Here is a 71025-nt window from a genome sequence, read left to right as displayed (position 1 = left end):
ATTCTGTATTTCAAGAGTCTTCCTATTCTCTTTCAGGACGACTTCCAAAGCCCAAAGTCACTATATACTTGGAGATCTCAGAGGAGTTCATGTGCAATGTCACCTTGAAATGTCATGTGGATGGGAGAGGAGAAGATGAGGAGTATGGCTGGACACCTCTGGGACCAAGAGCTGTTGTTTCTAATGGGGGTTCTGTCCTCCACCTCTCCTGGAAGCCTGGAGATAGTGACCTCACTTCTACTTGCATAGTTAGAAACCCCGTCAGCCTCAGTTCCCATTCCCTCCAAGCTGGGCAGTTCTGTACAGGTAACTGACTCCATTGCCAACTCCCTAGAGCTGGAGAAATGCCCTGAGCTCAGGGATTGGGTTTTGGAAGGATTGTGCCATGCTCGACCGAGCACCTTCTCTCAGGTGAAACCTGTTTGAAATTCTGCCCTCCTGGGAGAAGCTAGGCCCTTTTTTCCCCACCCTCTACAGTGAAGAAGGGCACCTTCCTCTCCACCTAAAGCCCCTATCCTGATCCATATCCCCACTCTCAAGCATCTTCTCCTCTTCTCTCACTTAATGTCCAGAAATATGCCTCCAGCTGCTTCTCTCCTCAGATCTCCCAGGTTTCTTAGCTCTCTGGAGACCCACCATATGCTTAGGGATTCTCTAATTCCCTTCTCAGTGGAATTCTGGCTTTAGTTTAGCTTCCAGGTTTCTGGAGAGGGAGTCAATTGAGTTCAGAGAATTCCCAGTTAAGAGACATCAGCTGGTTCCAGACTAAAAGATTCTTTGTCTCCACTCTGGGATTTGAGGGCTGATTCTTCCCCATTTGTGGGCTGCTTTAGCTTTTTTAAGAAGACTCCAGGGTCTTCCCCTTTCATTTTCCCCATTGGACTTGGGGAGGTCAAAATCCTTCTCTGAGTGGAAGAAGATTATAATGGATCACATTCCTTTGGGAGGTAGCCCTCCCCATACCACTTCTTGGTTCACTGACCGATTCTTCTTTCTCTTTTCTCTATTCTAGGTCCCAGAATTTCGTCTTCAGCATCATGTTCTCCCCTGGCAAAGGGACTTTTCATCCTGTTACTCTTAGGGATCTTAACAGTTTCTATTATTGTAATTCGCGTTTTAACAAAAAATAAAAAGGCAATCGAAAGAATTCACAGGATGAAACTGAGGAGGAATGTGAAGCGAGAAAAAATGCAGGCAAAGGAGTTTCCATTAGCAAGCCGCATCCCAGAATGACCGGACTCAGGACCTGGGTCCATCCCATCCCCTTCCTCTTCAGGAGCCTTCCTGGGAATACTTTCTCAGGGACTTTTCTACCCCTTAAAGACTTTAGGAGAGCCATCAGGCAGGAACTCCAAAGGCTCTTGCTTTTTTGGGGAAAGGGTCAGGCAATAAAGTCAAATCAAGTGAAAATGACTAGAAATGTTCTTTTTGTTCCTCCTATATCTTTAAAAAATATATTTTTTGTCATATTTTAGGTAGTATTCTAGGTAAGGGAAGGAGAGGGAAATAATTGGGAAATACAGGTGATACACCAAATCAAAAAAAGCAACAAAGCAATTTTAAAAAAAGAATTTAAAAAATTTCAGAGAGGTTTTGCCTGGAATCCATCAATCTATCCTCTGCCCTGGAGTGGAGTGGAGTGCTGGACTTCATTGGAAACTATTTCCCTATTCTATCCTGTTCTCTTTTCCTTCCTGGAACATTTGCTAGGCTAGTCTTCCAAATCTGGGAGGAAAACTAAATCTGACAAATTCATCTACATAAAGTAAGCTTCATGTGCTAATTCTCTAGAAAAAAAAAAAAAAAGCTTAACCTTTAAAAAGAGAATAATTCTGAGCTAGTGCAAGGAAATCTTTAAGAGAGGAATTTTAGCCTGAGAAAGGATGGGAAAAATGTAACATGTGCATACTTAAATTTACTATAGAGTACACTGTGAGATAATCAAGGGTGGGATCCAAATTATTTAAGGAATATTTAAGGAGAGATAATATTATCAGCTAGTGATGTGAATGGAATGGTGGTATAGGATCAGGTAAGACTTTACAGATAAGATGACACTTGAACTAAACCTTGAAAAAAAAGAAAAAGCTTTTTTTTTTTTTTTGACAGGTGGAAATAAGGGAATGCTTCCAATCCCAGGGATGTCTAAATTGGATTCTAAGTTCCTTGAAATAAACCTGTGACCCATCAAGATATTCACAGAAGTTATACACAGTAGGAAGTTAATAATCTTGCTTGAAGTGAATTTGATGAAAAGAAAAAAAAAAAAAAGGAAAATTCAAAAACACAGAAGCAAATGAATTTAAATATATAATTATAAGTTGTTTAGATTTACCTGTTTTCTGGGGATCCCAGGCCTTTTCCTATTATTTACCTCATTAAACGTCTCTTGTTTGCCTGAAGCATCTTTACTAGCCAGCTGTTAAAAGTGATTCCATATATAAAATCTTGACATTAAGTCCTCATTCTCTTGACCTTTTACTGCTCACAGGGTTGGAATCTCTCATTTCTTTTACTAAAACAGAAAAGAGCAAATGATAAGATAAAAGGGTCAGTGCTCACTTTCATGAGGCCACATGTCAACGTCACTGGGGAGAAGACTCAAAGCTTCTCTTGTTACAATTGTCTCTTAACAGATGCTATTAGTGCAGGAGTTAATCAAAAAGTAAGAAACCTAAATGAATGGCAAAGAATTTACATGTAGACCTGGACCTGGACAAGATAAAGTAAAAGCTTATTTATTAGAGAGAGCCCAGCCTATCAGGGAAGAAGTTCAAGATTCTTGGAGGTTTGTGGTAGTGATAGCAATAATATATAAGAAAGGTATGGTTGTGGTAGTGGTGGTGGTGGTAGCAATAGTGTATACACACACACACACACACACACACACACACACACACATATATATGATATTCAGAGTGCAGGAAGCATAGTCTGGAGGTAGCCAGAATGTGATGAATTCAAGGTACCTAACTCACATGAACTATATCCTTAGATAATGTTAGAATGGGCCGAAAGGATTATTGAACCACTGAAAGTTCTTAAAAGAAAGTGAAGAGTGGAAGCGATACCACACAACTTCCATTCTTGTAGAAAAGATGGAGATATGTGAACAGATGACTATATGATGACCCAAATTCAAAACAGACAAATGTTCCAGGACTCAGTCATCCTTTGATTATTTTATGACAGTTTAGAAAGAAGGCTCCTGGGGAATGTACTAGGGGCATTCTTGGTCCTTTGCTAATTAACACTTTTATCAATGACTTGAATACAGGAAGAGATGGCATCCTGATTAAGTAGGCAGATGACACAAGTCTGGGAGGGATAGCTAACACTTTGAATAACAAGAGTCCAGAGACAAAAAAATTTCAGAATCTTGAGGGGAAACATGTATAAGCCTGGCTCTGTGATAGAGGACACTCAACTTCATTTATATAAATTATAGGAATATGTGATCTCTAACACATCTGTTAATTATGTGCAGAGGGGAGAGCGCTGATAAGAAAGAAAATAAGAACATAGGAATCTATGCTTCCACATGTCTTTCTCCAACTCTTTCTAGCTCACATCTGTTGGCTGTCACTGGAGAGATGTGAGCCACTGACTGATGCACATTGTCCTGATCTAAGAATGTCCATGTGCCTGGGTATAATAGAGAACTATAGAAAGCACCAGCCCAGGCTAATTCAAGCTCTAGCAGGAGCAAAGGCTTTATTTGCGCTAGAACTTGAGCTGGACTGGGATTGGGCTGCAAGATAGACTCAAAATAAATTTTCTGGGGCACTATTTTCCTGTGTTCTTTTTGATAGTTTTTTTTTCCTCTTGTACATGGCAGTTTTTCAAATAGTTGAATATAGATCATATTTTTTTTAAGTCTTCTGTCATCTAGATAAATATTCCCAGTTCCTTCAATGGATCCCTATATGACATGAACTCAAGGTCTTTCACCAGGATCTCCTCCTCTGGGTGCCTTCTAGTTTATATAAACATTCAAAACTAAACACAGTGCTCCAGATGGGTTCTGACCGGAGAAGAATATAGGACTATGAACTTCTCATTGCTGGAAGCTAAACTTTTAACAAAGCCTAAAATCACATTACTTAGATGCCACACTATAATACAAATTCAAACTAAGCTTGCTGTTTTTTAAAACCCCCAGATCTTTCAAACAAACTGCTATATAACCATTCCTCTCCATCCTATGTTTTTCATATCAGGGTTATTGGTTTATATTCATATATGTAAACATATATGTTTATATGTATATATGTGTGTATAAGGCTTTACATTTATTCATATTGAATTTCTTCTTATTAGATTCATCCTAATAATCTAGCAGGGCAGCTAAGTGGCTCAGGGAATAGAGTATTTATCTTGCAGTCAGGAAGATCTAAGTTCAAATGCGGCCTAAGATATTTACTAGTTCTTTAATCTTATTTGCCTCAAGTTCTCTCATCTGTAAAATGAGATAAAGAAGGAAATGGCAAATCAGTCTAGTATCTTTGCCAAGAAAACTCCAAATGGGATCTTGAAGAATCACAATGTCTATTAAAATCTTTTAAAATCCTGAATCTCATCCATTGTGTTAATTATTGCTACCAGCTTTGTGTCACTTTTAGCTTTGATGGAAATGTCATTTATGGCTTTATCAAAATCATTAATAAAAAGGTTAAACAACTTAGAGCAAAGTGCAAATTCATGGAACATTGCATTTATTTTTTTTTCTATGCAGTTGACATGGAAACATAATGATTACTCTTTAAGATAGGCCATTCAACCTATTCTAAATCTATCCAAATGTACTATTGTTTAGACCACACTTTGCTTGTCTTTTCCAAAAGAATAGGATGACATATTTTGCAAAAATACTTTGTTAACATCTAAATAAACTATAACCAAAGTGTACCCAAACCAATTTGGTAATCATGTCAAAAAGGGAGGTAAAGTAAGTCTGTCATGGTCTTCACATGGCTATCCTTGTTAATTTCCTTTTCTGGATATTCCCTAATAATTTGTTTAATAATCCCATATAACATTTGTCATAGAATTGAAGGTAAAGTCTCCAGCTTGTAGTCTGCAGATTCTATTTTTTTCCCTTTTAAAAAATCAGGGTATTTTTCCTTCTCCAGTCCTGAGATGCTTCTCTCATTATCTACAATTGTTCAGAAATCACTGAGCAAACCTATCTACCAGTTCTTTCAGTTACTAAGGATGTATTTCATCAAGCTCATCCAAGTATTTTAAACCCCTCATACATATCTAAGTATACTCTTATCTCCTTACTAAGCTAAGGTACTAACTCTCTATTATCCAATAGAAGGGAAAGAACATTGGTTTTGGAATCGGAGATATAAATCCTCATTCTGGTGTTTACTACTTGTGTGGGCAAGTCACTAAACCCCCTTCAGCCAAAGTTTCCACATCTATAAAATTAAGGATAATCTTTGAAGTCTCTTCTAGCTTTATATCTTTGATCCTATGAAGTTTTTTTCTGCCCTTTCTAGTCCAAGGAACATTTCCCTTGGCATAGAAAACAAACAGAAGAAGAATGAGTTGGGTTTTTTTTTCCTGGAAGCAATCTGTGAATTCTTTCAACTGGAATTTCATTTTCAAGGTTCAGAAGTTCTGGGCAGTTATCTTCTATTATTTCCTTCATGATGGTGTTAAAATTTTTTTTGTCCTAGAATATACTTCTGGGAGACCAATGATCCTTAGGTTGTCTCTGTACATATCCATATGTTTTGCTGTGAGCGTATTTTTCTTCTAATTTTTTTTTTTTTTTTGCTTATCTTCTTCTTGGTTGTTTTTCATTCCTGTGTATTTGCATTTCTAATCTATTATTCTATCTTTTGTTTCTTTGGTGAAGCTTGCCATAAAAGATTTGTTTTTCTATCCCACTTAGATTTTTTCTATGAAAGACATAAATTCTTGCTCTCATAATTCTCATATTCCCTTTCTTACCAAATGTTGAATCATTTCCCTTCATTTGGTAGTTCTTATTCATAGGTGCTTAAAATTGTTTATTAGATCTGGAGGTCAAATTTTCTTTTATTACTGTTTTCCATGTTGATTTATCTGTTTATGTTTAAGGTCTTTGAGATTTCTTTTTCCTGGAATCTTTGGTACGTTCAGTCTTTTTCCTACTCCTTTAATTTCCTCTTAGCTCACTTCTGGCTCCCTTCCATCTGATTGTAGCTTCTTTGTGGGTTGATTCTCAAAGTATTTCATACTCATCCCACACAATTCACAGTTAACCAGCCTAGCTCTCTACCCCACCTGACTCTACCCCAATCAGACTTTGTCTGAATTAGCCCAGTTAAATGCTGTGTTCTTTCCTCAGGCATGGTGAGATGCTGCAGAACTCCCTGCATACATTGTGACCTATCCCACTCCATATGTCCTTTATTTCTTGACCCAGCACCAGCACTTTAGAACCTCCTAACACTGATGAGTTCAGAACTTTATAGCTTTGGTGCTTCCAGGTTGCAGTCTCTAATAGGCTTTCACTCCTGAAGGACTATGGTCAAAGTTGGTTATCAAGGCCCTTCAAAAATTTCCACAAATTTGAATCAGGGTCTTTACGTCCTTGGAAAAAGGAAGGACCAGAGTATCAGAAGTGAGTTCAGGATCAGTGCATGTCAATTCTTGTTTAGGTTATTTTTTTTCTTTTCAACTTTGTTCTGGATTCTTGTTGTCCTAGACCACAGAAATAGCTGGAGTTGCTTTATCTTTCATACATAATTTCTATTTTGGAAAAGTTTAAGAGATTTGTGAAGATTACAAAAAATATCTTATTCACCATGTTATTGCTTACATGACCAGGAACAGAACAGGGACTAAGCAAACTGTTTTCCTTTTAATCATCACTTAACATTGTAAAAGGGGATGTCCCACTGAAAAATGAAGGGCTGCTGGGCCTAAATGACAGAAATAGAAACTTAAAGCAAAAGGTCCTCAAATATAAAATAAACAGAAAGGACAGAAGGCTTAAATAGCTTAATTTCCTATGAAGAAGACAATAAAACAAAAAAACAAAACAAAACCTTACTTCCAAGGCATAACTGTATTATATCTTTGGCCTTAGCCAGTTCTTCTATATAAGGTTCCCAAAGGGAATAAGGGAGGTGAAAATGACTAAATTGAAACTAATCATTCTAAGGGGCAAGTAGAGTAGACTATTGAAGGTAAGGGTTTATAAACCAGGGATTATAAAATAGGAGAGGCAAGACTTCTTTCTTTTCCCACTTGGAGGTATTGATTTGATAGATAAGATAAGTCTGAAAATAAAAGATCAGAAACTTTTGTACATTTTAAGCTGTTCTAAGAGTTATATCCCAGCTTAAAAGAAGAATAGAGTAACATTCCACCTGAAAAGAATTCCATGGAACTATTCATCTAAGCCAGTGACTGAAAGTAGAAAAGACTTAGCTGCTCATTAGAGAATGAACCCAGAGTAGATTGACCCACAATGATCTGAAAAAAGCTCAATGGTTAACTGATCTGCCAATCTTGGGGACTTAGTCTGGTCCATCTGCTGTATATTCTGTCCAGTACTGTCTAGTAGCAAGACATTACACCCTACGGTAAGTATGTGCTGCTGTATACTTTACAAATATACTCAGATGGACTTTTCTATTCTGCCTATTTTGCTTTCAATGAGAAACAATAATGAAAATACAAAATGTGCCCCTATTGTCTCCACTTTGTCGCCACCAATTTCAGTATCTTTGGCAATGCTCCCTATGTTTTTCCTGTTATCATTTTTATCCACATGAATCATCCATTTTGACACCCAAAGTGTCATCCATTTTGACAAGTTTTGAAAAATTCTTTGGTAACACCTTGAAAATAAGACCATTGTATAATAATACTTTTTTTGCTCTGACAGCAACTGTGGATTTACCCTATCATTTCTTGAAGGATGAGTACTTGTTTTCTCCTCAAAATATCCAGCTTCTTCTTTCTCATAGAACCCCAATTTCTCATCTCTTTCCTATTCATAATTGTTATGTGTTCAAATAATTTCCCAACATGCCCTCCTTTTTGAAATCTCCCTTGAAAAATTTGAGAATAACCTAACAGAAACAAGCATTGTTTTGAGGAACATATTCACCATTCTTCACCTGTAGTCTTCTTTTGTTCTACAAAAAGGAGAGAAGTATATTTCAACTCCATCTTTCTCTGAGTCCAAACTGGTCACTGTGTCTCACAACATTTTAATGTTTCCATTTACATTATTATAACGGTTGTGTTTATTATCTTTTTGGTCCTACTCTCTTCACTATCAGTGAGGAGACATAAATTTTCTCATGTTTCTAACTTTTCTATCATGTCTAAATTAGTCTTATTTTAATTGCAATTGGTTAGTGATCCTTCTTCCCTTTGTCTTCGTTATGGATGTCCATTCTCCAAGTTTAAAAAAGAGGTCAGTATACTCCTCTATCTCTTTAGATCCATTTCACATTGAATTCCGTATCGGTATTTTCACATTGAAGTTTCTTATTTGCTGGAATTGGCTTTGGGACTCTACACTATCCCTGATAACCTGGGATAAATGAGACTTTCCATCTTTTCTTCTAGAAGGGAATTATGAACACAGGTAACAACCACTTGTCTCTGGCAGAAATATAAGCATCTCACACTCAATGCAAATCATTGCAAATTTCTCCTTGCTCTCTCTTCTCACTGGAAATGAGTTCTTCTATCCTTGCATTTCAACTAGCTTGTGGATGATTACAATTTACAACATTGGATCCTCATTTAGACCTTAATCACTTCTTTGGCAGCGCCTAACAACCCAGCCGTAACTAATTTCTTTTGCCTCCACTGTTTCCCACCTTAGCTTACTGATTGGTTTTACTTATTTTTGCCTTAATAACTACCTTCTTTTTGAGGCCTCCTCAGGTACTTTCCTTCAGTGTTCCCCCCTTCTTCATATTGAGTCCTTTTTTTAAAAATCTCCTTCAACTTCTCCCAAATTTCTCCACATCAAATTCAAAGTCTTGCCTTTTTCACAATTCCAAAGCCCTCTAAAACACCTCTCCTACGTGAGATGTTTCCATCCTTTTTCCAGACTAATTTCTTCTTAAAATTTTTTTTCCATAACAAGGCAGAAATTTTTAAAAATCAAAATCCTTTGTTATTGACCTTTCAAACACGTAAGTGCCACAGTGAGAACAGAGCTGGGCCAGAAGTCAGGAAGCTCTGAGTTCAAATATGGCCTCAGACTAGCTATGAAAACCCTGGACAAGTCACTTAATCTCCTTCTGTGTCAGTTTCTTTGATTATAAAATGGGGATAATAAAAGCATTTCTTTCCCAAGACTGTGGTTAAGATCAAATGAGGTAATATTTATAAAGTGCTTATTATTAGCACAGTACCTGGCACAAAGTAGGTTTTTGTTAAATGCTTGTCCCCTTCCCTTTCAGTTTAGGTACTATTCTACCTTTTCAATTTTATCTCATATTATTCCCTTCCCACACAGTCAATGTTGAATGTAAATCACGCTATTTTCTGCCATTCTGACATACCTTCTCACTTCCTCTATATATTTATATCAACTATTTCCTGTTGCTGGAATTTTCTCCTTCCCTCTCTTTTCTTTTCAATTCTTACCAATTCTTTAATGTTTAATTCAAAACAATTTTAAACATCATACCTCATATTGTTCATTTTTGGTACTTCTCTAACATGTAATTGCTAATTAAGGTTATCCCCATATGTGTCTTACTCTCATATTGTTGCCGTTTTTTAGTTGTGTTTTAATCTCTATGATTCTATTTGGGGTTTTCTTGACAAAGATATTGTAGTGGTTTGCCACTTCCTTTTCTAGCTTACTTTCCAGATGAAGAACATGAGGAAACAGAATTACTCAGAGTCATAAAACCAATGAGTATCTGAGACCACATTTGAATTCAGATCCTCCTGACTCCAGGCCTGGAGCGCTATCCACCAAGTGACCTAACTGTCCCTATTTTATTATTTATTTATTTGGCAAAAGGCCTGGACTATATTTTATCTAAAATATTATATCATATATTTGTATCTTTTCTAGCACCTGATATAGTGATTTCTGTACTATAGATGTTTAACTTGTTGACTTGAATTATTTTACCTTATCAATTGGCAACAGCTTATAATTACCCCAGTTTCCCAAATTTGAGATAAACATTCTAGACACTGAGGTCCTGTCTTGAACCTAACTGTCAAGCATTCAAACTCTACTGCAAAGAGCTGGACCTTTGTTGGGCTGGACATATTGTTTGAATACCAAATGTATGCTGGCCAAAGAGACTATTTTATGGAGAGCTCATACAAAGTAAGCACTCACTTGATGGTCAGAAAAAAAGATACAAGGAATCTCTTAAACTTTAGAATGAATTGCACAACATGGGAGACACTGGCACAGGACTGCCCAGCATGGTGTGCCTTCACCAGAGAATGTGCTGTGCTCCATGAACAAAGCAGAATTGAGTTATCTCAGAAAAAATGTGAGATGTGCAAAGTTAGAGAATCTACCCCAAATGTTCATATGGACTATTCGTGTCCTACCTGTGGCAGAGCATTCCAAGTTTGGTCTGATCAGCAACTTTCAGACACATTGTAACTTTTTTTTTTAAATTATTTATTTATTTGTTTTATTTACAAAGCATATGCATGGGTAATTTTTCCAACATTGACCCTTGTAAAACCTTTTGTTTCAAATTTTCCCCTCCTTGCCCCCATCCCCTCCTCTAGCTGGCAGGTAGTCCAATATATATTAAATATGTTGAAATACATGTTAAATCCAATATATGTATATATACATATATATATATATATATATATATATATATATATATACTTATACAGTTATCTTGCTGTACAAGAAAAATAAAATCAAGAAGAAAGGAAAAGAAAAACTGAGAAAGAAAACAAAATGCAAGCAAATAACAACAGAGAGGGTGAGAATACCATGTTGTGGTCCACACTCACTTGCCACAGTCCTCTCTCTCTAGGTGTAGATGGCTCTCTTCATCACTGAACAAGTGGAACTGGTTTGAATCCTCTCATTGTTGAAGAGAGCCACGTCCATCAGAACTGATTGTCGTATAGGCTTGTTGCCATGTACAATGATCTCCTGGTGCTGCTCATTTCACTCAGCATTAGTTCATGTAAGTCTCTCCAGGCCTCTCTGAAATCATCCTGCTGATCGTTTCTTACAGCACAATAATATTCTGTAACATTCATATACCATAATTTATTCAGCCATTCCCCAACTGAGGGGCATCACTAAGTTTCCAGTTTCTTGCCACTACAAAAAGGGCTCCCACAAATATTTTTGCACATGTGGGTCCATTTCCCTCCTTTAAGATTTCTTTGGGATGTAATCCCAATAGAAACATTTTGAGTGTAGTTCCAAATTGCTCTCCAGAACGGTTGGATCTATTCACAGTTCCATCTACAATGTCTCAGTATCCCAGTTTTCCCATATTTCCTCTAACATTCATCATTATCTTTTCCTGTCACCTTAGCCCATCTTACAGTGTGTAGTGGTATCTCAAAGTTATCTTAATTTGTATTTCCCTGGTCAACAGTGAAAATTACTCACTGGAGCACCTTTTCATACAGACACATTGTAACTTAACTCTAATAACAACCAACAGTCCAATTCTTAAAATAACAATGTTATTAGACATTTAATTACTTTATTCATTTTGTTGTTTTTTTAATATTACCCACATTTCAGAATATATCCCTGATTTTTTTCCTATCCACAGAATCATTCCTTATAACAAAAATTTTAAAAAAACAACAACTTTAAATTCATAATCCTATCATCTTTCTTTGATCACTCCATGGAAGAAGAAAAGATATGATTTCTGTCCCCTCTGGACTCATTATAGCATTTCTTATTACCTCTTTCATGCATATAGCACTTATATTCAGTCTATTATAATTTTTTTGATGTTTAAGTTTTTAAGGTAATCTTTACAAAGTTTTCAACTGTGCCTATTCACAAATGACTTTATTCTAATTGCAGTGAAGAAGAAGAAACATGCAATAATGGACTTGGAGTAAGGGGATTCAGATAAGAATCCTGGTTGGTTTACTTAGATACAATACTTTCATGAGCTTGGACAATGGCTTGATTTTAACCTCAGGTCTTCATGTTTCTTATCTTTAAAAAGAAAGAATTGAACAAGGTAATCTTTTAGGTCTCTTCCAGGTCTAAATCCTATGATTATAACACTAGAAAACATCCTTATTGAAATCCATAATGCAAGAGAGATTATACTGATCATTCACATTATAAAAACAAAGTGGATGAAAAGTACATATCATTCACACTATGATAAATTATCTGTATCGATCTATAATAAGCCCATCAAATGAATCTCTCAGGATGTATACTTTGAGCAAATACTACAGATGTCCTTTAAGCTGGAATCAGAATCAGAGGGGATAGAGTTCAATTCAATTTCACAGACTTTTATTATGTACCAACTATGTGCAAGAAACTGTGTTAAGCACTATAGATACAAAGAAATTGAATTACTAAGCACCTACTGTGCAAGGGGACCGCATATGTTAATTGGCTACAAAGAAATCCTGAATTGTTCATAAGGGATACAAAGAAATAGAAAAAAAAAAAAAGAAATAAACAAACTAACTTTAAAAAAATACAAAGACAAAAACAAAACAATTCTTTCTCTTCCCCTCCCCCAGAGGGGGAGGCTTAATGGATAGAATGCTAGACTTGACCTCAGGAAGACCTAGTTTCTAATCCTACCCCAAATACTTCTAGCTATATGATCTTGTGTAAGTGATTTAACATTTTTTTAAAGTCCTGGATTTCTCATCTATGAAATGGGATAGTAACAGCACTCACCAAACAGGGTTGTTGCAAGTATCAAATGAGATACCAAATGTCAAAGACTTTGAAGACATTAAAGTACAAATAAAGATTGATGTTATTATTATTATTCTAGATTGTATTTGGAAATTTTCTTATTGTCTTTACTGATTTAAAACTTCTTTCCTGCCACAAAAGTCCAGTATCCTCTATGGTCTAGAAAAACTGAATAGGTTGTTCCTGGAGGAATCAAAATTACAAAATCCCTCAAAGGCATTGAAAAGAATCATGATTAGTTATAATTTGACTTTGGGGCCTAATGTACTTTATTTTTTCCTCTTTCTTTCTTTATTAAAGTTTTTTTTAATTTTCAAAAAAATGCATGGATAATTCCATAAGTGTTGACAATGTAGTCAGTACCCCATCTCCCACTGATCTAACCCCATAGTTGATTTTTCCAATCTTGACCCTAGTCAATTCAACTCTACAAGGATCTCCGCTCCTGAATTTCTTTTTCCCTTGTCTTATTACCAATATTTCTTGGCAAACCCCATTCCTGGAATATTATTATCATATATATATACCTCCTCTGCTCCTCATGTGCTATAGAACAGAATTGGAAGAAGCCACACAACTGAGCTTACTGATACATTAGAAACTCATGATATCCAACTTCAGTTAGACAGCCACTACAGGACGGTAATTCTTTTATTCTTTCCTATCTAAATCTTCATAAAAAATTTCCAAACTTCTCTCTTCAAACTTCCTATACCACTCCCTATCCCTTCTCCTCAGCTCAGGAGATCATTAGAAGTGAACTATCTCTTTTCCTCTTCTCTTCATCTCAAAAGCTCTTGATATCATCCTCACTCTTTCCTCCTTTGCTCCCATTTCTGACAAAGGCCACCCCCTCTCCACGTACATTTGATCTCATCCTTTTTAGTCTTTTCCAGCAAATTACAACTTCAATCATCTCCTCTCCCTACCAATTTTAACTTCTTATATTTATCCTTCTCTACTGCCTTCAATTATGTCCAAATCTCTCTCATCCTTAAAAATCCTTCAACCTACTCCTCCTGTTTCTCTCCTCACTTCCTCAGCTAAACTCTTAGAAAAAAACAAAATTGGCTTCCTTTACTCTCTCTCTTCTCACTTGCTTCTAGAACAACCCTTTGCAATCTGGCTTCTAACCTCATCATTCAACTAAAACAATTCTTTTCAAACTTACTGATGATTCTTTATTCGCTAGATCTAGTGATCTTTTTTTCAGTATTCATCCTTCTCAATTTATCTGCTGCATTTAACACTACTGATTACATATTCTTCCTGAGTATTCTCTCTTCTTTGACTTTCCATAATGTTTATCTCTCCTCATTCTTCCACCTACCTAGCCATTCCTTGTCCATCAACTTTATTGGTTCATCAATCAGATTTTACTCATTAGCTGTGAGCATTTTCCAAGTCACTTTTCAAGGCCCCATATTCTTCTTCCTTAATCTCTAATTTCCCTCTCTTTTCTCCCAATCTCTCTCTATTTTTTCTTTTCCCTTTTCCTCTTTCTTTCCTTCCTCTCTCTTTATCCCTTCTTTTCCCCTTATTTTCCTTTCCTCTTTCTCCCTCCCCCATCTCTATGCCAATGACTCACAGATCTAAATATTCAGCCCCAGTTTCTGCTCTAAGCTTTAATAGTACATTGCCAACTTATTATTGGACATTTAGGACTGGATGTCCTGGAGACATTTCAAATTGAAAACAGACAAAAAAAAAGAACTCGTTATCTTCCCCTACCCTCTTGTGAACTTCCCTATTTCTGTCAAAGACATTATCATTCTTTCAGACTCTTATGTTTATAATCTTGACATTACTCCCCCCAACTTCTCATTCTCACTCACTCCAAATAGCCAATTACTTGACAAATCTTGACATTTCTACACTACTCACCCTCAATACATTTTTTCTGCCTCTACTAACACAGCTACTGTGTAATATTCTCACCTGGATTATTTAAGTGGCCTCCTAAATGATTTCTCTGCCTTAGTCTTGTTCCATTCCAGTCCATTTTCCATGCTGTTGGCAAAATGATTTTCCTTAAGCATAGCTCTAACCCTTCTTGGATGAAATGCAAACATCTCTGTTTAGCTTTGCTCCTACCCAGCTTTCCAGCCTCTTTGTACATTACTATCTGTTATATACTGGGCTTTATCTAAACCTTCTCTTTATTCCTTACACAAGATATTCCATCTCCCATCTTTGATGCCTGCAGTATCCTCATTTACTCCTCATAAAATGCAACAAAAGACACATCAACTATCCAGCTTTCTACATGAAACCTTTCCTAAATCCTTCAACTGCTACTGTTCAACTACCTTGTATTTATTTATTTTTTATTTTAAAAAATTATTTTCCTTACTTAACATGTAGAAACTTTAAAAAATTATATATGGACATTCATTTTTAAAAATCTATTTCTTTGTGAATCATATGAACAAAATCAGAACAAAAGAGGAAAACCACAAGAGGGGGAAAAAACAAGAAAAAAAGGGGGGGAAAAGTAACCATAGCATGTATTAATTTATATTTAGTCTCCATAGTTTTCTCTCTCTCTCTCTCTCTCTCTCTCTCTCTCTGAATGGCATTTTCAAATTTTAAACAAAGTTCATTGTCATTGCCTTGGATAATGAACTGCTGAGAAAAAGCAAATCCATCATAGTTAATCATGGCACAATCTTGCTGTTTCTGTGTACAAAGTTTTCCTGGTTCTGCTTGTTTTGCTCAACATTAGTTCATGTAAATCTTTCCAATCCTTTTTAAAATTGTTTATCATATTTATAGAACAATAATATTCCATTACTTTCATGTACCATAATTTATTCAGCCATTCCCCAATTGATGGGCATCTACTTATTTTCCAATTCTTTGCCACACCCAAAAGAGCTACTATAAGCATTTTTTTTTTTTTTGTACATGGAGGTCCTTTCCCCTCTTTTATGATTTCTTTGGGAAACAGACCCAGTAGTAACACTGGTGGATCAAAAAACATGCATAGTTTTATAACCCTTTGGATATAATTCCAAATTGCTCTCTAAAATGGTTGGATCATTTCACAACTCCACCAACAATGCATTAGTGTCTCAGTTTTCCTATATCCCCTCCAACATTTTTCATTATCTTTTCCTGTCATCTTAGCCAATCTAAGAAGTGTGAGGTAGTACCTCAGCAATTCCCTTGTATTTAACTACTTTGTATATAATGTGTATGTATAGTATATATGTGTATATAGTATATATGTATATATATTATATGTATTATATTTATACTTATTCATCATTCACAAATGTAAATAAGTATAAGTACCTTGCTTATTGTTAGAATGTGAATTCCTTTTGAAAAGTTTCATTTAGTCAGTTAATTGTATAAAGCAGGACTTCTAAACTTTTTCTACTCTCTATCCTTTTTTTCTCAAGAAATTTTTACTCAACCCAGCTTGTACAGGAATACAAATAGGGAAATAGATGTACAAATCAAATACTGACTGATAATTTAAAAAAATTATTTTAAAACAATTCTTCGGTATACACATGATTTTTCCTGAAGAAATTGGGGTGAAATGACTTGCCCAGGGTCACACAGCCAGGAAGTATTAGATATCTGAGAGCAGATTTGAACTCAGATTCTCCTGACTTCAGTGCTGTTGCTCTATCCACTGCACCATCTAGCTATCCCTTTGTTGATGATGTTAAATAAATGCTACTGAATATTTTAAGGAAAAGTCCATTTATTCCTATGCACTAGTGTTTTTAGTAGGAATGGGTGTTGGATTTTATCAAATGCTTTTTCTGCATCTATTGAGATAATCATATGATTTTTGTTAAGTTTAGTTATTGAATGTATACATATATTGTATTTAACATATACTTTAAGATATTTAACTTGTATGGGACTACCTGCCATCTAGGGGAGGGAGTAGAGGGAAGGAGGGAAAAAGTTGGAACAGAAGGTTTTGCAAGGGTCAGTGTTGAAAAATTACCCATGCATATGTTTTGTATATAAAAAGCTATAATTAAAAAAAAACTTTGGTTATTGATATAGTGAATTATAGTTTTCTACTATTGAACCAGCACAAATTTGCATACTGATGAGATGAATGTGCTTGTTTATTTTTACAATAAAGAATTAAATCTTGACACAATATTTGATACTTTTTATTGTTGCCATATTTTTCATGATCCTCTGCCTCAATTACCCACAGTTTAAGAAACTTTGGTATACAGTGTTACACTCTGGGATTCATCCAAACTGGCCTATCCTCTATTCATTACACATGACATTCCTATCCCCAGAACCTATTTTACAGTAGGCATTAAATACTTGATTGTTTGATTTGAAAGAGAAAGACCAAGACAAAGAGAGGGGATTGTCCTCTTGACACATGTGTGGTTTGTGGTAGGATTAAAACTCAGATTTTCTGACTTTTAATATGCACCTTTGATTTCACCTTCTCTACCTGCTTTTGTTACTGGAAAATGAGTTAATCTGTCTGAATCTCAGTATCACCTTCTATTAATGGGGTTGGACGATGAACAGGAGGTTAGACTAGATGGCTGCTAAAGTCCCCCAAAGACCAAGAGTGACCATAGAAAAGCTAGTTCACATGGATCTGTCCTTTACCTCATAAAGTTATTGTGAGGAAAGGGCTTTATAAAGCTAAAATGAAATAAAAATTAGTTATTATTATTATTAAAGAGTTAATTCGTTTAACAAATAACCACTGATCACCTACCAAAAAGTAAGACTGACAGCCAGTTTCTCCCCTGCAGGTTATTACAATCTAGCAAGGGAGACAAGACTTAAAATGAAAAGGAGATATCCCTAAAAAGGAAAAAAAAAAAGATATGTGTACATACACGGAAAAACAACATTGATTATAGGTTCTATTCAGGTTACAGGAGGTGTCATAAAACAATAGATGGTAATTACAAGATGAGTGCCAGAGACAAGAAGGGAGAATTGAGTGTCTCAGTATAAAAGGTAGTAAGAAGATTCATGGAAGAGACTTGAGTGGATCTTGAAAGATAAGTACAGGGTCCAGGAAAAACGGAGACTTCTGTCAACTAGAGTTCTCGGGAAGAAATATTGGACACTAGACTTGCAATCTTTGGGTTTGAAGCTGGAGAGGAGAGAAATCCAGGGTCTAGCCTGTACAGTCCCTGGGTGAGGCTGAGAAGCCGCGGGTCCCGCCTCTCTACAATGCGGGTGGTGGGAGTAGGATTAGGACTCGTGCCAACAACACAAGACAGGTATTTCCAGTCCAGTAAGAAAGAGGGGGGCGGGAGGAGGGCGGAGGCGGGGAGGGGATCGGATGTGCTAAAGAGTAGGGTGGATCTCCCGTGAGAGGGCGGGGAGGTCTGCACCCCGCATGCTGTTCCTGCCCCTAGGGTTCAAATTTCAGTCACGACTCCAGCCCCAGTCCCGCGACTCTTGCCCCAGGGAGCAAAGGGCAGCTGCTTAAGGCTAAAGGACCAAGTGAGAAGGGGACTGGCTAAAGAACTGCTTCCTTCTGTCACCACCAAGGACAAGGACATTGTCTGAGCCGACCCCCCCCCCCCCCCCCCCCAGTCCGGGCTGTCGAAATCGCCACAAGGGGGCACCAAGGGTTCACGGGCCACGCTGCAAACCCCTGGAGAAACTACAACTCCCAGACACGGGCTGGGACCCCGGCGGCCCCAGCCCTCCTCTCGCTGACTCCCATTGGCAGCAGGCTGAGGGGGGGTTGGCGGTCTCCAGGGTAACTGGAGGAGCTGTGGAGGAGCTCCGAGCCCCTGAGCCCGGGAGGCGGGACCGCCCCCTATTGTGTGACCGGGAGAGCGGGCGAGCGGAGCGCAGCAGGTGAGGGAGGAGGATCTCTGGGGGAGCAGAACAAGTGGGGAGTGGGCTGGGGGGTTATTCTGGGGAGATCCAGGGAAGGGGGGAACGCGGGTCGTGGGGCGGAGCGGGTGCTGGAGGGAGCAGAAGAGAGAAGTTTTGGGGGAGAAAACAAAGACCAGAGTTTTGGGGGGAGAGCTGGAAGGGTGCTGAAAATAGAAGAATAGGAGAGTTCTTGGGGAGATAACAGGGAAAGAGAAGAGTTCTAGGGATCAGACCGGGAGAAGAGGGAAAGTCTGGGGGAGAAGAACTAGAGAAGAGGTGGGGGGCAACAGAAGAGGGAAGTTCTGGAAGAGAGGAGGATTTCAGGGGCTGGAAACAAGACGTTCTACGGGGAAGAACAGAAAAAGGGGAAATTCTAGGAGAGAACGGGAAAAGCCGGGAGTACTTGGGGTGTACCCCCAAGACGAGCTCTAGGAAGAGAGAGCAGAAGAAGAGATCGCAGCAAAAGGAGGGGAGGGGATTCAGGGGGACAAACACAGAAGAAGAGTTCAGGTAGTGGATACAGAAAAAGGAAGTTGGGGGAAATCAGGAAAAGAAGGAAATTCTGCGGGGAGAGAACAGAAGAAGGAGTTCAGGAGGAGATAACAGGAAAAGAAAAGATCTGGAAGTGGAGAGAGAGCAGAAAAAGAAAATCTGGGGAAGAGAAGAGGGAGTTAGTTCTAGGAGGAAAGAATAGTTCCGAGGGAGAAACCGAAGAGGGGGAGTACGCTAGAAGAGAACAGTAGTAGTTTTGGGGAGAAATCAGAAAAGAAGGAATTCTCTAGGACAGAGCAGTAGTCGCTTTGGGGAAAAGAGCAGAAGAGAGGGAGTTCTAGGAGCAGAGAAAAGGAGATGGAGGGGAATTCTGGTAGATAAAAAGATAAGAGGAGTTGTGGGAGACAAAAGACAGGAGAGGTGTGGATCCTAGGGAGAGAGAACAGAAAAGGGGGAGTTTCTTGGAGGAGAGACCACTAAATGTGGAATTCTGAGAGAAAACAAGAGGAAAAGAGTTCTAGAGGAAAAGAAAAGATGAAGTTCTGGTGGGGCCAGACCACAGGATAAGAATAGTTCTGGGGCAGAAAACAAGAAAAGAAAGGAATTCTATGGGAGAGAACAGAAAAAGAGAGTTGTAGGAGTAGGAAACAGAAGAAAGGGAAAGAAAGAAGTTCTGGTGGGTAGGGAGAGGCCAGAGCAGAATTCAATTGGATATGTTGGGAAAGAGAGGAAAAAATTGGAGGGATTTCAGATCCTGAAGGTTTGAAGAGAGGGGAGGATGAGATTCCACGCACCTCACTACTGTTTGCTCTGGGACCAATAGTGTCTGATATCTGGGCAATTCCCATATTGAATACCAAAAAATTACTTTGAAATGAAGTGAATTATAGTGGTTCCTAGCAATACTAGAAACCTTGAGCTGGGGTAAGCTTTGTCCAGTGAAATAAGAAGAGCATAGAGAAGAGAGATCCTGGAAGGTTTTAAGAGGATATTTGAGGAAACTGTGCATACCCTTTGATCCAGCAGTGTTACTACTGGGATTATATCCCAAAGAGATTATAAAGAAGGGAAAGAGACCTGTATGTGCACGAATGTTTGTGGCAGCCCTTTTTGTAGTGGCTAGAAACTGGAAACTGAATGGATGTCCATCAGTTGGAGAATGGCTGAATAAATTGTGGTATATGAAAATTATGGAATATTACTGTTCTGTAAGAAATGACCAACAGGATGATTTCAGAAAGGCCTGGAGAGACTTACACGAACTGATGCTAAGTGAAATGAGCAGGACCAGGAGATCATTATATACTTCAACAACAATACTAGATGATGACCAGTCCTGATGGATCAGGCCATCCTCAGCAACGAGATCAACCAAATCATTTCTAATGGAGCAGTAATGAATTGAACTAGCTATACCCAGAAAAGAACTCTGGGAGATGACTAAAACCATTACATTGAATTCCTCAGTCCCTATATTTATGCACACCTGCATCTTTGATTTCCTTCACAAGCTAATTGTACAATAATTCAGAGTCTGATTCTTTTTGTACAGCAAAATAATGTTTTGGTCATGTATACTTATTGTGTATCTAAGTTATATTTTAATATATTTAACATCTACTGGTCATCCTGCCATTTAGGGAGGGGTGGGGGTAAGAGGTGAAAAATTGGAACAAGAGGTTTGGCAATTGTTAATGCTGTAAAGTTACCCATGTATATATCCTGTAAATTAAAGACTATTAAATAAAAAAAAAATATATATATATATATAACCACCTAAAAAAAAAAAAAAAAAAAAAAAAAGAGGATATTTGAGGGAGCGAAGGAGATAAAATGGGAAGTTGGGGAATGGAATCTGGCAGAAGGAGGGTTAGGTAGTCTTGGAGTCAAGAAAAGAGGAAAAAAAGGATCTAACTTGCTCAGCTACCCACCTAGACCTGGAGGGAGCCTCCATCTGCTTGTCCCTCAGCTTGTGGGAGGATGGGGAAAGTTATGTCTATTTACTCCCTGGGGAATGTGATTCATCTTTGAAACATGAATATTTTGGGGAGGCTTCTGAAAAAAGCAGAGAATTCCCAGCTTGGGGTGCATCATGAAGCAGAATGTCAAAAAGTTACTCTTAATGAGTAGCAATATGACTATAAGAGAAGGCAAGAAAGCCTCAGGGCTCAATACAGTCTAATGTGATTTTTAAACTGAGATTTCCTTGCAATAGATAGATGGCAGTCTTAAAATTTTTTTTCGATTATACACATATATTTTTTCTTTCTTGTCATTTCCCTTCTCCTGAACTGGAGTGGGTGAGGATAGATAGATTTGTAATAAATATACTTACTATACAGTAAGAAAAACAAATTCCCATATTAACCATGTCTGAAAATGTGTGTATCATTCTGCATTGTGCCAGGAGACAACTGGTGTATTCCATGATTTGCTCTGTACTAGACTGGTCGTTTTGTTGATCAGACTTTGTTGATAAGTCTGTCAAAGTTGTTTGTCTTTTTTGTATAAATTGGCCTCCTGATTGTGTTCAGTTCATCTATGTCTTCCTAGAGTTCCCTGAAATCATCTCTTTGATCATTTCTTAAGACATGCTAGTATTCCATTACATTTGTACATCATAAATTTGTTCAGCCATTCCCCAGTGTGCATTCCTTTAGTTTCCAATTTTGTGTATATATAGGTGAATAGATGAATGACGGGAGGTGGGGGAAAAAGGAGACAGAGATAGAGACAGAAACAGAGACAGAGAAACAGGCAGAGGCAGAAACACAGAGAGAAAATTGTAGTAGTAGAAAGAAAATTAGAACTGTGAGATTGAATATCCTGTGACACTGTCATGTGTCAAAGCACCAGCAAGTAACTTAACTCTTCTGCTTCAGTTTCTTCTCTGTTAGCAATGATTCTTCCCTATTCCCATTCAACAAAATCTCATTGATTCTATCTTCTATAATATTGCTCATATCTATTTCTTTCTTTCTTTTTCTTTTTCTTTTCTTTTTTTTTTTTTAACAGATTCTTACCATGTCACATATGGACTATCTTAATAGTCCATTTTTAAAAACTGGCACTAGTTTTCAGTCCCTCTTCTCTCCCTCATACAAGTACCAAAATAATCTTCCTAAAACATAGACTTGACTCTTATTCTCTGGACAAAACCTTTTGAGTTTATGCTTATTTTTTTCTTGGTTAAAAGCCTGACAAAATTCTCCACAATCTGACTTTATTTTCTAGCCTTATCTCACATTCATTCCCTCCTTCCCTCCTACTTTTTGTGTTTCTTATTGGATGTCCTATTTCTCACTTCTTGTGAGAATTATAATCCATGCCTGCAATTGTCCTTTCATTTCTACTTTTCAGAATTCTTCGCTTTTTTTTTTTTGAAATCTTTTGTGATCTGCCCAAAAGTGCTTCCTTCCTCCTCCATTTTCCCAGAGCATTTTATTTGTATTTATCTTTTACTCCCTTTCCCTTATAAGATGTTAGGGTATATATTATATACTTAGTTTCCTGTCTGTTGCAGCTTCACCCCAATAGAATGTATGCTTCTTGAAGGCAAGAGACTTTTTAATCATTTTTTAAAATTTTAATATCCCTAGTGCCTAGCCCACTCTAGGTATTTACTATAGGTTTATTGAATTAATCACATAATAACTTTCACAATGCTGTTATGAAGGTCAAATAAGTTTATGAATAAAGATTATTGGAAAACGATGGGGAAGAGGTGGATCATTCAGTATGGTCTTAGGAATTCAGAATTTTTTGTTTGAACTAGAGTCTTTTTTTTTCTATTCCTCAGGGCCTCCACTTTGTACTGCCTTGTATACTGCCTATCATTGCTCTTATATATTCTTCTTTCAAGTCTGGTAGATTCTCCCTTGACATATTCTGACTGACTAGCTTTTCTTTATCCCTTTGAATTTTTTTCTTCTTTCAGATACTGGTTCCTCAGAGGGTATCCTCATCCAGATTTACCTGGGCTGAGGCCCTGAGTCTCCCAAAGATCAAATCTGGCTGGAGTCACATCTCCCTGGTGGCTACACGGAGGAATTGAGGAGTTTGCTGCAAAGCAGAGAAGAGCACCTTTCAGCCAGGGCCCATCCCTCGGCCCCTCCATCAGGGCTCCTTGGGGACAGGAGGGGCCGGGTGGGACAGCTGTGCTATGATTTGGTGCCTCTGTCTGGCCACCCTCAGCCTGATCACCAGTCAGGGGGCTGACGGTGAGGTCCTCCTGGGGCTCATGAAGTCCAGAACTATACATACACACACACACACACACACACATACACACACACAGCAAAAACTCAGCTTGGGAAGAAAGAGAGCTCCTAGTCCCAGAGTGGGTCCTGAAGGGCTGTGGGGTCTTGGGATACCTGGGTCAGGAGATGGCCAGAATAAATGTTTCTTGAATTAAATTAAAGCCTTAACCCTAAGTCACTTGTATAACCTTGACACAAATTCTCCTTGCTGTGCTCCCATTGCCTCTCTTCCCTCACTCCCTACAGGCCTTGTGAAACCTGAGGCAGTGACAGTGGTGGGCCGTACTGGGGAGAGTGCCTTGCTAAGCTGTGACCTCCTGCCCCCCACGGGGAGGCCCCCCCTGCATGTCATCGAGTGGTTGCGCTTTGGCTTCCTGCTTCCCATTTTCATCCAGTTTGGGCTGTACTCCCCCCGTGTTGATCCTCACTACGTGGGTAAGAACTATTCCGTAGCAGGGGCAGCTGTGACATACAGATAGGGGCTGGGATTTCCTCAATTCTTAGTCATGCTCTCTAATCCTCATCCCTTTGCTCTGACCCTCAGTTCCAGTATCTAACCTTTGATCCCTTACTCTCTTGCCTAATTTTATCAAATCGATAATAGCTCTATCTTTGGTGATTCTGCTTACTTCTTGACCCTCTCCTTCATACTTCTGAACTAATCCCATCCTGAAATCTTATCAAACTGTATTCCATCCTCTCAGATTTATCACAAACCCAATTATTCTGCTTTCCTGACTCCATCCTCTAACTCCTCAATCCTTAGCAAATATACAGAACTAATCAAGGACTCCAACTTGTGTCTCCCTGTGGGAAGTTTCTCAAGAGTAGGATGCAGAAGGAAAGATGCTTTTAGAACTGGAATGGGCCATAAGAGGTCAGGTCGTTCAAGTCCCTCATTTTAGATGTCAGGGCTTCAGGAGGCCTTAGTTCATTCTATCACAATATTAGCATGCAGCTTGATGATGGAGAAGGGGGTACACCTAGGGTGGTGAGAAAGGTCTCCAGAATCTGAGATATCCAATGTTTAAACAAGAGATGAGGCTCAGGTAAAGGATGTATTTCTTTCCTTTTTATGTCCCTGGAGCCTGGGATATTGAACATCAAAGCTGTCTCTGTTCTTTTTCTAGGCCCTTTACTCTACCCCTCTGTCCCTGGATGGTTCTGTTTCCTTTTGATCCCCTTGTTGGAGATATTAATTCTGGCTAGCTGGGGCTTGAACCCAAGGGTTCTCTGAATTTAGGAGGGGGCAGAGGAAGGAATAATACAAAGGAAGAAAAGACTATGCTCTTTTTCCTGACTTAGCCCCTAGGAACTCTTCATCAGCAGATAGGAAAGAGATACCTGTTGTCTATTAACCTTTCAAGTATGCTATCATTGAAGATATCCCTTTCCACTCATCCCCAGAGCCAGAATCTTGGGATGGTAGTGATGAAAGCTGGAGCAGGATTACATAGAGATGGTGTGGGCTAAGATGGGTGTCATGCATGATAGAGTGGGAATCAAGAAAGAGTTGTTCCAGCAACTAGTGGATAGGATGGATAGGAATAGATTTTAGACTGTCATGATGGTAGACAAGTTGGGAGAATCCTAAAACTCTGAATAAGATATCTCTCTACCTCTTCATTACCCAAGTCCTTCTATGCTGAACTTCCCAAGGAGAAACCCAGAAGGGGCCACTGAGGGGAGAGAAGTGGAATCCTGAGAACCAACCCCTTTCTCTAATTTGAATCCTAGAGGGAGCAGTGGGATTGGTTGAGGCTTGTGAAGGAGGTGCCAGTGGGAGAGGAGGAGACTGGCAGGTATCTTGGGGAGAGATACTCTGTGATTTGCTTCTGATTTTTTTTCAAACTAAGACAGTTGTTGGCTACTGGCCCAGTTGGGGGAAGGGGTATGGTTAACTTCATAGGACCTCTCTCTCTCTGTGTGTATGCAAATGATGCTCCAATTAGGGACACTAGAATAAAAACAGCTCCAGTGCCTCATGTTGTTAGAATCTGTGAGAGGAGATACAAGCGCTGAGAGTGAGGGGGGCCTCCCTAGATGTTTAAGAAGGACCTGCCTGGGCAACCTCTCTTATTAGAAAGGTGGGGCTGCCTGCCTGCCTGAGGATATAGTGGGGGGCAGGGAGGACAGGATAAGGGAGAAGAGACTTTCCCCAACGATTCCCTAAGGGAACTCTGAAACTCGTAAACTTTCTAGTCTCCCAGCCCCCACCCTACATCATCCCCCCTCTTTTAGATGTCAGTCTCTGCCAAACAGATAATTTTCTTCTTGTGGGAAGTGGAGGGATAAACAGAGATATACTGCCAAGCAAACACCCACTGTCTCCCCTCTTTTTTTTTTCTTCTTCTCTATTGCTCTGGTTTCTTACTCAACCTACTACCTGGCATTGTGCCTTTATTAGCCTCATTTTCTCTGTTACTCCTTATTGTAATTGGCAGCTCCTCAGGGTGATGTTTCTGGGGAAAGGGCATGGGGAATAAGGGGAGCTTTCCCTAATTTGGGGCTTCCACTTATTAGAAGCAAGGAGTTGCTGGATATAATGCTGTGTGAGAAAGTCAGATAGATAAGAGATTCCTGTTGCCCATTAAATGCAGCTACAATTGCATTAGAGTTGAAAGCATTCCTGTCCACCATCCCCACACACCCCCTTACTTAAGTGCCCCCCTACTCTCTGCCCACCCCTCAACCCCTTTATTCTCCATTCCCATTCCCTGTCTCCCACCCATCCCTGCTCCATGCTTCTCTCCCTCCCCCCATTCCCTACCCCCAGGGCCTCTCCTGCCTTTGTGTGGGGACTCCCAACCACAGAGTTGCCAAGCAACAGGACGTGGAAGTTGTTTAGGACAATGATGTTTTGTCATAAACCCTCTGGCTAGTGTAGGGCAGATAGGCACAAATTCGTGGTGGTGTCCGTAGGGGGTGGGACAAGATGGACCTGAGATTTAGAGCCTATCTTTGGGGAAAATCCATTTTGGACTTGGTGGGGGTGAGTGGGAGGGGAGTTAGTGCTATACTGAAGAAGAATGATGGAGAGTCTGGTGTCAAAAGGGGAAGAGTCAGAATGAGAGGGAGAAGAGATCTGGAGAAAACTGATACTGTATAACTGGGCCTAGATGCCCAGTTTCCATAAAGTCAACTCTTTGGAGTTTCCTGGCCTGGGAAAGAAGTACTGGCAGCTAAGGAGAGTTAGGAAGAGAGGGACTTTTAGTATTGGAGTGGGATAAGTTAGCAAGACTCTGCCTTATCTCCCATCCTAAAGCATCCTAAATTCAGACTTGGACTTTTTAATTGGAAGATACATTAACTCAATCGAATGCTTGGCAGTAATGGATGTTTTGGGGGGGTATAGAAAGGGGAGACAAAAAATGTGCAAGATAGACGGCATATCCTTGAAGACTTTACAGAATTCCAAGCAAAAAATAATCTGAGCTTACTCTGTACTTCAGTACTTGAAAGGATCCTGATTTCACTGGTCTAGATCTGACCATTGGTGCAGGGTACAGGCATTGATCCAAACCATTCATTCTCTGCCCCCTCTGTCCTCCTTTCAGAAGCATGTAGGACAACATGTAATCCAGCATTAGATGATGTGATTTTTCTGAGTAGGAGAAGATAGGAAGAAAGGAAAAAGGAACTTATCCTCATCCTCACCATAAATGAGGTTTCCTGGAATAAAGCCCAGAACCAGTTTCTTTTCTTTAGTTCTAAAATAATTTATTAATCCCATCCTCCAAGTGGCAGGTGCTAGGCTAATCACTGGGACAATATACAAGACAAGAAGGAAATAGTCTTTTAAGGAGCTGGCATTTTATTGGTAGGAAATAATGTGACCAAATAAGTAAATACAAGTTTTAAAAAATTTTGTACCAAACTTATGATTTCATTGGTTTAGGGAACTCCCACTAAGAAAACTCCATCTACTAACACAGAAAAATAAGCACCTGTTTTGAAATGTAAAATCTTAGGGAGTTAACTTGGGTTCTTGAGTTGTTAAATGATTTGCTCAGGGTCACATAGTCAGTATGAATCAGAAACAGAAATTGCACTAATTTTCCTGGTTCTAAGGCTAGCTCCCTCTCCACTATTTCAGGGTATATCTCTCTAAGTATAAAATATGTACAGAGTAATTACAAAGTATTGGGACAGGTAAGGAAGCAAAATATCTAAAAAGGTGAATCAGGGAGGGTCTCCAGTAAGGAGGGAGGGCTTGAGGTGAGCCTTTATAAGCTTTCATTTAGTTATTTTTATCTTATTGAAACAGGATAGAACAGAGATCCACAACATTCCCAGCAAACCAGATTAAGATATAATTGGGAAATTTTTAGCAAAATAAATAAAAATATGACACAACATGAATAATGCTAGTATATGGTTTTCCAACTCAGTATGCAGTCCATAGGGATCCTTATATATGTTTTAGTCACTCCAGTTTCTCTGCCGGAATGGGCAGAGAACTGGCCTAAACACCAAGAAGATCAAAGTCCTGCCTCTGATCACTCTTGGCTGTGTCATCTCGAGGGACTCATTAAACTTCTCAGTGCTCTTGACAACTCTTAACACCTGCTTATCTGAAGTGGTAGAGGGAGTTTCCTCACCGGAAATTCATTCTGATGATATCACAGATCCAGTCCCTACCCTACTAATAGTTGCTTTCAGTTTTCCAGTTGTGTCCTCTTCTTTTGTGATCCTATTTGATGTTTTTTTGGCAAAGACACTGAAGAGGTTTGCCATTTCCTTCTCCAGCTCATTTTACAGATGAGGAAACTGAGGCAAACAGGGTGAACTGACTTGCCTGGGATCATACAACTTTAAGTGTCTGAGGCTGGTTTTGAACTTATGAAGATGAATCTTCCCAACTCCAGACCTGGCACTGTATCCATCACACTAATTAATATCGCCAGACTCAAAATACTCAAAACTGCAAGGCTGTTGAAATATCCCAGGCTAAGGAAGCAGCTATGCATTCTTTCTGTCCTGGGTAACTTAAGATGTCAAATTTATTCTATCCCACCCAGAATGCCCTACCTTTTCCCCCTGTACTTCTTCATGTTCTCTTCTTTAAAATCCCCAGAATTTACCTCTTCCAGGAAGCCTTTTCTGGTTTCCTTTTATCTCTCTCTACATTATTTGTTCTTCATAACCCCTACATTTACCTACACAATTTGCACTAGATTCTCCTGTATTCCTTCCTCTATTTCTGTGGTTTTATCTTTCCCATCATTCTCTAAGGTCAAGGTTGTCCCCAATTCTCACAACTAGCACAGAGCTCTTCCTGCCTGGAGGTGCCACCCCAAACCAGGAAAGACAGCCTTGCCAACAGTCTTATCATCTGTATCAAAGAGCAGAGGACACTGGAGACCTCTGCCCCCTGGAGTAAGCTATAGCAGCTGGTATCATCTGTTCTGCTGTGTCAGGACAGTCAGATGTTCCACCTCACTAAGTTTTCAGGTTAACTGAGAGTTACCATAGGAGAGATCCCATGGGAGTTAAAAAAAAAAAAAGTCTATTAAAACATGCCCCACATCGAGACATTAGAAAACACAATTTGATCTTTGATGAATCAAAAAGCACATCTGTGTCCTTGGATCGCCATCATGACATGTTTCCATTCTTAAAACCTATTGAAGCAGGGTGGTTATTTGAGTTTCTTGGCCGTTTTGATTTTGTATCAGCTGAAATTCATTGCATATCTTTGTCTCTGCTGAGGTGTCCGTAAGCCTATGTCCAGGGTACTCAGTAACCAGAGATGTAAGGATATGGTTAAATATTTACTTGCCTGGTCAAAGCTTATCACCTGGGAGGGGAATTAGATAGAAAACCCTTTAAACAGGTCCACCCATTCTGTAATGTCACACTTCTGCAACTGAGGGCCCATCTGAGATTGATTTATGCAAAGGGACATAGCCCACCTGAATAAATACTTATTAATATGTGCCTTAATCTCAAATATCTTTAATATGGGTAGTTCCTCCTTACAGTGGAACTGTCCTAGATTTGAGGCAACAAGGGTTGTGACCAAAGTATGATTTTGTTCATTGGGAATTAGAGAATTTTGGGTATTACAGGAAGTAAAAAGTTGGAATTGAGTTTTATGTATGTGTGTGTATTAGGAGTGTACTTATGGGTTGTGGGTCTATCTTAAGCCATGTGCATATCTGTAACAGTCTAGGCATATCCCCTATGCCTATTAACAAGCATTTATTAAATACCAATGTATACTTAATAAGGGCAGCTAGATGGGTCAGTCAGAGGATAGGAGCACTGGACCAAGAGTCAATAAAATCTGATTTAAGATTCAGCCTCACATACTTCCTAGCTCGGATCACTTAATTTGTGCCTAGGGGACAGCTTGGTAGCTCAGTGGCCTCAAATGCTTACTGTGTGACTTTGGTAAATCACATAATTTCTGTTAGCCATCCACTGGAAAAAGAAATGGCAAACCACTTAATATTTTTCTCAATAAAACCCCATGGACAGTATGGTCCATAGAGTCACAAAGAGTCAAGCATTATTAAGTGACTGAACAACAACAACATGGTTTTTAATAGTACAGCATTGTACTTAGGTATCCCAAATACCCCAAGCACTGTGCTGGGTTTGAGTATTCAAAGAAAAAAGGGAAATTTAGGTCCCTACCTTCAGGGAGCTTACATTTTATTACTGTGTCTTATACTTTAAGTAAGGAGACTATTATTTTTCCCATTGTATCCCTATTGCCTGAATAGCATCTAAACTGGGTGTTTAAGGCTTATTGAATTGAAACAAAGAAAGCAAGAAATCTATAACTGGAACCCAGGACCAGTGTCAGCCAGGACCTAACCATGTCTGAAAATGGGTGAATGAATGTCTGGGGACAGAGCTATTTGGAGGGTTTTTAAGAGGGAAAGGAGGGAAAATGAGTCTAGGACTCTCCACTACAATTCCTATAAATCCCAATGTCTTGACTCCGGGTATGGATGTAGGGGTTATGTGTGCATATGTGCAAAGATTAATGCTTGAGCTATATGTGGGTATGCATGTTTGAATCTCTATGACAGGGGTATGGTGATGAAACCCTTGAGCCCATGACCTAAGAGGATCCATTGAAAGAATTGGTCACATTTAGCCTGTGGAAGAGAAGATAGACTGGTGGGGTCAACGCTCAGAATAGGAGGCAGGGGAATGATAGCTGTCTCCAGGTATTTCAAGGCTGTCATGGACAAGACAGTAGACATTTTGACTTAGTCTTATAGAAAAAACCCAGCAACAATGGCTGGAAATTGCAAAGGCAGGTTTATATGTCACAACAACCACAAACTCAACCCTTCTTTAACAGCGCTGTCCAGAAGTGGAGGAGGGGTGTGTGTGTGTGTGTGTGTGTGTGTGTGTGTGTGTGTATACACTAAGGGGTTCCCCTTTTCTTGGAAGTCTTTAAGCAATTGTCAAATGATCGCTTGTGGATTATATTAGTGTTAGTTTATAGATTAGACTACATGACCGATGAGGTCCCTTCCAACTTTACCATTCGGTGATTCAATGATTCTTCAAATCAGTCCAGGGTCTGATCATCTAGAGGGAGAGGAGCTCTCTGAGGTAACAAAGCATCTGATTTTGCTGCCAGCCGTTTGCCTGGTTGACCTGGGTTCTAGCCACCCTAAGGCGCTTAGGCCTCTGATAATAGCTCTGGGAGATTAGGGGCTTTGGCTGGAGATACTTGGTCCCTAGCCAGGACAAGCAGCTCTATTAGAGTTACAGGGGCCCTGGTTCCCATGGTGGGTGGCTATGGGGGAGGAGGAATGACAAGGAATGGTAACAGCTCTAGGATCTCCCAAACAGTTTTGGCCTCACCTCACACTCCTGAAGAAGGATTTTATTGATGAATATCTTTTGGGAATATGGGATGAGGAGGATAATTCCTGCAAAAAGTGAAAGAAACTGAGAGCTAGAGTCTCTTTTCATCTGCCTTCTTAAACTTGGGCTGCCTATATTGGAATAGGAAGAAATGTTTCCTTTTGTTTGGGAGGGTCCTAACTGTAGAAACAGGAGCAAATGGGAGATGGGAGAAGAGGAAAGAGAAAGGGGGAAGGAAGAGATACTGGAAATAATGATGCTGGACAAAGGCACCAGCTTTTTCAGACCCCTTTCCCAGCTATGGTAGTATGCTCTGCAAAAATTCCCAACATCCCAGGAGGCAAGGGGTTGCCCTGGGTGTCCAAAAGGAGTTTTTCAGATGATACAATGCTTTATTTCAGTGTTTCTTCTTCTAGGGCGTGTGCGGCTACAGGAAGGGGCATCCTTACTAATTGAAAAGCTTCAGACGGAGGACCAGGGTTGGTATGAATGTCGTGTGCTCTTCTTGGATCAGCCCAACCCGGAAGATGACTTTGCCAATGGCTCCTGGGTTCACCTCACAGTTAATTGTAAGGGACTGGGGAACAAAGTGGTTAGAGGGAGGAGGAAAGTGTAGGGTTGAAGGAAATGTGGTGGCGGGGGAGCTGGAAGGTGGGAACTGCTCAAAGGGAATAATGAAAAGAGGTTCATCTTTCTATTTAAAGCACAATTCCATTCTATCCGTTCCATGTGCTACTTTCTCTCTTTTCTTCCCTTCTCCTCCATCTTTTCTCTAGTACTCTTTACTCTGCCCTCCTCCTGTGATTCCCTTGAGTATTATTCATCCATGGATGATCTTAACCCTCTTGCAAAGTGACTTGGTACACATTGTCTCCTTGAATCCTCAAAACAGAGCAGGGAGAGCATTTTTCTCTTCCTTTCACAGAAGAGATAAGGACAGATTATATGACTTGCCCAGGCTCACCCGGCTATTTTGGAGGAAAAACTAAAGTTCTGATCTGTGCTTTTCAGTTATTCCATTCTGCCTTCCTTCCCCTTTCTTTCTTTGCCCAGAAGGTCCCAACTCACCCCTTGGCAATTTCAGTCAGGTCTGATATGGATGGGGGAGGGTGTGGGTACATGCAGCCTGACAGTCCCACTAATCCCGGCCTGGCTCTCCAGGACAGCTCCGCCCATCAATCATGGCCCTGGGCCATGGCTGCCTGGGCTGCCGGGGAGGAGCAGCTTGTGGGTTGGGTCACTATAATGAGAGTCTCAGGGTTATAATGGAGAGAGGACCGGACACCTGGGACCAAATCTTGCCGGGGATGCCTGCTAGGCGTGTGGCTCTGGGCAACCAACTTAATCTTTATTAGCCTGAGTTTTCTCATTTGTAAAACGAGAGCCTTGGACTCAGTGACCTGTAAGTCCCTCCCGGTTTTAAATCTCTGCTACGGCTCTTCCTGTGGATCCAATTTAATTAACCTCAGGGACAAGTCTACTTTGTGCTCGAGATGATGCTTTTTTTTCACTGCCTCTGTGTGTGCGTGTCCTTCCGCTGGTTGGGGCAGAGTTGACCCTGGGACCCTGATACTTCCTGGGCGGGGGGCAGGGCCAGGCTTCCTATGGGGCACGGTTGGCAGTGATTCTGCTGACCCATCCGAAATGGAAGCCCTCTTCTTCCTCCCATTGGGCAGATGACTGGGCGGGGCTCTGTGCGCTCTCACGGCCTCTTTGTCCACAGCCCCTCCCAGATTCCTGGAGACCCCCCCGCCAGTGTTGGAGGTTCGGGAGTGGGTGCCGGTGACCCTGCACTGTGCGGCCAGTGGCAGCCCCCAGCCTCAGGTGGCCTGGAAGCGGGATGGGCGGGACCTGGGCCAGGGCCAGGGCCAGGTGCAGGTAGGAAGCGGGGAGGATGACAAGGGAAGGAACGTGGGCAGGGGTGTCGGGACCGGGCGGAGCGGTGGGCCGGGAGGGCGAGTGACTGGCGGGAGGCAGTCGGAGCTTTCCCTGGCCCTGAGTGCCACGGCCCCAGGGTCTCCCTGTTCTTGGGATTCTGCTGCCCTCTGCTGGCCATCTCTGGGAGCACAGATTGTGCACGTGGGACTGAAAGGGGAGATCAAAGTTCTGCTCCTTCCTCTTTTCTCCACCAGGTGCAGAATGGGACCCTCCGGATTGAGAGAGTGGAGCAGTCCAGCGCTGGGATCTACACGTGCCATGCCTTCAGCCCCGAGGGCAGCGCCACGCATGCTACCCACCTGCTGGTGCACGGTGAGCAGGAGGGCTGAGGTGCCGAGGGCAGAAGGGAAAGCGAGCCGGTGGGAGCTTGGAAGGGGAGGAGTGAGCACTGGAAACCCATCTACTCCCCTCAAGGAGGCAAAGGCTGGGGGGGGCGGGAGGGGCTGAATATGAGCCCCCTGATCCCGAACTCCTAGAACATTAGCCCCTGTCATTCCCCTCCTATATGGCGGCTCCTCTCCTGCTGCCATCCGCAGCCCTGCCACCTCCTCCCGCTGCCTGTATCACCAGCCTGTATCTTTCCCTTTCACAGCCAGAATAAATCTCTCCGCCCCTTGCCTGCATTCCCTCTCTCCTCGGAGCTGCTTTTGACCTACTCCTTGAAACTGCTCTCACAAAGATGACCTTTAAACTGTTCCATCTAATGGCCTTTCCCCTCAGTTCTCATTCATTCTCCATGACTTCTTGCTATATTTTTGTATTACTCAATACACTTTGTATCCTTTTAATACTAATGGCCATCCTCTTTTCCTTCATAATCTCTCCTCTCTTTGCTCCCATGATGTTGTGCTTCCCTGATACTCCCCTGTGACTGCATCTTTGTACATGTCTCTCCTTTTGTAAACTCACAGATTTTCATTGGTTCTTAACCTGGGGTTCATGATCATGTTTTATAGGGATTCTGGTAGCAATATTTCAGCATAATTAGCTTTCTTTGTACCAGTTTATACATTTAACAACACTATTGTGAAAAGGAGTTACTGCCAAAGTACAGACTGCCAAAGGACTCCAGGACTCATAAAAGCTTAAGAACCCCAGGTTACAGTATTATCTCCATGCAGGTGCATCTCTACCCCACATCTCTATTTCTACATACATATGTATTTCTAGCCCCAACTTCTCTCTTTTCTTGATTCCCTCAGTTGTTAATGTTTTCCCCATCCTCAAATTAACTTTTATTTACTTAGCTCTCTACATGCTATATTTTCCCTTATAGACCAACAGTTGTTTGAGATTGGGAATATTTTCTTTTTGCTCTTTGTATTTATTATATCTAGCACAGTGTTTTACAAAGAGTGGGCAAATTCTTTCAATTCATATTGAATATAATGTAAAGAAGAGAGAAATAAGAAGACAGCCAGAATTGCTGTCTTAAAGTCCAAGGCTTGTGAAGAAGGGCCCCTTGGTCTGAGTTATTACCCTACAAACAGCATCTCCTATTACCTTCCTTTACCCTAAAAACAGCATCTTGGTTCTCAGGGCATCAATCGATCTACAAATAATTATTGAGCTTCAGCTAAGGTCCCACTTATGTTCTGTTTTTTGTAGAAGAAACAAAGAAGCAACAGCCCAGGATCATAGAGTTAAGAGCTGGATAAGACCTGTGAGATGATCTGATCTCACCTTTTCATTTCTTAGAGGAAAGTCACTCAGCTAGTAACAAAGGCAGCTTCTCTGCCTCCAGATCCAAGTCCTTAAGTAATTTGAAGTCCAGTGGAGAGTACTAGTACACATAAAGCCATTTAAGAACCAAGTGTCAGTGGGAAAGCATTGGCTATCAGTGCATTAGGATTTCTCAGGAGGAAGGATGACATCATGGAAGTGGTGGGACATTATCTGGGAATTGGAGGATGGATTGGATCTAGATAGGTGGAGAAGAGGAGGAGAGGAATTCCAAGTAGGTGAGGGAAGGCTGGAATGAATGAATGAGCATTTTGTGTTCAGGGAGATAATGGAAAGACCAGATTGAGGTGTGGAATAGTGTTGTGTGTTACAGAAAGGAATAAGCTTGGCTTCATAGGCCAGATGATTACTTTTCAGCATTGTTTTGAAAAGGAGAATTTATTATAAACACCTACTTATGTTCCAGATATGTTGCTAAGCACTTTACAAATATCTCATTTGATTCTTGAAACAAAGGCTGCAAGGTAGGTGCGGGCAGGTACTATTATTCCCATTTTGCAATTAAAAAAAAAAAATTGATCCTGAGAGGTTCTATGACTTCCTCGTGATCATGTAGCTAGTAGCTATAAAACAAGAGGATTGGACTAGAGATACATAGCCTTTAAGGTTTCTTCTAGATCAAAGCCTAAGAATCTAGCACACCTAGTACAGTGCCTAGAACATAGGTACTTAGTGAATATTGGTTGAATTGAATTTTATAGTCTCTAAAGTTTCTTCCACCTTTAGTTTCTATGATCTTAAGGAAGGTGAGAGCCATGATACATTATCCATAGGAGTAACCTGATGAAGAGAGTATAAGGATATGTATGAAGTTTGAGGGTGAGGGAAAGGCTGTAGCCTGACCACTTAGAAGGCTTCTGAGATAGTCTTGGAGTAAGATGTTGATAACAAGGGAAGTAGGAATAGAATGTAGAAAAAGGATCTGAAAGGCATTTTGAAGGAAGAAAAAAGAAGACTTAGAATGGCCATCTGGAGGAAGAGATAAGAGTCAAAGGTGATCCTAAACTTTGGATAGGAGAAACCCTAGATTATAGGCCTGAGTTCCTAGATGGCTTGGTGGGAACCTTTCATTGATCAACCTGAGGATGCTGGGTTCTGTGCTTATGTGCTGGTGGAGCAATGCCATCCATCCGTCTTTCTGGCTTCTCCCTGATAAAAATGGAAAAGTTAGGAAGGGGAGCTGGTTTTGCAGAGAAAATTGTGATTGTGTGTAATATTCCAAGTGGAGATACTCTCTTTCTAGTACTCTACTATATCCATAACAAACAATTATCTAAGAGAGATGATCAAGGCAATGGAGGTAGAGATGGGGAAGGGAGCAAGCCAAGAATTCTCTCTGCTGTGGAGCAGAAATAAGGATGGTAGAGTCCCCTTTGATGTGCTTCCCTCCACAGGACCTCCAGTCATCGTGGTGCCCCCTGAGAATAGCACAGTTAATGCCTCCCAGGATGCCTCCTTGGCCTGCCAGGCTCAAGCACATCCTGCCAACCTCACCTACACCTGGTTCCATGGGAGCACCAATGTCTTCCACATCAGGTGGGACCCAGGGAGGACTCAGGGAACTTCTGTCCATAGTTCTGTCTGTCCAGAAGAGAAGCAGGGAGCGTTAGGGTGGGGAAAGGGATGAATGGAGAGGAGCTGCCCTTTCTGGGTGGGACAAGGGCCTTGGTCACCTCTCTAAGAAAATTTTCCCAAACAAGCAAGGGGGGAAAGGGGAAGAAAAATACAATCAGGCCTCCCTGAGCGACAATGCTCTTTTCCTTTTTTCCAATGGGTCCACACTTCAGAGCCGGTAGAAAAGCAGTCCCTCTCTTTTTGTTGCTGCCAGTCCCCAGATTTACCATCTTCTTCCCACCCTCTTACTTCCTTTACTAGATATAGGTGTCCCTTTTATCTCCTTTGTTACCAGAGATAAAGAATGGGGATTTTTTCCCCTGCCACCAGTCCCTGCCTAGCTTCCAAGGTATAGGTAGGAAGAAACTCACATAAGTCCAGCTGCAAGTGTTTGTTCCCCTAGAATTCCTTTATACATTCTCCATGCGTATTGCATTACAGTCGCCTGCAGCCCCGAGTTCGAATCCTGGTGGATGGAAGTCTCTGGCTGCAGGCTACCCAGCCTGATGACGCTGGACGCTACACCTGTGTGCCAAGCAACGGCCTTCGCCACCCCCCTTCAGCATCTGCCTACCTCACCGTGCTGTGTAAGACCCTCTCCTGGCTCAGAGAACCTTGTGGCTCTAGCCTGTCGGTCCGAAGCTTTTTTCTCAGCACTACCAGCCCGTTATCACCTGCCTCACATCTCCAGACTCCTCTCCCTACCCTTTCTCTCCTATGACCCTAGTCGTAGGTGCCATAGGATACTCTGGCCCCCGTGTCTTTCTCATCTCTGTTCTGCTTGTTCCCTTCAGACCCTGCTCAGGTGACAGCAATGCCCCCAGAGACGCCCTTGCCTGTGGGCATGCAGGGAGTGATACGGTGTCCCACCCGTGCCAACCCCCCTCTCCTGTTTGTCAACTGGACCAAAGATGGCCAGGCCTTGCAGCTGGACAAGGTACTGGCTTGGTGGGGAGGGGAGAAAGGTCACAGCAGAAGCTGGGTGGGACCAGGAGGAGATTTGGAGGGGGCTGGAGGTCTCCTGATCTCTAAAAATGGGGGGGGGGTATAGACCTGATGACTTGTATGTGATCCCTTTGGTGCCATCCTCAGTTCCCAGGCTGGTCCCAGGCTTCAGACGGCTCATTGGTCATTGCCCTGGGGAACGAGGATGCCCTAGGAGAATACACCTGCACTCCTTACAACAGCCATGGCACCACTGGGCCTTCCCCCCCAACCCGCGTGCTGCTCAAGGTAAGGAATGGCCCCTGGCCTCCTCTCCGGAGCTGGCTCCCAGCCTCCTCTTATCCTGAAGCAGCCATGGCAGAAACTCTCCAGACCAGAATTAGTGTTAACTTCCAGGGTCGCTTCAACGCAACCAGGTGAGATAAAGGGGGAGAAAGGACAAGAACAGTGTCTGCTGTGCTAGACACTTAGGGAAGTGCAGCTTAAAAAGAGATCAGCCTCCATGGAGTTTATGATCTAGTAGGAGAATAAAGTCTTCAACACTAAATACACAATGATATCTACATTAGAGAGCAGCAAAATAAAAGACTCTATGAGACTTAAGGCAGAAGACTAGTGCTGGCAGGTTCTAGGGCCTTTCTTGGAGATTGCTTTAATTTACTTCAACAGCCTTTCATTTGAAGAGGCACTTACTGAATGTTTCTATATACCCTTGTATACATGTGTATTTTATATAAAGACAAAAATTAAGCCTCCCCTGCCCAAAAGAGAGATGATAATCTCTTGGCTTTAAATAATGGATAAAAGTTGAACTCTTTGTTCAATTGAACAGTTGAAGTGGAAATAAGGAGGATATTCTGAAACTGGGAACATGATAAGCAAAAGCATGAAAATAAGAAAATACAAAATATGGGGACAGATAATAATTCAGCTTGATCAGAGTATATGGAGGGGGAGAGGTACTGTGGCACCTACTCTGTGCCAGACTGTGCTAAGCTCTTTAAAAATATTTCTTCACTTGATGTAATATTATTCACACTTTCCAGTTGAGGAAACTGAGGCAAAAATAAACAGGTGACTTAGAATTAGTAAGTGTGTGAGGCTAGATTAAAAATCAGATTTTATGACCCAGCACTGTTTGCTTCACCACCAGTTGCCCTAGATTAGAGTAGCATTAGATTGTGGAGAGACTTGAATGCCAGACTCAGGTTAATAAACTTTCCTTTGTATCTAGGGAGTCACTAGAGAATTTTGAGTAGCAGAGTCATGATATGACTTGATTTATAGACAAGGTAAATGAGTCTGGCAAGAGTAGGAAGGATGATGCAAACCGTTCTCTTTGCCCATCTGGATTCTAGAGTAGGAAGCTGGCTCTAAGGTCCCCAAAACAAGAATTGTAGATCTGTTCTCTCCTGATCCTCCTAACCTAATGCAATCATTTCACTCTCTTTGATAGCAGTTCAGTCCTCTCAGTTGACTGTCTATCACCATAGGTCAGTGAGAAGTAACTTACCTTCCCATTTTTCCTGCCATATCAGCTGAAATCAGAGAGTCAGAAAAGTTAGGGAGGCTTGTAGGAGAGGAACAGGAAAATTGAGAGAGCTAAGTGGTAGGAGAGGCCTCCCCACAGGCACATAAGATGGACATATATGTTAAGAATTAGTGGGGTAAGACTATTTTTACCTTCTGATTCCAATTCTTCCTGTGCAACAAGAGAACTGTTTGGTTCTGCCGTATATTGTATCTAGGATATACGTTAACATATTTAACATGTATAGGATTGTTTGCCATCTGGGGGAGGGAATGGAAGGAGGGAGGGGAAAAGTCGGAACAGAAGTGAGTGCAAGGGATAATGTTGTAAAAAATTATCCAGGCATGGGCTCTGTCAATAAAAAGTTATAATTATTTAAAAACAAAAAAGAATTAGTGGGGTAGAAGATGGGATACCACTGGAGTCCTCAGCCTTTCCTTCTACTCTTTAAACCTCACTCTACATTTCAGGCTCCTCCAGCTTTCATTGAACAACCAAAAAAAGAGTACTTCCAAGAAGTGGGGAGGGAATTGCTCATCCCTTGTTCAGCCCATGGGGACCCCACCCCCACCATCACCTGGGCTAAGGTGAGACTCCCAGAACTGGGCCCCACAGTACTCAGCATTCATTTACCTCCTACCCTTTCCTCCCCAGGCATCTAGTGGGAAGAAACTGCCCAGATGCCTCTCCTGAGAAGGAGGCAGGGAATTCCAGCCTCCTTCTCAAACATGGTGTGGAGTAGTATTGGGGAGCATGAGGGGATCGTGGGTAAGGGCTATGGTAGTCTTTGTCACTAGGAGTGACGGATGGTTCTTCCACAGGTGGACCGAAGCCTGCGAGGCGAGGCCCAGGTGGATGGTAATAGCAGCCTGGTCCTGCGACCACTGAGCAAGGAAGCTCATGGGCGTTGGGAGTGCAGTGCCAGCAATACTGTGGCTCGTGTGTCAACCACTACTAATGTCTACGTGTTAGGTCAGTGTCCAGGGGTCAGGGAGATGGGATGGGACAAATGGGGAGTTTGGATGTGGGGGGCTTGGCTCCAGAGCCGTAACGTTTTGAGGTTGAGGAAGGAGCATGGATAGGAGTTGAGACATAGAAGGGCCTTAGGATAGAGGACTTGGACCTCTACCGAGACCCTGCCCTGTCTCCTAACGCTAACCCTACAACATCCCCCTAACAAGGTACTAGTCCCCATGCTGTCATCAATGTGTCTGTGCTGTCCTTACCTGAGGGAGCCAATGTCTCCTGGGAGCCTGGTTTCGATGGTGGCTACCTGCAGAGATTCAGTGTGTGGTATACCCCTCTGTGAGTATTCCTTACTCTGCTTCTTCCTTTTTTTCTTTAACCAGCTCAGTCCTACTGCCCTCCTTGTCCCTTTTGTGCTAGACTCTTACCCAAATCTCTTACCTCTCTTTCAATCGTTCTATGTTGTACACCAGTTCTCAGAATGTGGTCCAGGGACCCCAGTAAGTATCTAAGACTCTTTCAGAGGGTCCACAAGGTCAAAACTATTCTTGCAATAACACTAAGGTGTTTTAGTTCTGATATGGTAACTAGTGGTAGAAGCAACCAATATAAACAAAACTTTGAGAGCAACCTATTAGGATATTGAATGGTTTAGTCACAGTTCTTAGGTCAATGAGATCAGGAACCAGCCCCAGGGACAGGAGGATGTGTGCAGAAAGAGGTGGCCGAGAAGACAGGAAGACACATACACTACTTGTTGTTCTGGTACCTGAGGACTCTTATGATCCTGCCAGGAACATCTCCCGATTTTTCTGCCCCAATCCCAGAAAGTCACGGACAATACTTTCAGGAAGTCAAAGTATCTCACTCCTCTGTGCTCCAAACTCTCCCGTTCATTAGCCTCCTGGCCTTCAATTTTCATAGGGCCAAGCGTCCCGACCGTGCCCACCATGACTGGATATCCTTGCCAGTGCCTGCAGGTGCTGCTCACCTAGTGGTAGCAGGTCTGCAACCCCACACCAGCTACCAATTCAGTGTCCTGGCCCAGAACAAGCTGGGGAGTGGGCCTTTCAGTGAGATCATCCTGTCTTCTCCAGATGGTGAGACTTCTCATCCTAACAGCCCCCCAGAGAAAGCGGAGGGGAAAGGGCAGACCCAGGGATGTGGGAGAGGTTTGGGGGGACTTGGGTTGGGGCAGGAATGAGAAATTGAGAAGGGAGAAAGATGTTTGGGAACTTGGGTATGGAAGGCAGTTGTACAGGGAAAGATTGGAGAACGATATTGTTGCACTTACATGGTTTAAAATAATGTGAAAGTTGGGGTAGCTAGGTGAGGCAGTGGGTAGAGCAGCAATCCTGAAGTCAGGAGGACCCCAGTTCAAATCTGGCCTCAGACACTTAATACTTCCTGGTGTGTGACCCTGAGCAAGTCATTTAACCCCAGTTGCCTCAGCAATAATAATAATAATAATAATAAAGTTACATGTGAGAGGGCTGAAGAAAAATCTAGGAAATAGATTGTTGGTTCAGAAAAGAGATGGATGCTTGGGAAATGTGGAAGGGTTCCCATGTGGTGGAGAGTTGTTCTAGGGGGGAGACTGAGGAACTGAAGGACTGAGAAAGCAGAAAGTTTGGGGAAAGTAAAGCAAGTTCTGTCCTTGCAGGGCTCCCAACTACCCAGGTGGTCCCCATGTCACACCCCACGGAATCCCAACTACCCCTCTCCCCACCCCGAGGACTCCTGGCAGTGAGGACAGCAAGGGGTGTGCTTCTGCACTGGGAGCCTCCTTTGCTGGCTCCTGAAACATTAGCCAGTTATGCTCTGGAAGGGCGGCACGGCTCCCATGGCTGGGAAGTGCTGGACAGGGCCATTGGGGGAGCTGACACTCAACTGCTGGTGCCTGGACTCATCAAGGTAAGGGAGAAAGCCTGGGGAGGTTAGGGAAAGAATGGGGAGGAAGAGGTAGGGAAGAGAAAGGGGAAAGAGAGAAGAAGGAAGTAGAGAAAGAAACATGAGGGAGTGAGATGAAAAGAGAAGAGGAGGAGGAGGAAAAAAAAGGAGAGGGGAAGTAGAGGAGAAGAGAGAGAAAAACAGACATACAACAGAAAGAGATAGAGACAGAGAGAGAAAAACAGACAGACATGCAGATACAGACACACACACACACACACACACACAGAAAGCGCACATGGGTGAGGTCATTTAACTACTTATTCTGCTCCAGGTTCTGCTAAATGCTAGGAATACAAAGATAAACAAGGCAGTCTACTCATAAAGGGAAGCGAAGATGGGGGAAAGAGCTAGAGCAGAGGAGCATGGGAGCCCAGTTGTAGGCAAAGGGTGGAGCAGTCAGAGACAGAGAGAGAGCTGGCTCTGGAGGGGAGTGGGCTCGGCTGGCCCCTGTGGGAAGTCCCCAGTTGGGAGAATGGGTCCAGAGCAGTGGTTTGTCCAGGATGATCAGTGGTGGCTGAGGGTCAGTTTTCTTCTGAGGGGTTTTCCTCCTGTGGATTTTGAAATCACTTTGTAGGTGTTTCCTTCTACTCCCCCTTCCTCCCCATTCACTGTCTCCTTCTCCCCATCACCTTCAGAGACATTCTATTGTGTACCTGCTCTATAGGGGATACTGAGCTGTGCTCTATACCCCCGTCCCCAATGCTCTTGCCCCAATTTAGGATTCCTTCTATGAGTTTCGTCTCGTGGCTTTTGCTGGCAGCTACATCAGTGACCCCAGCAACGTGGCCAACATCTCCACAGCTGGTGAGGACCCTATGCCGGGGTTGGAGGAGCAAAGGGAATGGTGGGCCCTCAGAATCCTTGGGGTCACTCTGTCCGCCCCATGCTGACTCCCCTCTCCACCCCCACACTCAGGCATGGAGGTGTACCCCTCCCGAACACAGCTTCCCGGCCTGCTGCCTCAGCCTGTGCTGGCTGGTGTGGTTGGCGGCGTTTGCTTCCTGAGCGTAGCCATTCTCATCAGCACAATGGCTGCCTGTGCCATGAACAGACGTCGGGCTGCCAGACTCCGAAAACGTCACCGAGGTAGGCCCTATCCTGCCGCTATCCGGGCCCTGCAGCCCACCTAGACCCCAGCTGCTCCGTTGTCCCCCAGCCAGAGAGATGTGCCCTGATCCTCTCACAAAGGCCCTCTTCTTTGCCCCAGACATGTGGCCCCACTCCCTGTCTCCCCCAGCCTCCGAGACCCAGGACAGGTCTATTCTAGCTTGTTTCCTCTAGTACAACTCCCATGCTGCTGCTAGCCCCACCCAGAGCCTCCATTTCCACCATGTCCATCCCTACATGTGAGGAACAAACTGCCTCTACCCTCCCAGGCCTGTGCCAGGCCCCATCCCAGAGCCTGCAGACTCTGGGGCTGGGAGCTCCATGGGGTGGGTAGGAGGAGCATGTCCCAGGGACTGGAGCATGGAGAAAACAAAAAGAGCAGAGTCCTCTCTCCATTGCTGTCATCATCCCCCTGTTCTCACACCCTTCCAGATCTACCACTCATCTTCTCCCCCCCAAGGAAGTCACCTCCCAAGTAAGTTCTTCCATCTCCTAGTCCTCTGACCCTGCGGTGCCCTGGGCAGTGCCTCCTCCCTTTATTCTTCTGCACCTTCTGTGGGGAAGTAGGTGGTGGGGTCTCAGGGTGGATGGGGCTAGACTGGGGCTACATTACTAAGATTACACAGGCAGCCTCGAGGAAGGGAAGCTCTGCCTTTGGCCTTCCCACAGGCCAGGGACATTGTGCCAGTCAGGGCCCAGCCTTACATCCCTCCAAGGCTAGTGTTCTCTTTTCTTTAGACCAGGGGTCCTTAACTTGGAGTCCATGAACCTTAAAAAATATTTTAACAATAATTCCAATAGAATTGGTTTCCTTTGTAATTTGTGTGCTTTGCTTCATTCGTTTAAAAACACTATTCTGAGCCGGGGTCCACAGACTTCACCAGATTGCCACAGAGGTTCGTGGCAGAAATGGTTAAGAACCCCTGTGTAGACACTGCTTCCTGGCTTCATCTTCTTGGCATTTTCTTGTTCCATCCCAAATCTCCCATCTCCTGTCTCTGGCTCATGGGTGGTTAGGATTGTCCTGTGCCCCTCCGTGCTGACGTGGGCTCTGATGCCCCACCCCTCCCCAGTTCTGCTCCAGGCTCGGGCAGCCCTGACAGTGTGGCGAAGCTAAAACTCCAGGAGTCCCCATCTCTCAGCCTTCGACAAAGTCTGCTGTGGGGGGAGACCACCCAGCTCCCCAGTCCTCCTGCCCAGCTCCTGTCTAGTCCACTGCCCCTGGAACCAATCTGCCGAGGCCCTGATGGGCGATTTGTGATGGGACCGGGTGCTGGGTCCCCCCAGGTTTTGCTGTCCCAGATCCAAGACGAGCCCCAAAGCACAGTCCATCGCCAGGCTCACTCATTTGACTGCAGCAGCAGCAGTCCCAGTGGAGTGGCCCGGCCCCTTCACATTGCTGACATCAGTCCTGTGGGCCCACCACCTAGCCCCCTGCCAGCCCCTAGCCCCCTGCTCCAGTATTTGAGTCTCCCGTTCTTCCGGGAGATGAATGTTGATGGGGACTGGCCGATTGAAGAATCCAGTCCGGCTCCACCCCTTGACTACATGGACACCCGGCCAGGCCCTGAGACAACTCTGTCTCGACCTCTGGGCTCCCCGTTAGGCCTCCCTAAGGCAGTTTTGCCCGGGAGTGGGGTCAGCGGGGGGGGCTCTGATTCACCCTGCACTGCCTTGGCAGACTGGACACTTCGGGAGAGGGGCCTTCCTGGGCCTCCCCCTGCTGTGCCCAGAGGCAGCCTCACCAGCCAGAGCAGTGGGAGAGGTAGTGCCTCCTTTTTTCGGCCCCCCTCCCTGGCCCCCTCTCTTGGCGGTAGCTACCTCAGTCCTCCCTCAGGGGACACTAACAGTTGGGCCAGTGGAGGAATTGGTCTGGAGAGGTGGCCTCGGAGGGAACATGTGCTGACCGTCAGTAAGAGGTGAGCATGGTCTCTTCCCTTTCTCCTTGTTCCATCTCTTCCTTTTCTTTATCTTCATCATTCCTCCCCTGGGCTAGTCTCATATCTTCTTTGGTTCCTTTGAAGTAGTGGTTAATCCCTGATTGTGGACATTGCTCTGAGGCTCAGAGGGCTTCCATAGCCATTTCCAGGTCAGGGAGCCATTTACGGTCCTGAGCCTTTCTGCTCCATAACCCACACACAGACAATTTTGTGCCCACAGGAGGAACACTTCAGTGGATGAAAACTATGAATGGGACTCTGAGCTTCCTGGGGACTCGGAACTGCTCGAATCCCTGCAGCTGGGGCAGAGGGGTGGTGGCTCCCGGCTCCAGGCTGAACCAAAACTAGGTGCGTGAGACACCCCCCCCCGCCCCGGGCAGGGGGTCAGGTGCCAGCTTCTTCATCCTTCCCAGCTCAGCTCACCTGGCATTGCTCTACCCCATGATTTCCTTTTCTTAACTCCCCAGCACTGGTTTTGGCTCAGGGCCTGCTCGTTCTTCCCTCCCAGGTTTAGTTTGCAGTTGTACCCTGGTCTCTCTATTCTGGGATTATAGATATCCCCCATCTTCACCTTCACAAAAAAGGTGGCATAGGCTCACTGTCTTCCATGTCCCCCATTTAGCTTGTCCCTTGAAGCTTTTCTGTCTTTTTAATCTGTTGCTTAAAAAAAAGTGCTTCCATTTCTCACTCCCCTATTTTATGCTCCTCTCGAAGGCTCCAAGGAACCAGAGAGTACCTGGGGTGCTGCCCACCCTCTGGGACCAGAAGAACGCTGCGCTGCACTCCGGGAGGAGTTCTTGGCCTTCCGACGTCGCCGTGACGCTACCCGAGCACGGCTACCTCCTCGCCGGGACCCTATTAATCACCCTGAGCAAGCCACATTACTATGAATGCTTGATGGTGGTGGGACGAGAACCTGTGGGAAAGGTTGAACAGGGACACCTGCAAGGGTATGGGGACACTAATAACGCCCCCAGTTGGTACCTAGGCACAGACACTGGCTGGGTAAGGGGGAGGATTTGGGTAGCACTGTGTCCCTTAGGTTGAATTGGGTTTCCCCAGAGGGACTTCTCCTCTCCCCAGGGCAATGAGGGAGGATGATAGCTACAGAGATCTCAGGGTCCACCCTTGCCCCTTCTGTGTGAGTGTGGTGTGGGGGGAAAGTTTTTTACAGGCAATTAAAGAGAGACTGAGAATACTTTACTTGTGTGTCGTGCCTGGCTCTGAAGCTGAGGAGGGAGAAGTGGGAAGGAGACTAGGGCCATGAATGATAGGGATGGAAATTCCCCAATGTGGAGCACGAGTCCCTCTCCAGCAAAGGGCCAGACCCAAAGCTGGGCCAGAAGGGTGACGCCTGAAGGAACGGCCATCTCTGGCACTTCCTACTCTAGTCTTAGCTATCTGCCTAAAAAGGCCAAGTCCCCTCTGAGGAGACCTCCCCGCCACAACCTTCCTTTCTGCAACATGTTAAGGAATAATAACTGAGATGGGAAAAAATGGTGAGGGAAAGTGGGAGAGAAGAGTCAGCCCTGAGCTCCCAGAAGCCAACCCTACCCCTGCGTCTGGGGCCCCCGGGTGGAGAGAGTGACTTCACTCTTACCACCTGTCCAGGCTTGAAGAAGGTGGCAGGGCAGAGCGGGACAGGGCAGGCCAAGCAAACAGCACAGGATTGCCTCCTTGGCCTGAAGAGCCAGCCGAGGTGGTTGTGCAAAAGCCAAATCAACAAGCATTATAAAGCACTCAGCACACCAGGCAGTGTGCTAGAGGCTTGGGACACAGAGGCAAGAACAGTTCCTGCCTTCTAAGGAGCTCACAGTTTAAGAGGGAAGAGACCACAAGAAGGGAACCATGTGCAAACAAGGTATAGGCAGGATACATATTTTTGGAAATAACCTGGGAAGGAAGGTGCTGCTATTAAGGGGAAATGAGGTGTGTGTGTGTGGGGGGAATTCTGCTTTCTGCAGAAGAGACTGGCACAAATCTTGAAATCCACCTGGCTGGTCTTAATTGCCACTTTCCTTAGGAGAAAATCCCTTAACTTCTCAGACTTCAATAATCTTATCTGTTGTCTGGACTAGGATTAAAGGTCCCTTATCATTCTAAATTCCAAGATTCCATGATCCCTTTCTCTCACAAACCTTATCTCTCTTCCCCTTGGGCATAAGGAGGGAGAGGAGGAAGAGAGTTGTCTCAGAGTGTGCCTCAGTTTCCCCATCTGTTGTTCTTATGATATGTACACATAAGGGTGGCGGGAGTTTTCAGCTCCGAAGTTTCCCAATCAGGTCCATATCTTTGGAGTCGTTCATGGAATTTGAGGGAGGTACCTCCCAGGAGCCCCCGTGCTCAGCCTCGCTCCCCCCTTGCCTTCTCTGCCCTGCGCCTTTAAGTCCTCGCCTGTGGCCCCGCCTCAGGCCCGCCCCCTCGGCTGAGGCGGGAGCTGCCTGAAAACCCCCGCCTCGGAAGCCCAGTGCCACTCTCTGCGCGCCGCGCCCCAGCCCGCTCCCCTCTGCGTCCACCGCCCGAGGTAAAGGTGAGCGCCGAGGCCGGGGAGGAGGGAGGGCAGAGGGAGACCTGCGCAGCTTGGGCAGAGTCGGGGGGCTGCGCCGGGAGTCCCTGAGAGCAGGGATAGGGTCGACTCCGCGTCCCGTGCCGTGCCGCCCCGCCCGTCCTCTGGATTGGCTCGGCGCTAGGCTAACGGGACAGGTGGGGCACGGGCGGCGGCCCTTTTCTGGCGCGCGGAGCTTGGGCTTTGCCGGGCCGCAGAACCGGTGTCCGTGCCCTCCTCTCGAGCACCGGGGATGTGGGAGAAGCGCTGGCCGGGATCTTGCACAGGGAGGAAGGGGAAGGTGAGGGGCTAGCACGGGAAGGGACCCGGTATAAGGATCGGCGCCTAGCGCGTCATTACCCTCCTCGAGGAGGGCTGCCCCCTTGGCTTTTCCTTGACCCCTGGCACTTAGATTTTCCCCTACCGCTCTTCTCACTTCTCTGTTCGTGGTACACGTGTGGGGTGCCGCTCTCCTTTCCCTCAACTCTCTGCTTTCTTCTTTAAAACTTTTCTCTGGAGCTTGATTTCAGGCCTCCCAACAGGGAGGTGTCCCCAGAGGCACTGGGCTTAGCACTAGGTTAGTAGCAACCTGGATTGGTTGCCTCAGTAACCTTATTCTTTATTCGCAGGAAGATCAGGGTCCGCACTTTGGTCCCATTCTTCCACTATTGGGAGGGGGGGTATGGCGGGGTTCTTTCCCTCCTGAGCAGTCCTGGCTGCAGCTTGACCTGTCTGGCTCCCATGGCCTTGGATTGGGGAGGGGGGGTCTTGCCCCTTCCCTACCCCATCCCCCCTGCTGCTGGGAAAGCCTCTGGCCGTGGCTGTTAGGCGGGCTGGCTGCCCAGACCACTGCGTCACCCTGGCGGCGGGTGAGTCATCTCTCAGTAACGGCCAGGGTGTGGTTTGGGGGGGGGGGGAAGGTAAGGATTAGGGGAGGCAAGGGGCCGGACGTACTGGGCTAGAGAGGGATTAGCAGTCAGTCCTCCAATAGGAATGGGCTTGGAAGAGCATGGAGGATAACAGATCCTCTGGGCAGGGGCCATCGAGTTTCGATCTGGCTACAAGGATCTGAAGGATTGAAATAGTTCCCTCCTCCCTATTCTTACTACCTTTCTGAAAAGGTATCCATCTGGAAATTGGACCAAAGGTGCACCGGTGCATTGCCTGGTACACAATAGGTACTTAATCAATGCTTTTTGCGTTTTTGGCTTATTGGTACCCAGCTGGAAAGGGTAAAGGTGCGATTTGTATATGGAAGAGGATTCTGGATTTTCCCTCCCAACTCTCTAGTACATACAGCCTTGAGCTTTCCATTCCTGTTTTGTGATGAATGGGAAGGGAGTGGAGATGTTGGGGTGGAGCAGAACCTGGAGGGGACCCCAGAACCAACAAGTCCTCTTTGTCTTTCTTTTCCCCCTCCCCCATTATGCCTCTGTCTTCCTGTTCTCTCAGGGCTAGATTCTGACCTCATTTACCCCTCTGGGAATTTTCTTTTGTACATATTGGTACTAGTCTTGAATCCAGCTCCTACCCCCACAAGAACCCCGAGTCTCCATATGTATACTTTCCCACAAGCTGACTGGCCTGCAGGTTCTACCAAATTATCTCCCTGCTGATTCTATAGTGACCCCTCCTAGGAAATGCTCCTCACCCTGATGGTGCCATCTCCTCCTTACTCCAGATTCTTCTCTGAGCATTCTCACCCTTGTCTGCCTGGGAGGGATTGTCTTTGTGCCCTGCCTGACGCCTCCACCTAGCCCCTTGTACTATGTTTAGTATACAAAACCCATAGCAACAGCCCCCGCCTGACCTCCTCCTGCCTGCCCTCCCTTCCCCACCCCAGCACACCCTCCTCCCGCCTAGCCCTTGTGGCTTCCTGTTTGTGTATCTCTAGCGTTCTCCACTTGGGGCAGGGGGGGCTGCCCTATGAGGGACACTGTAATCAGACTCACTGCCCTCCCATCTCCCTTCCTTCTTCCTGCTCCTGTTATCCCCTCATCCTGTGAGCAGATTCCCCCTCCTTCCTTCTGTGTCCCCTTTCAGCATGGTCTGGAAAATTAACTCACCCTTTTTCCTCCATCTTAGAGCCTCCATGGCCCTCACCACAGTTTTCCTCTTCCCCTGGCATTGAGATTGAGGCTGGGGGATGAAAGGGAAGCAGTACAGGCTTGTTCTGAGGCTGGGCTTGAGTCTAGTAATTTGAGGATAATAAGGCATCCCTTTTCTCTATTCCTCAGCACTTAGTAACTTGGAGGATAGGATCAGGCTCTTGTCAGCCTTTCTGGGTAGAGATGAGGTGTCCTGCCTTCCCCCCCCCCCCCCTTACCTCTTACTCCTATATACTCTCCCACCTTGTGCAGCCGTGAGTTCTGTGAGATCTATGTTCAGATCTTGCCCCCTCCCTTCCTCTTAACTGTGCTTCCATATTCCTGAGCTATCCAGCTGCTGGCTTTCCATGCCTACTCTGGTTTAAGCATCTCTGAGGACCCCACACTGACTTTCTAATTTAGTGTATCCTCCCCTCTGGGCAGAAACCTACTCTTTTCCCATCCAGGGTAGGAGAGGCAGTCCAAAGGGTTTGCTGCCAGGGTGGGCCTCTTTACCCTTAACAGCCCAGCCGGAGCTTGTCAGCTCACGCCTGTGATACCTCCTTCCTCCCTTCAGCCAGGATGGGGAAGGGAGGAAGAACAGCTGTTGGCCAGGATGGTTCCTTCCCAGGGCCCCTCCCTACTGCTCTGGCACCACGGAGTGGCTGGAGCTCCAGAACATAGCAGACACTGCAGCTGGAGCCCCCTCCTTTGCCAGCTGTGGCCCAGGCCCAGGATAGTGGAGGAAAAGTGGTACCTCTGAATTCCTTCCCTCAGGGGCTGTTTGGTATAGAAGTCCTGGGTCTGGTTCAGCCCTGAGAGAATAGAAGGAACCCACTTATTTAGACATTATCGTCCATTCTTTCCCCACCCCCTGTACTGGGGTTAATTATTCTCTTTCCTAACTTGTGCCTTAGTGCTCCCTGGGTCATTTAATACTGAACAGGACCCAGATCTGAGAATCAGGCATGTAAAACTCAGTTGATCCTAGGAGATGGGAGCTCAGAATTTAACCTAGAAGACGTAGGGGCTTACTTCTCTTCAAAAAGGCCACCATGGAATTTTTCCTCTCTCCTTACATCCTCCTCTAAAGCCTTCACAATCTCAGGGAAACACAATGAAGTTTGGAAGAGGAAAGAAGTCCCTTTTCCAACCTTGTCCCTTCCCCCCTCCCTCCAAACTTTATCAGATTCCTCAGCTCCATCTCCTTTACCAACCTCTCTACTCTTAAAGTTGATGAGGGGATCAGATTAGAGTCCAGGAGTTATCCATTCTCCTCTCCACTCTTGATCTCTTTTGGGGGAACGAATATGTGTGTTGGAGGTAGGGAGGATGCTTGTTTAATAAAGTTACAAATAGTTGAAAGGAACTTTCTAAGCAGGAAGTAAATTGTGACACTTGATAAATTGGGATAGAAAGGAGGGTTTAGATATTGAAAAGAGGCTGAGACACTGGTTCTCCAGGCAGAGAACGTGGGGCTTTAAGCTATACCTTTCTTCTAACCTTTTCATGACGCTCATATCACAAGGGGGAAGGACTGTAAGGGGTATGAGCCCTGGTTATCTTGAATAATGAATTCAGAACCCTCAACTGGATCCTATTATGGAAAGTTGGATGGAGTAGGAGGATGGGGATAGTAGATCGGGATGACCACTTCTGAGACTTGATCTGCAGGCTTCTGAAGCTTGTGCAGTAAAGGAAACAATTTCTTAGCACACATTAACCTCATCCTGTCAGTATCCAGGAATACCCTTTTTTGTGTAGCCCTAGAGCTTATCCCATAATTCTGGGGATAAAGGATCCTGAAAGAGAGAGGAGAAATGGCATAGAAACTGAACAAGTCTCCATATGGGGCAGTAGAGTTGTAATGGGCCTGCCTAGACAAGTATATGGGCACTTGTCCAAGGTAGGGGGTGGAAGGTGAGCATGGGCAGCCTCTTGGCACAGTGTAGACATTCTAGCACAGGCTGGCAGACAGGAAACCACCCAACCACTTTCTCTTGTATCCCTTTGACTCATGCTTCTTCCCACCTCGTCTCCTGATATCTATCCCATCTGGTTAAGGGAAATTACTCTTACCTGGATTCTGTAGAAACATGCCATTTTAGAGTTCCTAGAAATCAGGGGTGACTGATTCCCTTCTTATAAATCTTATAAATCTACTATCTGCCAGCCTTGAGCATATCAATTGTAAACCATTCCTGATTCTACTCCATTTACTTGGACTGCCTTCTAAAACCTTTTTTCTGTCCTCATTACTCACCTAAGTACTACCTAGTTTTCCAGGCTAAATTCAAGTCCTCCATGTTCCATGAAGATTTTCTTTAGTACCCTAACACTACTCCATATCTTCTGAGTGCTAACAGTTATTAGCATCTGTACCATACAAATGAACCTGAATTAGAGTATTCCATAATTGTTTCATGTGTATGATTTCATCTCACCACTGAATAGTAAGCTCCCTCAATGGAATGTAAGCTCCTTAAGGGCCAGGTCTGTTTTGTTATTTTGCTGTCAACTTGATTAGTGCTTAATAAATTGAATTCTTGAATGAAAGACTTTCAAAGCTGGGTTTTCTTTTACATTGCACACAGGGCCTGGATGGAACTAGGCACATAGTAATTTCTCAGAAAATGTTCTTTGACTAACTTTACCCAAGTCTATTTGCCCCATCATACAAATCAGACTCCCCGATTAAGGGAAAGTACTCTCATCCGGATTCTGTAGGAAGATGCCATTTTAGAGTTCCTAGAAATAAGGTGTGAAAGAGACCATTCCCTTCCTATAAATCCACTATCTGCCAGCCTTGAGCAGATCAGTTGTAAACTATCCCTATCTTATTGTTTCCCTGTCCTTTTCCTCCAATACAAAGAAAGGGAAAGGAGAGATCTAGGTTAAAATGAGTGGAGTTGATTACTGTTCATTTCGTTAATTTGCCCACAGTTACTAGCCATACGTTTTGGAGAATCATACATGGGTATGGGTTGTATTCTCTGCCCTGCAGGGAACAGTAAAAGCAATTAATGCATGCTAAGATTTGGGAATAGAAATCAAAAATAAAAATAGTGCTAGTCCTCAAGGAGCTCACATTCTACTGGAATATAATGTATTCCAGTAATTTTAGTCTTAGAATCATCAACTGTGTGATCTTAGGAAAGTCTTTTTATCTCCTGGGCTTGTTTCCTTATATTTAAAATCAGGAACTTGAATTAGATTAGCTCGAGAAGGTTCAGTGCTTCTCTGTAACCAGAGTATGGGGGTGTCTCCTCCCAGATATCTGTACCACTGTCTCAGAATGGCCAACAGGGGACCCGCATACGGACTCAGCCGGGAAGTGCAGCAGAAAATTGAGAAGCAGTATGATTCTGACCTGGAACAGATCCTCATTCAGTGGATTACCACACAGTGCCGCAAGGACGTTGGGCGGCCCCAGCCTGGGCGAGACAATTTCCAAAACTGGCTCAAGGATGGCACGGTGAGAGCCGAAGCTCAAGGAATGGGAGCAGTAGGGAGAGGAGACAAAAATATAATTTCTATTTCTTTAGCCCCTTAGGATTTACAAATTGCTTTATTTCGATTGATAGACAGGAAAGCATAGAAAGAGTTCAGAAGGGTTCTAGTTAAGGCACTGAGCCTGAAGGTTGAACCAGGAAGGGGAGGAATTGGGAATTAACTACATGGCTATTCTGAAGGGTTGTTAAACTTTGCAGGGGGTTCTGTTCATCGTTATCCACTGACCATAGGGCGAGAGTGATCAAAGTTCTAGAAGAAAACTTGTAGAATATCAAGCTGGGAGCTAGAGAGCTCTTGCGGTTTTGGGTGGGCGTTATGTAGACAGGAGTTCTCAGATGATCTTGGTAGCTTCAGCCGGATGCTCCTATGGACACTCCAGGCTTTCCCAGGGATACAAGATGTCATTTCTGCCCTGGCTTTTCCTCTTCTCCCCCTCTCCCCAGAGGGCCCTCCTCTGGGCAATATTGGGCCCAGATAAAGCAAGCCAGGAAAATTGTTCAGTGTGGGATGTGCCCTTTCATGCCATTGCCTTCTCCCAGGTGCTGTGCGAGCTTATCAACAGCCTGTTCCCTGAAGGCCAGGGCCCGGTAAAGAGGATCCAGGCTTCCGGCATGGCCTTCAAACAGATGGAACAGATTTCTCAGTTCCTGCAGGCGGCGGAGCGCTACGGCATCAATGCCACAGATATTTTCCAGACTGTGGACCTCTGGGAAGGTGAAGCAAAGGCGGGGAGATGGGCCGAGGGCTGGAAGGCAAGGCTGGATGTGGCGGTGGTGGTGGGAGGGTCCTGGCCACATTTCCACATCTCTTTGGGATTGGTTTAGGTCTGTTAGCTCAGAGACCTGCCCCAGAGCTGCTCTGAAGGGTGGGATGGAAACCTTGAGGTTGGGGAAGGAGAATAATATTCAAGTTACTGATGAGCAAGGATTTAAAGGGCGGAGTAGCATTTTGAAGGAGAATTAAAGGAAGGGGTTGTGGTGGGAGGAGATGGGGGTGGGGGAAGAGTAAGAGGATTCACTGGGTTGGTCTCTCCTTCCCAATATTTTGGGAGAGACTCAGGTTCTCTAAGGTATCTAGATCTTGTGCCTTCACTTCTCCTTCCTAGGAAAGAATATGGCCTGTGTGCAGCGGACACTAATGAACCTTGGTGGGCTGGCAGTGGCTCGGGGTGATGGGCTCTTCACCGGAGATCCCAACTGGTTCCCTAAGTAAGTAAGGGGACAATCCACCCTCCCCAGAGCAGGTGGGGATATTTTTGCCTACTTTTATAAACAGGGTGGCAGGATTTATTCTGTCATCCCTGGATTCCCCCTTGCTCAGAATTTCCCTTGTGGCTGACCCTTGTTTTTTCTACCACCAGGAAATCCAAGGAGAATCCCCGAAACTTCACAGATAACCAACTGCAGGAGGGCAAGAACGTCATCGGGCTGCAAATGGGCACCAACCGTGGGGCATCTCAAGCAGGCATGACTGGCTATGGGATGCCACGCCAGATCCTCTGATCACTACTCTTCCCTACCTGCCCTTGAATGGTTAATATATTTCTAGCAGTGACATTCCCAGGAAGCCGTGGAACGCTCAAGCCACTTCTGTCCCCATTCCCTCCTTTTCTCCCCTTCTCCCTGCCCCTTGGTGGCACTACCTTTCCCGTTGTGCCTACAGATGTCCAGCCAGTGCCTTTTAATCTCGAACTTTCTGTAATATACTCCCTTCCCCCAAATCAGCAAAACTGGACCAACCACCCCATCCTCCCCTCTCCTGGATCAAACCGGACCCCTTCAACATTCCTATTCATTCTCCCACCCTGGCTTGTCATATTTGTGAATTTGCCCCTCATATTCATCTGCAGGCCAGGCTTCAGGGCACTGCCTTGAAAGGAGCTGAACATGGGACCAATTTCTCTTCCACAAGATTGTTCTTCCTGTTCCCCGCACCCCCAGCTTTGCTACTGTGGGGACTTAATTTATAGGGAGGAGCCTGTGGTGGCTGTTGTCCTGGCCACAGCTGGACTTTGAAAGCCACACATCTGGATAGGCCTCCTTGGCAGGGGCCTTTTTCCCCCTTGGTTCCTCCCTTCTTGGCATTCCCTTCTGCCTGTTCCCTCTTTACCCAGTAGCCTGAGACGGGCTTGGGGAGTGGTGGGGAGGGGGGATGTCCAGGGAGGTGGGTTGGCCCTGCCTTCATTTCTCCCCTCTTTTCCCCCTTCCTCAGAAGGCCCACCCAAAGTGTAAAGCTTGAGGAATGTGAGTTTGCTGATCTGAATAAAGATTCTCAGTCTTTGTAAGATGTAGCTGGCCTGTGTCTGAGGGAGTACAATGTAAATGGGAGGGAGAAGGGGAGAAGGGTGCCTGTCAGAAATGGAATTAAGATAAGGCAGGAACAAAGGGAAATGACCCTGGAAGGGGAGGGGATTTTCGGGCCTGTTTCTTCATCTGTAAAATGAAAGGACTTTTTATTTTTATCTCTAACTAAACCCTGTGCTTTTATGTTCACCACTCTACTTTCCTTTAGGATATCTCTCACCTTAGAACAAAGGTGGGAATTAACAAGGACATCTTTCTAAGTTGTCCCTGGGGGAAGAACTATGAGTTGGGAGAAAAAGCATTTGGGGCCTTGGGGAACAATCCTAGACAAACATGTCTATTTGTCCTTTTCTTCTCTGCTAAGGTGGAATTAGGAAGACTGTACTATTTTCCCCCAAAGGGAAAATAGTACTGACCTCTTTCCCAAGTTGGGCCAATATACACATCTATCTCCATTCCCATAGGCGTGGCACAGCCCTCCAACTAGCCATCCCAGCACTTAGGCAAAAGATCCTGTGGAAAGACCTTGGGTGGGGAAGAACAGTTGTATCTGGTTAAAATACTGAGAGCATGACCTAGTGAGGAGAATATTGAATTTAAGAGTTAGAAAAACCAAGGTTCAAATTCTATCTCTGATATTTACTGGCTGTGTGACTTTGGGCAAATCGCTTAAATTCTCTCCAACCTAGTTTTCTCATGTATCAATTGAAAAAAAACATATCACCTACCTCCTGGGGTTGTTGGGAAGATTAAATGAAGTAATATGTCCAAAGCACATTGTCAGTCATAAAGTGCCATATAAATCTTAGCTGTTATTTTTACTACCTACTTATGAAGTTGTTGTGAGGCTCAAATGAAATGACTTTAAAGCATAATACAGTTATCCCCTCCACATTGCAACTTTACCCATCTTGCAGGATGGCATTAGAAATTAAATGGGAATTTTGGGGGAGTTTTGCAGAAGCCACAGATGATACATGAAAGCCATAAGAGGACAGAGAAAAAGTTTAGAAACTCATGAAAGTTTAGAAATTAAATGGGAATTTTGGGGGAGTTTTGCAGAAACCACAAGATGATACATAAAAAGCCATAAGAAGGTAGAGAAAAAATTTAGAGAACTTGAGAGAAAAAAATTCAGACTTCTGTACAAATGGTGGGCCAAATGATTTTAATGGGGATTTTACAGGTTGCTGGGGGGCTGTGCCCCTAACCCTCAAGATGTGGAAAGGATTGTTGTATAAATACCAGTTACTAGTAGAGTTGGAGTTGGGTCCTTGAACTAAAGAAAGTGGCTTGTTATTAACTGGGAAATCAGTCAACTTGAGGTTGAGAGGGGGTTACTTGGCACTCTGTTGTCTTCATTTTTCATGTAGGAAAACCCATCTTCAACAAACATTTAAATACTTTTTGTATACAGAACACCAAACTCTGCCCTTATATAACTTAGAATCTAATTAATTGTTCACTCATTGTATAGCGTCTCTTAAGGTTTACAAAGTGCTTTCTCAATTAACAACCCTTTAAGGCAGGTGTTTGTCATGCCATACTGCCCTTCCTCCATTGTATCGATATAGAGAAAAGATCAGAGAGCTAGCTTTAGTGGTAGGATTTGAAACTAAATCCAATGCCTTCCATCATCTTTCTTTCTTTTTTTTTTTTTTTTAATAGCTTTTTATTTACAGGATATATGCATGGGTAACTTTACAGCATTAACAATTGCCAAACCTCTTGTTCCAATTTTTCACCTCTTACCCCCCCACCCCCTCCCTTAGATGGCAGGATGACCAGTAGATGTTAAATATATTAAAATATAAATTAGATACACAATAAGTATACATGACCAAAACGTTATTTTGCTGTACAAAAAGAATCAGACTCTGAAATATTGTACAATTAGCTTGTGAAGGAAATCAAAAATGCAGGTGTGCATAAATATAGGGATTGGGAATTCAATGTAATGGTTCTTAGTCATCTCCCAGAGTTCTTTCTCTGGGCATAGCTGGTTCAGTTCATTACTGCTCCATTGGAAATGATTTGGTTGATCTCGTTGCTGAGGATGGCCAGGTCCATCAGAACTGGTCATCATATAGTATTGTTGTTGAAGTATATAATGATCTCCTGGTCCTGCTCATTTCACTCAGCATCAGTTCGTGTAAGTCTCTCCAGGCCTTTCTGAAATCATCCTGTTGGTCATTTCTTATAGAACAGTAATATTCCATAATATTCATATACCACAATTTATTCAACCATTCTCCAACTTATGGACATCCATTCAGTTTCCAGTTTTTAGCCACTACAAAAAGGGCTGCCACAAACATTCGTGCACATACAGGTCCCTTTCCCTTCTTTATAATCTCTTTGGGATATAATCCCAGTAGTAACACTGCTGGATCAAAGGGTATGCACAATTTGATATCTTTTTGAGCATAGTTCCAAACTACTCTCCAAAATGGTTGTATTCGTTCACAACTCCACCAACAATGCATCAATGTCCCAGTTTTCCCGCATCCCCTCCAACAATCATCATTATTTTTTCCTGTCATCTTAGCCAATCTGACATGTGTAGTGGTATCTTAGAGTTGTCTTAATTTGCATTTCTCTGATTAGTAATGACTTGGAGCATCTTCTCATATGACTAGAAATAGTTTCAATTTCTTCATCTGAGAATTGTCTGTTCATATCCTTTGACCATTTTTCAATTCTTCCATCATCTTTCTATATAGTTATTTACATGTCTCTATGTAGGATACATGCAACTAACCACTAATACAAAGTGATATGATAATACCTGAGAGGTATCACTCAAGTGCTATTAACAAGGTTTGAGGAGCAGAAAAGTAACTTGTTTGGGCAAGTGTATAGAGTGAAAACAATAGTAATTCAAGTGATAGTCTAATCTCACCTCTGTGACTTTGAAAAGTCTTTTAGATTCCTCTGTAAAATGAGATAATTTGGAATAGATGGTATAGTCTACAGCAGTGATCCTCAAAGTGTATTCCAAAGAATTGTTGAGGTCTCTGAAACCCTTTCAGAGGGTCTACAAATTCAAAATTATTTTTTATTTCTAATATAGTAAATAGGTATAAATATAACCCATGTGAACAAAAACTCTTTGAACAGATCCTTGATAGTTTTTTAACAACATGAAGATATTGAGAACCATTGGTCTACAGGTTTAAATCTCACCTCCGTGACTTTGGACAAGTCTTTTAGTTTCCTATGTAAAATGAGATAATTGGAATAGGTGGTCTCTGAATCCCTTTTAGTACTAAGTTTATAAGCCTGTCAGTTTTGGGGTTTAGTTTTGGTTTTTGAGTCCGATTGGGTTAAATGACCTGTTTGGAGTCACAAAATTGGTATCTGAGGTTGGGTTTGAACTCAGATCTTCTTGACTCCAGCCACCTAAATATCCTTTTGAAATAAACCTTAAAGGTTAGATAATGGGTAGAGAGGGTGAAGAAATGAAGATTTCAAGTATAGAACCTCAGTTTCTTCATCTATAAACTTTAAACGAGGAGTTCTTCACCTTTGTGTCATGGACTTTTTTGGAAGTCTGGTGAAATCTGAATCCCTTCTTGGAATAATTTTTTTTAAATGTATAGAATAGAATACGTAGGATAATAAAGGGAAACATTGAAATAGTTATAAATTTTTTTGAACTTCATGAATCCAAAGTTTAGAACCCCAGTTTAAAGTTTAAACTGAGGGTATTGGGTTAATTATCTCTAAGATTTGTTCCAGTTCTAAGTCCTAGTCTTCCTTGTGAAAGGCATGGACATCAGGAGCAGATTGTTGACCAGCCCACAACTCAGGTGTGGTAATCCTACCCATAGCAAATATTGACTGAGAATGGGGCCATCTCAGCCTGGTACTTGCCTAACCCTTCACTCCTCTCACTGCAAAGGAGTTTCTGAAACCTCCCCAAGGCCACATTACCTTCTTCTCCTTCCAAAACACCCTTCAGTGCTTCTAATATTATGACCCACTTTGCACTTATGCCGTTGTTAGTGCTGAAGGCTCTTGGGTAGAAATTTTACATCCTCTCTTTCCCCAAGCTATTTCCATTCCATCATTTTCTGGTGACTTATTCTTCCCCAAGGAATATTTCTCCTTAGGAGAAAAACCATCTTTCCTAACTCTTGAGAATGATAAATTAAGGGAGATCTTGGAATTAGGCCTCCTGGCCCCAGATATTTCCTCCCTTGTGAATAGCTGTAGGAAGGCTTGGCAAGAGGTTGAACTTCAAAGAGAAGGTGGAGCTGGTTGAATACAGGAAGGCCAAAAAACATGTAGCCATAAGACTTCTAGAATTGTATACAATCAAATACAGTGAAAAGGGTTTAAGTTAACCTTGTAAGAGCAGTACCTCATATGTTTCTCCAACCTTCCAATTCCTAATGATTCCTATACAAGATTTAGATCCAGGGCTCTTCGCAATGGGGCTGTTCTCTTTGATGGTTACTTCTATTTAATAGATACCAATAAGCCCTGTGAGGAAAGTCTACTCTGATCTGACTCAGATCTGGAATTAGAAATTTTGAGACTTGGCAAGAGTGGAACAGGACACCAGCATAATGCCTTGGAAGCAGGAGAAAGTCCCAAGCTTTTCCTTGAAACTCTTTTCTCCTCATTTACAGATTCTACAATGAGAGGGGGAACTTATGGTACTCTCAACAAGCTAGGAAGAGTGAATGTTCCTCTGTATGTATGTGTGAAGAATGTGGCAGAAAAGGGCATTTTGGGAGGTGGAGATGGGGATGGGACCGTTTTCTCTTTTATGTCTTTGTGCAAGCTCAGTAGAAAGCACTTGAATCCTTAAGGTGTGAGGGGATCAGTGCTTATGGCAGTGAATCTAAATATCAATTTGATGTCACTCTAACCCTGTGAATGCTACTAGAGTCCATTCCATTTTGGCTAACATGAGGACTTTCTGTTCTGTGAGTGTCAGCCTCTATTCCACTTCAAAGGGAGTTCCAAGTCAGATGCAACAGGATGCTGAGGGCCTTCTTAAGCCCATTCTCCTATTTTGGGCTGTCCTATGCTTTCTGCTACAGACATAGGAGATATACCTCATACATAAGTTGTAAGACCATGGATTCTCAGTTGTTCCCACTCTACAACCCTATCCAGCTTAGGAATAAGGTACATATATATTTTAATATATTTAACATCTACTGGTCATCCTGCCATTTAGGGGAGGGGGTGGGGGGGGGGTAAGAGGTGAAAAATTGGAACAAGAGGTTTGGCAATTATTAATGCTGTAAAGTTACCCATGTATATATCCTGTAAATAAAAGGCTATTAAAAAAAAAAAAAAAAAAAAAAAGGAATAAGGTACATATTAAGGGGTGAAGTAAGTCTGAAGGAAGAAAAAAAAAATCTTGGTTTTGATTTCCCTTCATACCATACTTTAGGAGCATTGTTGGCCATTGGTAAAATCAAAACAATGGTAGGGAACTCATTTTCCAGAAAATTTAGGCTTTTCCAGTCAAGCTGAGAATGTGGAAGAAAGGCCATAACCTCAGGTATGAAAGGAAGTGGTATAGGAGGAGGTTCCTTTTTCTCCTGCCATTACCCTGTAGTATATGGGCCCTCAACCTCCTTACCCACACCCACAATAAGTTTGGCTTTTGGGAAGAATCCTCAGAATTTGGTCTTAAGGAGCAAAGCCATCATCATAGCTCTGTATAAACCAAGCCAGTTAGTTGTAGTTTTGCTTCCTTTCCTTGAGATCTATTTTCAAAGGAAAAATTTCTGAGTTCTGGCAATTCAATGTTCTTTTCCCCAGGCTAGATCTTAAGATATCTTTTAGTGTTTTCCTTCAGTCATCCTACAGATCTCCCAAAGCTCTTTTCTTTTGTTACTCCTCATTTAAAGTTAAGGCAGTCAAATTGGCCCTAGGGTTGGGATCCAGGAAAAACTTTCTCCTACTGTTTTCTCATTGATGAATCTTCAAAGCACAATAATCTAGGATTCCTATATCATAAGAGACTGCTGTCCCCATATTTAATCCCCAAAGGTTTGTAATCTGTGTTGAAGTAACTCAGAGTCCTTAAAGGTGAAGTGAACCCTAGTTGATCAGTTCTCTCTTCCTGAGGCCAACTGCCCACTTCCTATCTGATTTAAAACAATAGCTCTAAAACTTTTTGGTCTTAAGACATATATATATGTATATGTATATAATTTAATATTCTTTTTAACTTTTGATTTCTAAATTCTTCCACCCATCTCCACCCCTTAAAAGGAAAGTAATATGACATTAATTTTATATATGAAATCATGTAAAACATAGCTATATTAGCATATTGAAAAAAAAGTAAGGGAAATAAAGAAAGTGAGAAATTTATATTTCAATTTGCCCTCAGAGTTCTTCATTTCTTTCTTTGGAAGTGTGTAACATTTTTTTTTTTTATCATTACGTCTTTTGGAATTATTTTGGACCACTATATTGATCAGAGTCATCAAGTTTTTCACATCTGAACATCATTACATGTACACAATTCTTTTCATTTCACTATATATCAGTTCATATAAGTCTTGACACATTTTTCTGAAACTACCTTCCTGATCATTTCTTTCTTTCTTTTTGTTTTTATTTAATAGCCTTTTATTTACAGGTTATATGTATGGGTAACTTTACAGTAATTGCCAAACCTCTTGTTCCAATTTTTCACCTCTTACCCCCCATCCCCTCCCCCAGATGGCAGGATGACCAGTAGATGTTAAATATATTTAAATATAAATTAGATACACAATAAGTATACATGACCAAAACGTTATTTTGCTGTACAAAAAGAATCAGACTCTGAAATATTGTACAATTAGCTTGTGAAGGAAATCAAAAATGCAGGTGTGCATAAACATAGGGATTGGGAATTCAATGTAATGGTTTTTAGTCATCACCCAGAGTTCTTTCTCTGGGCGTAGCTGGTTCAGTTCATTACTGCTCCATTGGAAATGATTTGGTTGATCTCATTGCTGAAGATGGCCAGGTCCATCAGAACTGGTCATCATATAGTATTGTTGTTGAAGTATATAATGTCCTGATCATTTCTTATAGCATAATAGTATTCCATTACAATCATATGCTACATCTTCTTCAACCATTCCCCAATTGATGAGCATTCCCTTGGTTTTCAATTTTTTGTCACTTAAAGAGTTGCTCTATGATTTCACATGTATAATTGATTCCACATTTATGGTCTTCACAATAGGTGAAGGGAAGGAAGGAAGGAGGGAGAATTTGAAACTCAAACTTTTTAAAAAATGAATGTTATATGTTATTTTTAAAAAAGAGTTCCTGTAAATATTTTGTACTTATAAGTCCTTTTCCTTTTTCTTTGATCTATTTGGGGGTACAGATGGAATAGTGTCATTGCTAAGTCAAAAGGGCATGCACAGTTTTATAGCCCTTTGGGCATAATTCCAAATTGTTGGACAAGTTTACAATTGTACCAACAGTTTCTCCCCAACCCCTCAAGCATTTATCATTTCTGATAGGTCTAATGTGGAACCTCTATCACTCTTTCAAGAATACTTCCAAGAATTCTTGTTATGCTTGGGTTCACTTAGCATTTTTCTTTGAGGCTTGCTTTGTTAACTTTTAAGGTTATGTGTTGCTCTTTCCTGCCACCACAGTAGCTCTTTATGGTCAAATTCTATTTCTTGACTTTTAACTTTGTTATAGTCGGGGCTTTGCTCCTCCGTGTGTGGAGAGGCTCTGTCTCAAGTGTTTACATTTTTTGTGCTGTTATTTTCAGAACTAGTTTATTTGGGGGAGGGGGAAGATAGAGGGAGGCTGTAAATTTTTGGTGCTTCTAAGATAGCATTATCTTAAGAGAGTTGTGGTCACTGTTTTCTTGATCCAAGTTCTGGTCTCTACCCAGGAAGAGATCCTTGCTCCCTTTAAGTTGCAAGCACTAGTGATCCTCTTGGTCCTGGATCAGTGACCCGATCCTCTGTTCCCTTGTGACTGAAAATAAGCACTACGCTCCAACCTGGAACTATGACCCTGAACTGCTATGGACAAGAGTCAGTGCCAGCTAGACCTAGTTCCAGCAGAGTCCCTTTTAATAGTTTTTTTCCCCCCAGTTGTCTGATTCCCTTACTGTCTCTGGCCTGGGAGCTCTAGAAACTACCATTGTTGCTGCTGTTAAAATTGCCTTCAAAGTCTGCTGTGGTTACTTCTGGAGCCAGTATCTCATGTGTTCTGGACAGACCCTCAGCTCAATGGCACAAATCTTTCCTGTTGACCTCCTAAGTTCTCTTGGGCTAGAAAAATGTCTCACCTTGATTTTGTTAGTTCTACTATTCCAACAGTTTATTTGGAACATTTTTTAAATATAATAGCTTTTAATTTTTCAAAATACATGCAATGTAAAGGTAATTTTCAACATCTACCCTTGCAAAATCTTGTGTTCAAAGTTTCTCTCCCTCCCCACCTCCCCCCCCCACTAGACAGCAAACAATCTAATAGAAGTTACATGTGTGCAGTTCTTCTAAACATATTTCCATATTTATTATGCTGTGCAAGAAAAATCAGATCAAAAAGGAAAAAAATGAGAAAGGAAAAAACAACCAACCAAACAAACAAATAGTAGCAACAACAAATATGAAAATACTATGCTGTGATTCATATTCAGTCTCCATAATTCTTTCTCTGGATGCAGATGGCTCTCTCCATTATAAGTGTATTGGAATTGGCCTGAATGACCTCATTGTTGAAAACAGCCAAGTCTATTAGAATTGATCATCACATAATCTTGGTGGTGTTGTATACGATGGTGTCTTGGTTCTCCTAATTTCACTTCGCATCAATTCATGTAAGTCCCTCCAGGTCTTGCTGAAATCATCCCGATAGTTTCTTACAGAACAATAATATTCCATATCATTCATAAACCATAACTAATTCAGCCATTCTCCAACTGATGGGCATCCACTTAATTTCTAGTTCCTCAATAATACTACAAAAAAGGCTGCAATAAACATTTGTGCGCACATAAATCCTTTTCCCTTTTTTATTATCTCCTTGAGATACAGACCCAGTAGAGACATGGCTGGATCAAAAGGTATGCAGTTTTTTGGCCCTTTGGGCATGGTGGAACATTATTTTAAGTGTATTAGAGGAGGAGGAAGTGCTAACCCACTATCTTAGCTTCTCTCTGAGACCCCTTTACACCTTTAAAAATGAGAAACCAAAAGAGCTTTTGTTTACGTAGGTTTTTATCTGTCCATGATTACCAATTAGAAATGAAACAATAAATTTTTAAAAATTAAGTTATTTAAAAATAAGTATAATAAACTCATTCTATGTTAATGTAAATAACACATTTTAATGAAAAATATATACACCTAAAACAAAAAGAATTAGTGAGAAGAATGGCATCCTTGCACATATTTTTTTAATATTTTAATTCTTCATTTATTTATTTCCTTTCATATATTTTTACAAATCTCTTGTAATGTAGTCATTACAAGTAGTTTACTAGAAGACAGAGCCACATATATGTATCTGTACTGAGTGTGTTAACCTGGTTGTCATAAAGAAAATCTGTCCCCGCACAAAATTAGAAAAAGAAGGAATATTTTAATAAGCAAATAATAGTATTGTTAAGAAAATAGTTTTGACCTCACAGAACTCCTGAAAGGTTTTGGGAATCTCCAGAGGTCTTCAGATCATACTTTAAGAGCATAAAAAAGTTCTAAAAAAAGACAGACCTTGGAAGTTTGGCTAACTGAATTTAATTCAATTCAGTAAGTATTTCTTAAACATCTATTGTAGACAAAGGATTCTGCTAGTCCTTGGAGACCACAGAGATGAAGAGGAATATAGTTTCTGCCCTCAAGGATTTGGGTGTGAGGAGAAGAGAATGATAAATGAATGTGTGAGTGGCTCTGTGTGTTCAGGGTGTTTGTGTGCAGTTTGGGTGTGTGTCTGTGTGCAGAACCTTCTACAGGTGTGAACAATGGCAGCCTGACTAAGACTAAGAGAAAAGAAATGAGAAAAGGAAGGAGAGGGCTAAGGGTGGAGCCGCTCACCCCAACTCTTTGACTCATTTTCCACTTCTACAGAATGGAAAAAAATCACACTTTGGGTGGTGGAGCAGGGGTAAAATTTGGGCGATGCACAAGCCTGCGGAAGGAGTAACCTCACCCAGAATGTATGTGCTTATGAATAAATTGGTGGATGTACATGTACTGGGTTGATATGGGGGAATAAGGGGAGGGTGATCTGTAAGTTTCTGCAGAGGGTTCTGCATTGTTCAAGTGCAGCACGTGGGGGATGTATCCATACATAGATGTGTGTATGTGTGTGCACAAGAGCATGTAAGCAGGTCTTTATATGCATTTCCGCATGGTGCCCCAGAGAACAATGTGTCCCCTTCCAATGTCCACATACAGTTTATGATGGGTGTGGAGAACTTGGCAGAGGACCCAAGTCCCAGCCAAAAGCAGGAGAGAGTTGGGAGGGGCTGGACCTGGAAGGGAGATTTAAGGTACTTGGGATAAAACTGGAAGGTGTAAAGGCTCTCAGCTTTTGTGAAAATGCTGATTAACCATTGGTGGAGCAGATTAGGAGGAAATGGACTGAGGCTGTAACTAGAAAGTCGTAGTTTCTATGTAAAAAAGAAGTAACTTTCTTAACAAGAGAATTATTAAGCATAAGAGCAGGGGAGGGGAAGCTGCAGAAGGTGGTAGGAAGCGACCATAGGAGGGGAAAGGCAAAAGGAGTGTAGTGGAAACAGGACGTGACTGTGTTAGAAGCCCTTGTTGGGAGTCCCAGCCTTGCCATTCCCTACTTGGAAAGTCATTCCCCCAATTTGGGATTCAAGGAGAAAATACCCTAAGTTTAGAGCCAAAGAACCTGGGTTCAAATGCTGTTTGGATATTTACTGCATGATCTCGGGCCATCATGTATCCTTCCTAAACCTCAATTTTCTCATCTGTAAATGAGTTAGATGACATGCAATTCATTCTAAACCACTGATCCTACCATTTTGATTCAATATGTGTATCTGAATAAATATGATTCTATATGTCTATCAATATGCACAGTATTTTCTAAGTACTAAGTGGTCATGCTATATGTAGCAACATCCAGACTTTTTGCTGAGGCAATTGGGGCTAAGTGACTGCCCAGGGTCCCACAACCAGGTCACTTTTGTTAGGTTTCTGAGGTCAGATTTGAACTCAGCTCCTCCTTGCTTCAGTACTGGGCTATTTAGCTGCCCCCACCATCCAGGCTTTCTTGAAGGTTTGCACACTGTCCAGACATTCCCTACTTGCTACTTCTTAACTCTGTACTTGATGCTAGGAAGAGATCCTGCAACTCTTCTGGAATAAAAATCTCAGCTGTATTGAATGCCTTATTCTAGCATCTCAGGGACAGCTTGCTCTGGGGACCTGTAAGCCACCAGTACTCTCAAAGTGGTCCGAAAAAGGACAAAGTCTGATTCTTGTCCCCTTGATCTGAGCCCTGCAAGTTGTTGCCCTGAATTTAGATTTGAGCAAATACAGAAAACTAATAGTTTTAGCCTCTAGCAGCCATCTGGGAAGCTCTGGATTCAAATATGGACAGAAACGCAAGTTTCCCTCTGGTCTGGAATTCTCCCCCCGTGAGGGGGTGAGAAGTGAGGTCCAAGTTACTTTTTGGGATCCACTGCTGTTTGCTTCTGAATTAGTTCCTTTTTCAATATGGAGCCCCAGATCTTTGACCATCTCTCTATGCAGGTCCCCTTCTTGGTCTGTCTTGGCTGTGACCTGATGGTAGGTAGCAGTATGGCTGCTGAGTGGCAGCTGTCCCCATACCCTACTCAATGCCATGATGGGTTTGGGACCTCCTTTTGCTCTGGTACATAGCCTTTTCCTGCACTCTCCATGCTCTGGCTAGATCTGGTACCCAATGTCTCCCTATGACAATCTGGACTGGAAAAAAATGATTCACTACTGTGGATTTCTCTTAAAATTTCACCATTTGGATTAAGTCTGTGAAATTTCTAGAAATTGTATATTTGTATATCTGTATATATAAAATTCCCTCCAAAATATAGTATCTAGATATACAGTATATGTGTGTGTATATATATATATATATATATATATATATATATACACACATATAATACCATTTATATTATGTATATGTACACATATACATGCATACTATATACACACATATGTGTGTATGTGTATATATACACATGTATATGTATATATAGATTATGTATCTAGACAGTATATATTTGAGGAAATTGTTTTTTTTTTTTTTTTTTGGGGGGGGGTCCTCATGACACTCTTCCTGCTATTGTGCTATCCTGGCTCTGCTTTTCAGGTAACATCAGAAAGAAAGTCGAGAGATCAGATATCAGGACTAGCCTGAAGGGGATTAGCAATTCTGTCCCTTGGAAAATCAATACAATGTGTGGAGGAATGCTGGATCTGGAGATAGGAAACCTGAACTCATGTTTATTGAATTGAATTAGCATCTCCTTCAAATCCTGTGTCATCCTAAATGAGGGATCATTAGTAAATCATTTTGCTTTGCTAGTCCTGTTTCTTTATCAGTAAATTGAGAGAAGTATACTTGTATTAATTAAAGGGCTGTGATGAAGAAACTAGATGTGTGGTCTTGCTGATGTAGATATTCCCTCCCTTAAGACAGATTCTATCCTGCTCTACTTTCATTTATCAGAAGGCTCATTTAAGGTGCTGGTGATTTTCTTCAAATTCTTTCAACATCAATGAAAACCATCTAAGCAGGACATTTCATCATCTATCCCTCTTTTTTTTTTTTTTTTTTTTTTTTTTTTTTGTGAATGACTCCTATCTTTCTTTAAAATCATCTTTTACAAGTTCTCAAATGTAATTTCTCATTTGTAACATATTGTAACATTCTCATATCCTCTATAAACATTATAACTTACCTTTTGGATAATTTTCAGTTTTAATTCTTCAAAGGCTATGCTTTTCCATGAATTGAAACCACATAGTATCACCAGAAAAATACTAGAAAAATACTAGTGTGAAAAAGATAAGACTACGTTTTGGGAAGAAGTATATTTATATTTACATATGCTATATAAATATATAAGTATATATTTATATGTATTTATATATATACAAATGGTCTGGTGAGTTTTCTAGATACTGTATATTTGTATATCTGTATATATAAAAACAATTCCCTCAAATACATGGTTTCTAGATATATAGTTTATATATATGTATATATATACATATATATATGTATGTATATATATATAGTATATATATACATATATATACTATATTATATACTATACACACATATGGTATAGTATGTATGTGTACATGTGTATATATGTATGCATATATATATATATATAGTGATAAATCAGCTCCATAAGCTTTTCATCCAACTGTACATCATAGTCTGTATACCAGACATTTCTCATCTATTTAGTTTTTCTTGTGTGTATAACTAGACTAGCTTCTCTTGAATGATTATGGATATTATTTAGGAAGTTTAATGTTTTTTGAAGGCTTGATGCAATAAGCTCAGTCATGAACATCTAAAAACCTCATCTTCCACTGTGCCCTTTGGGATCCATGTTAACAAATTTTCCTTCATCTATAGACATGCACCAAGTTTTTATATTATATCCTCTTCATTCTCTACACTCTCTTTCAGTAGTATTATCAGCTAATCTGAGTTTGACTATCATCTCTATGCAGATGACTCTCCAATCAACACATCTCACCCTACTCTCTTCTGACCTTCAGAGGTCCATCACTACCATATATTGATTATGAAATGGGATCTCAAAGTCAACATGCCTGATATAGAATTCATTATCTTCGCTCAACTTCCCAATTCAAACTCGTTCATCAGCTCAACTTCCCTATTTCTGCTGAGGGCACTGCCATCCGTCTAGTTAACCAGGTTTTCAACTTCATAGTTGTCCTAGACTCTTTACTATTTCTGACTCCATTCTAACTCAACTATTAAGTCAGGCTGATTTAATTTCCATCCTATCTCCTCTATCCATCCCCTTCTTTTTACCAGCATGACTATCCCCCTAGTTCAGGGTCTCTTCACTTCTTACCTGAATTATTGAGACAGTCTGTCATAAATGCCCTTGCTCTCTAATTAATCCTCTATCCAACTGCCAAAATGACAGGTCTGATCATATCATTCACCTTCTCTAACGGCTCCTTATTTTATTGTTCAGTTATGTCTGACTCCACATGACCCTATTTGGGATTTTCTTAGCAAAGATAACAGGAATGGTTTGCCATTTCCTTCTCCAATTTATTTTACACGTGAAGAAACTGAGGCAAACAGAGCTAAATGACTTACCCAGAGTCACACAGCTAGTGCCTGAGAGCAGATTTGAATTTAGGAATATGATTCCTGACTCCAGATACAGTACTCTATCTACTGTGCCATCAAGCTCCTTATTACTTCTAGTATAAAATATATGCTGTTTGTCATTTAAAGCCCTTTACAACTTTCTCCATCCTACCTTTGCAAGTTGATGTTGCCCACCTCCAGCAATTTACACACTATATAGTCCAACCAAATTGGCTGCCTTATTTTTTCTTACATAAGAAATTCCAGTTCCTGTTCCCATGTCTTTGCACAAGCTATCACTCATATCTAGAATATGCTGTCCCCCACACTTTACTTCTGCTTCTTAGAATACTTCTAGTTTTCTTCAAAGCTCAGCTCAAATGTTGTCTCCCACATGAGAACTTTCCTGATTCAACCAATTCCATGTACCTCTCTATAACTACATATGACTACCTAGTAATTATTTTGTATAAGTGTGAGCATGTTGTCTGCCTGAAAGCTAGATACCATTTACAGAGTGCTTTAGAGGTTTGCAAAGTATTTACAAATATTACTGTTTAATTCTCACAACAACCTGGGAAATAGGTACTATTATTATCCTCATTTTACAAATGAGGAAACTGAGGCAATTAGAAGTTCAAATGACTTGCCCAAGATCACAGTTAATAAGTGTAAAATTGGATTTGAACTTAGGGCTCTATCCACTCTACTACCTAGCTCTTTTGAGGAAGCTCATTCAACTTTTAGACAGCTCTTATTGTGAAGAATTTTTTCCCTTATACTGAACAGAAATTTATCCGCTTTCAACTTTCACTTGTTTGTTAATACTAATTCTGTCTCTTCTAAGTCTCTTCTTACAGTTGAGTAACCCCAGTTCCCTTATTTGGATATGTAAATAAATAATCTTCTCCCTCATCCCCCCTCCCAGCCCCAGATGGCCACAGGAAGTGAGGAGGAATGGGATAGCCAGATACAGCCAGCAACAGAAGATGGAACCACTTTCAAGGTGAAAAGACCAAGAACAATGAAATGATGGCACTTATCCAGACTGGCTGCAAATTCCAAATTAGCTCTGTGAGGGACTAGCTTCACCCAGGCTGTCAAAGGTGTCTACTAATGATCAAAAAAGCTGAAGATCTTGTGTGTCTATTCACAGTGGACCCTGCATTTCACGGTC

At 42.5% G+C, this 71025-nt stretch overlaps 3 protein-coding genes across 7 annotated transcripts in view; all 3 read left to right on the top strand.

Moving 5' to 3' along the window:
• The window catches only part of SLAMF9 (SLAM family member 9), a 10560-nt gene extending 9149 nt beyond the window's left edge, over window positions 1-1411 (top strand). For both annotated transcript variants that reach the window (XM_031966844.1, XM_012548010.2), the window contains exons 4-5: window positions 37-306; window positions 1013-1411. In XM_031966844.1, the coding sequence (XP_031822704.1) occupies window positions 37-306; window positions 1013-1233 (491 nt within the window). In that variant the 3' untranslated portion in view covers window positions 1234-1411. The remainder of the gene's footprint in view (window positions 1-36; window positions 307-1012) is intronic.
• A 16856-nt stretch (window positions 1412-18267) lies between these two features.
• Window positions 18268-45980, top strand: IGSF9 (immunoglobulin superfamily member 9). 2 transcript variants are annotated; one of them, XM_003767864.4, is made up of 21 exons: window positions 18268-18724; window positions 23175-23457; window positions 23743-23931; window positions 31749-31901; window positions 33056-33210; window positions 33465-33582; window positions 36408-36549; window positions 37069-37214; window positions 37422-37564; window positions 37720-37860; window positions 39574-39690; window positions 39925-40075; window positions 40285-40408; window positions 40994-41169; window positions 41733-41983; window positions 42742-42826; window positions 42938-43108; window positions 43562-43604; window positions 44203-45048; window positions 45290-45417; window positions 45784-45980. In XM_003767864.4, exons 2-21 carry the CDS (start codon window positions 23400-23402, stop codon window positions 45957-45959), a joined length of 3513 nt encoding a protein of 1170 aa, XP_003767912.1. In that variant the 5' UTR covers window positions 18268-18724; window positions 23175-23399; the 3' UTR covers window positions 45960-45980. The 2 variants fall into 2 exon arrangements, with proteins under 2 accessions (XP_003767912.1, XP_031822701.1); XM_031966841.1 differs by lacking the exon at window positions 18268-18724 and adding an exon at window positions 18783-19255.
• A 1514-nt stretch (window positions 45981-47494) lies between these two features.
• On the top strand, window positions 47495-55502 carry TAGLN2 (transgelin 2). Of its 3 annotated transcripts, none has more exons than XM_003767865.4 (5): window positions 47495-47593; window positions 52975-53176; window positions 53754-53928; window positions 54320-54422; window positions 54575-55502. In XM_003767865.4, the coding sequence occupies exons 2-5, from the start codon at window positions 52997-52999 to the stop codon at window positions 54714-54716; spliced, it is 600 nt and encodes a 199-aa protein (XP_003767913.1). In that variant the 5' UTR covers window positions 47495-47593; window positions 52975-52996; the 3' UTR covers window positions 54717-55502. The 3 variants fall into 3 exon arrangements, with proteins under 3 accessions (XP_003767913.1, XP_012403471.1, XP_031822702.1); XM_012548017.3 differs by having other exon boundaries at window positions 47512-47599; XM_031966842.1 differs by lacking the exon at window positions 47495-47593 and adding an exon at window positions 47819-47915.
• The last annotated feature ends 15523 nt before the right edge of the window (window positions 55503-71025 follow it).

The sequence above is a fragment of the Sarcophilus harrisii genome, chromosome 4, assembly GCF_902635505.1.
Source record: "Sarcophilus harrisii chromosome 4, mSarHar1.11, whole genome shotgun sequence".
In the NCBI taxonomy this organism is placed as follows: Eukaryota; Metazoa; Chordata; class Mammalia; order Dasyuromorphia; family Dasyuridae; genus Sarcophilus; species Sarcophilus harrisii.
The sequence above is the reverse complement of the archived record's forward strand: the minus strand, read 5'-3'. Positions and strand labels throughout refer to the sequence as shown.

Bases quoted from the DNA above. Each gene is read 5' to 3' on its own strand.
- IGSF9 (XM_003767864.4), top strand. From the start codon at position 23,400: ATGATTTGGTGCCTCTGTCTGGCCACCCTCAGCCTGATCACCAGTCAG. The intron at 31,902-33,055 runs GTAAGGGACTGG...CTTTGTCCACAG, and splicing joins GGTTCACCTCACAGTTAATT to CCCCTCCCAGATTCCTGGAG. The intron at 37,565-37,719 runs GTACTGGCTTGG...TGCCATCCTCAG, and splicing joins AGGCCTTGCAGCTGGACAAG to TTCCCAGGCTGGTCCCAGGC.
- TAGLN2 (XM_003767865.4), top strand. From the start codon at position 52,997: ATGGCCAACAGGGGACCCGCATACGGACTCAGCCGGGAAGTGCAGCAG. The intron at 53,177-53,753 runs GTGAGAGCCGAA...GCCTTCTCCCAG, and splicing joins ACTGGCTCAAGGATGGCACG to GTGCTGTGCGAGCTTATCAA. The intron at 54,423-54,574 runs GTAAGTAAGGGG...TTCTACCACCAG, and splicing joins GATCCCAACTGGTTCCCTAA to GAAATCCAAGGAGAATCCCC.